Genomic DNA, 60,948 nt, shown 5'->3' with positions numbered 1-60,948 from the left:
CATTTCTTTGCTAAGTCCTGATTTGAGTTACCACAAACTAGAGAATCGATTCAAAGCTCTTTCCCTTATCAAGGAGGATGAAGCAGAGCAGCATGGACAGACTTCAGGGACGGAGCAGGGGAGCCTGAGAGTCCCACCCGAGGGAACAGTCGCTGCTAAGCCTCGGAGGAGGCGTGTGGTCGTAGTGGGGGACTCCTTGCTGAGGGGTACAGAAGCAGTGATTTGTAGGCCTGACAAGATGTCTCGAGAGGTGTGTTGTCTTCCAGGTGCAAAGATCCGTGATGTGACAGAGAGGCTGACAAGACTGGTCAAGCCTACTGACCAATGCCCCTTCCTTTTGGTCCACGTGGGAACTAATGATACTGCAAGACACACCATTCAGAACATCAAAAGGGATTACGAGGCGCTAGGTAGGAAGCTGAAAGGAATGGATGTACAGGTTGTCATCTCGTCTCTTCTGCCAGTTGAAGGGCATGGTCCAGGAAGGGAGAGGAAAATAGCAGATGTGAACAACTGGCTTCGCAGATGGTGCCGCCGAGAAGGATTTGGATTCTTCGATCATGGGCTGCGGTTCCATGAGGAGGGACTTCTTGCAACAGACGGGTTGCATCTCACGCCAGTTGGAAGAAATGTTTTTGCCAACAGTCTCAAGAACTTGATCAGGAGAGCTTTAAACTGAGTTCCGAGGGGAAGGGAGACAATATTAAGGAAGGCGAAAGGGATGGCGAAAATAGTCAAACTGACATAGAGGAAACAAGGCAAACAGTGCAAGGACCCAACAGTGGGAGGCAAAAAAACTTGCACAGGCAGCAAGTAAAAGGGAACCATGGTCTGCGATGTCTCTACACTAATGCTCAGAGCATGGGAAATAAGCAAGATGAACTCGAACTCCTAGTACAACAAAGCAAATATGATATAATAGGCATCACTGAAACCTGGTGGGATGAGTCTCATGATTGGAATGTGGAAATAGAGGGGTCTAACCTTTTTAAGAGAAATAGGCCAAACAAGAAAGGAGGAGGAATAGCACTATATGTCAGAGATATTTACACCAGTGAAGAGATCCTGGACATCAATCATGGAAGCCAGGTGGAGAGCATCTGGATAAGAATCAAAGGGGAGGGAAACAACAAGGATGTTACAGTGGGAGTCTACTACAGACCCCCAAGTCAGACTGAGGAATTGGATGATGCCTTTCTAGAACAGATGACCACACACTCAGAAAGGAGGGATGTAGTAGTGATGGGCGACTTCAACTACCCTGATATTTGCTGGAAGTCAAACTCAGCAAAATCCTCAAGGTCTAGCAAATTCCTCACTTGCCTGGAAGACAATTTCATGGTCCAAAAGGTGGAAGAGGCAACAAGGGGGTCAGCTATTTTGGATCTGATCCTAACCAACAAGGATGACTTGGTTAATGGGGTGCAAGTGGTGGGATCCTTAGGTGGAAGCGACCATGTTCTCCTGGAGTTTGTTATACAATGGAAAGGGGAAGCCAGGCAGAGTCAGACACGCATCCTAGACTTTAGGAGAGCGAATTTCAGTAAACTTAGAGAAGTATTGAGGGCGATTCCATGGTCAGAAATACTAAAAGATAAAGGAGTTCAGGACGGATGGGACTTTCTCAAAAGGGAGATACTGAAGGCACAATTTCAAACAGTTCCAGTGAGAAAGAAAAACGGGAGGTGTCTCAAGAAACCAGGATGGATGACTAAGGAACTTTCAACTGAGCTAAGTTTGAAACGGAACATGTATAAGAAATGGAAAAAGGGGGAAATCACGAAAAAGGAATTCAAAGAAATAGCAGGCATGTGTAGGGGTAAAGTCAGAAAAGCTAAAGCGCAGAATGAACTCAGGCTTGCTAGAGAGGTTAAGAACAATAAAAAGGGCTTTTTTGGATATGTCCGCAGCAAAAGGAAGAAGAAGGAAACAGTAGGGCCACTGCGTGGAGAAGATGGCAAAATGCTAACAGAAGACAGAGAAAAGGCAGAATTACTCAACACCTTCTTTGCCTCAGTCTTCTCAGAAAAGGCAAAGGGTGCTCAACCTGAGGATAATGGAGCAGAGGACAGAATAGGGGAATTTCAGCACAGAATAAGTAAAGAGATAGTAGAGGAACACCTTGTTAATCTAAATGCATTTAAGTCTCCGGGACCAGATGAACTCCATCCAAGGGTATTAAAAGAACTGGCAAATGTAATATCGGAGCCATTGGCAATAATCTTTGAAAACTCCTGGAGAACAGGAGAGATCCCAGCAGACTGGAGGAGGGCAAACGTTGTCCCCATCTTCAAAAAGGGGAAAAAAGAGGATCCCAACAATTATCGTCCAGTTAGTCTGACATCAATACCAGGAAAGATTCTGGAGCAGATCATTAAACAGAGAGTCTGTGAACATCTAGAAGGCAATGCCATAATCACAAAAAGTCAACATGGGTTTCAGAGAAACAAGTCATGCCAGACAAACCTAATCTCTTTCTTTGATAAAATTACCAGCTTGGTAGATGAAGGGAATGCTGTGGATATAGTATATCTTGATTTCAGTAAGGCCTTTGACAAGGTTTCCCATGACATTCTTGCAAACAAGCTTGTAAAATGTGGGCTAGACAAAGGAACTGTTAAATGGATCTGTAATTGGTTGACCGGCCGAACCCAAAGGGTGCTCAACAATGGCTCCTTTTCATCCTGGAGAGAAGTGACCAGTGGGGTCCCACAGGGCTGTCCTGGGCCCAGTGCTATTCAACATCTTTATCAATGACCTGGATGACAGAATTGGGAGCATACTTATCAAATTTGCAGATGACACCAAATTAGGAGGAATAGCTAATACCCCAGAGGACAGGATCAAGATTCAAAATGACCTGAATAGACTAGAAAGCTGGGCCAAAGCTAACAAAATGAAATTCAACACAGAGAAATGTAAGGTATTGCACTTAGGGCGGAAAAATAAAATGCACAGATATAGGATGGGTGACACCTGGCTGAATGAAACTACGTGTGAAAGGGATCTAGGAGTCCAAGTAGACCACAAGTTGAACATGAGTGAACAGTGTGATGCGGCAGCTAAAAAGGCCAATGCTATTTTAGGCTGCATCAATAGAAGTATAGTGTCTAGATCAAGAGAAGTAATAGTGCCACTGTATTCTGCTCTGGTCAGGCCCCACCTAGAATATTGTGTCCAGTTCTGGGCACCACAATTCAGAAAGGACATTGAGAAACTGGAGCGTGTCCAAAGGAGGGCGACAAAAATGGTGAAGGGTCTGGAAACCATGCCCTATGAGGAACGACTTAGGGAGCTGGGGATGTTTAGCCTGGAGAAAAGAAGGTTAAGAGGTGATATGATAGCCCTGTTTAAATATTTGAAAGGATGTCATATTGAAGAGGGAGCAAGCTTGTTCTCTGCTGCTCCAGAGAACAGGACCCGGAACAATGGATGCAAGCTACAGGAAAAGAGATTCCACCTGAACATTAGGAGGAACTTCCTGACAGTAAGGGCTGTTCGACAGTGGAATGCACTCCCTCGGAGGGTGATAGAGTCTCCTTCCTTGGAGGTCTTTAAACAGAGGCTGGATGGCCATCTGTCAGGGATGCTTTGAATTGGATTTCCTGCATGGCAGGGGGTTGGACTGGATGGCCCTAGTGGTCTCTTCCAACTCTATGATTCTATGATTCTATGATTCTATAAACTCCAGGCTTACTCGTTTATTGATTTATATACCAACAAGTAAAGTCTTATTCCTGGGCTTATTTTAATCTTTTGACTCTTGCTTATTCTTTTGGCTAACATATTGGGCAAGAGGAAATATCTGCATTTTTGCTGACTATAACAGTCTTCCTTTGTGATGAGAACATCTGCCTCCCTGCTCTTAAAAAGAAATTAAATCAACGCCTGGAGCCTCTCCCCCACTCCACCCAAAAACATGGCGGCAGAGGTGCTTGCATCAGGTGGAAAGCTGCTTCATATCTCGCGATGACAGCCGGTACCAACCGCGCTGCAGAAATAACCTGGCTTGACACCACTGTTAACTGCTAGGGCTCAAGACTGTGGAATTTTGGGAAGTACAGTTTCTTGTGGCTCAATAGGCAAATTCTCAGAATAAGCGGTGGCTATTTCTGCAGTTTTTGGCTGCAAGGTTAGAGCTTCTCCATCTTCTACTTCCAATTATGTAGCCTATCTGTTTTTTGTCTTTCCCATCTGGTGATGTTCAGGTGTATACAGTGGATCCTTGCCTTACACGGGGATCCGTTCCGGACCACCCCCCCCCCCCCGCGTAAGTCGAATTCCGCCTATGCTCGAGTCCCATTTATCTGAATGGGACATGCCACTCCTTGCACCCCGCGTATTCCCTGCAGCTTGAGCGCATGTGCTCAAAGCCACGTATAGCGTGCCCATGTATAATGCAGGCGCGCTGTAGTCTCCTGTCTGGTTGTATGAAGCAAGTATTTGTAATGAATAGATTGTTGACCTCACAGAATTCTATCAAACTCTCTTCTGCTTTGTTTCTTGTTCCTAATCTAAATCTTCCTACTGTTCTTGATTCTTCATTGCCAACTTTAGCATTCAAGTCTCCAACGATTAGTTTGAAATCTTGTGATGGTATGTTGTAAATTCCTTCCTGAACTGCATCATAGAATCTCTCAATTTCCTCTTCATCTGCATCTGTGGTTGGTGCATATACCTGGATTACTGTGACTGCTGCATCCTATCACCTTACTTGTTTAATTTATATGCTGAAAACATCATAAGAAAAGCAGAATTAGAATCAGAAAAAGAAGGAGTGAATTTAGTCTGTAACCCTGCTTCGATCCACTGGGAGAGGCGGGGAAACATAAATAATAATAATAATAATAATAATTATTATTATTATTATTATAGGAGGAAGCAACATTAACAACCTAAGATATGCAGAAGACTCCATCATATTAGCAGAAGACATTCAGGAATTGGAACAGTTAATAAGAAAGGTCAAAGATGAAAGTGCAAAGGCAGGTCTGATGCTGAACATAAAGAAAACAAAAATAATGACCACAGAAGAAATACACAAATTCAATCTAGACAACAAGGAAATGGAAATAGAATTCCCACATCTAGGATCAAACATTGACCGAAATGGAGACCACAATCAGGAAATAAGAGGAAAACTAGGAATGGGAAGGGCAGCTATGAAAGAACTGGAAAAGATACTGAAGAGCAAAGACATACTGTACAACTGAGTACTAAAGTCAGAATCATTCATGCCATGGTATTCACAATTTCCATGTACAGATGTGACAGCTGGATAGTGAAGGAAGCAGATGGAAAGAAAATCAACTCATTGAAATGCAGTCCTGGAGAAGAGTACTTAAGATACCATGGACAGCCAAGAAGACAAATGGGTTCTTGAACAGATCAGACCAGGGCTCTCCATGGAAGGAAAGATGATCAAGTTGAGAATATCATACTTTAGCCACATAATGAGAAGACATGGATCACAAGAAAAAAACAATAATGATAGGAAAAGTAGGAGAAAGAGAGGAAGACCACAAACAAGATGGATAGACTCAATCAGGGGGACTGTAGGCAAGGGCTTGCAGGATCTGGGCAAGGCAGTGGAGGATAGGGAGTCTTGGGGATGTCTAATCCACGGGGTTGCCATGAGTTGGAACCGACATGAGGGCAGCTAACAACAACAAACCATATAGAAGATCATAGAATCATAGAGTTGGAAGAGACCACAAGGGCCATCCAGTCCAAACCCCTGCCATGCAGGAATCAAAGCATCCCTGACAGATGGCCATCCAGCCTCTGCTTGAAGACCTCCAAAGAAGGAGACTCCACGACACTCCGAGGAAGTGTGTTCCACTGTTGAAGAGCCCTTACTGTCAAGAGGTTCCTCCTAATGTTGAGGTGGAATCTCTTTTCCTGTAGTTTGCATCCATTGTTCCATATTCTAGTCTCTGGAGCTGCAGAAAACAAGCTTGCTCCCTCCTTAACATGACATCTCTTCAAATATTTAAACAGGGCTATCACATCACCTCTTAACCTTCTTTTCTCCAGGCTTAACATCCCCAGCTCCCTGAGTCTTTCCTCATAGGGAAGTAATAGTGCCACTCTATTCTACTTTGGTCAGGCCTCACCTGGAATATTGTGTCCAGTTCTGGACACCACAATTCAAAAAAGGACGTTGAGAAACTGTGTCCAAAGGAGGGCAGCTAAAATGGTGAAGGGTCGGGAAGCCATGCCTTACAAGAAACGCCTTAGGGAGCTGGGGATGTTTAGTCTGGAGAAGAGAAGGTTAAGAGGTGATATGACAGCCCTGTTTAAATATTTGAAGGGATGTCATGTTGAGGAGGGAGCAAGCTTGTTTTCTGTTGCTCCAGAGAACAGGACCCAGAACAATGGATGCAAACTTCAGGAAAAGAGATTCCACCTCAACATTAGGAAGAACTTCCTGACAGTAAGGGCTGTTCGACAGTGGAACACACTCCCTTGGTGTGTAGTGGAGTCTCCTTCCTTGGAGGTCTTTAAGCAGAGGCTAGATGGCCATCTGCTGGGGATGCTTTGATTTGGATTTCCTGCATGGCAGGGGGTTGGACTGGATGGCCCTTGTGGTCTCTTCCAACTCTATGATTCTATAGCGCTTGGTTTCCAGACCCGTCACCATTTTAGTCGCCTCCTTTGGACACGCTTGTTTCTCAATGTCCTTTTTGAATTGTGGCGCTCAGAACTGGACACAATATTCCAGGTGGGTCCTGACCAGAGCAGAATAGAGTGGCACTATTACTTCCCTATGAGGAAGGCCTTAGGGAGCTGGGGATGTTTAGTCTGGAGAAGAGAAGGTTAAGAGGTGATATGATAGCCCTGTTTAAATATTTGAAGAGATGTCATGTTGAGGAGGGAGCAAGTTTGTTTTCTGCTGCCCCAGAGACTAGAATATGGAACAATGGATGCAAGCTACAGGAAAAGAGATTCCGACTCATCATTAGGAGGAACTTCCTGACAGTAAGGGCTGTTTGACAGTGGAACACACTTTCTTGGAGAATATATTGGCACTATGACTTCCCTTGATCTAGACACTATACTTCTATTGATGCAGCCTAAAATCGCATTGGCCTTGTTAGCTGCCGCATCGCACTGTTGACTCATGTTCAACTTGTGGTCTACTTGGACTCCTAGATCCCTTTCAGACGTAGTCTGGCTCAGCCAAGTGTCCCCCATCCTTTATCTGTGCATTTCATTTTCCCGCCCTAAGTGCAGTACTTTACTTTTCTCTGTGTTGACTTTCCTTTTGTCTTGCCAAGGAAACCCCACGACAGCTTCCCTTTAGGGTCACCATAAATAGGGACCAACTACAGGGCAGGTAATAACAACAACAACAATGTCTGTAGTGCAGGTGGGGCCTTGTCCGTTTTTATGCGAGGTTCCCTAGCAGCCGAAGGAAGGAAGGAAGGAAGGAAGGAAGGAAGGAAGGAAGGGCGGGTCCAGAGAGAAGCCCGCCCCGCTTCCCCTTGGCCTTTTAGGGCCTTTTCCTGGCTCCCCTTCCCACCCAGTGGCTGTGTCTGGGCGAGGGAGGGGAGGCCTGGGGGGCGATGTCGGTGGAGGGGGCCGGGGCTGAGGGCCCTGAGGAGGAGGAGGAGGGGGCGGTGATGGTGGAGGTGCTGCTGGGGGAGCGCCGCTTCCCGGTGAGCAAGAGGAAGCTGCTGGAGCAGAGCGACTTCTTCGGGGCCCTCTACCGCTCGGGGATGCGGGAGGCCGAGGCCGAGGGGGGCGCCGTGGAGGTGCAGCGTCTGCGAGGGGGGCTGAGCCCCGAGGGCCTGGAGATGGTGCTGGAGTTCATCCGCACTTCCCGCCTCGAGGAGGAGGAGGAGGAGGAAGGCGAGGAGGCAGCGGGCCCAGGGCCGCTGGAGGCGCTGGTGGAGGCGGCCTCCTTCCTGCAGGTGACCCCTCTGCTCCGCCGCCTCCGCTCCCGGCTCCGTCTGCCCAACTGCCTCCGCCTCCTCCGCCTGGCCCAGATCTACGGCCTCGGAGACCTCCAGGAGGCGGCCCTGGACTTCATGGCGGCCCGCTTCCACCAAGTGCTGCGCCGCCCCGAGGCCCGGCCTCCTCCGCTCCTGAGGCAGCAGCTGCGGGAGCGGCGCATGAGGGGGGCCCCCGCGCTCTTGGCCCTGGGCTCCTTCCCCGGGGAGCCAGAGGCGGAGGAGGGCCCCTCCATGCTGAGCTACGAGGAGGGGCCCCGGCGGTGGGTGGCGCTGCCGGGCTCCCTGCCCCCGGCCCTGGGCAGCGTCAGGGGCTCCGGGGCGGCGGTGCTGGACAACTACCTCTTCCTGGCCGGGGGCCTCCGCCTCACCAGCCACGAGGTGGCCGCCGCCCACTGCTACAACCCCTGCCTCCGACAGTGGACCCCCGTGGCCCCCATGAACCAGAAGAGGTAACCGCCACACACCTCCAGCAGCCACACGGCAGGCTTGGTCCCGCTTTCACTCCGACTTTGGCCCAAGGCAGTGGAATTCTGGGAGATGGAGTTTGCTGTGGGGTCTGGGCCCTTAAGAAACTCCGACTCCCAGGATTCCATTGCTTTCAACCAGACAAACAATTAAAGCGCTGCCAAACCGGGTTATTTCACCAGGTCCCCCAACAGACCACATTACAGTCCGAAACACACTGCAGAAATGACCCACTTTAACTTCCCTGGTTCAGTGCTAGGGAATTCTGGGAACTGTAGTTTATTGTGGCACCACCAGAGCTCTTTCTGCACAGAGAAGGCTCAGTGTCTCACACAACTACAGTTAATGTTGATGTAATACTATAATATTAATAATATGTTTATTTTAATAATGGTATAATTTATGGTAATATTTGTTTATTTATACCCCACTCTGTTCTGCTCTGGTCAGGCCCCACCTGGAATATTGTATCCAGTTCTGGGCACCACAATTCAAAAAAGGACATTGAGAAACTGGACAGTGTCCAAAGCAGGGCGACTAAAATGGTGAAGGGTCTGGAAACCATGCTCTGTGAGGAGCGACTTAGGGAGCTGGGGATGTTCAGCCTGGAGAAGAGAAGGTGAAGAGGTGATATGATAGCCCTGTTTAAATATTTGAAGGGATGTCATATTGAGGAGGGAGCAAGCTTGTTTTCTGCTGCTCCAGAGAACAGGAACAGGAACAATGGATACAAGCTACAGGAAAAGAGATTCCACCTGAACATTAGGAGGAACTTCCTGATTGTAAGGGCTGTTCAACAGTGGAACACACTCCCTCAAAGGCCTTTAAGCAGAGGCTGGATGGCCATCTGTCAGGGATGCTTTGATTGAGATTTCCTGCATGGCAGGGGTTGGACTGTATGGCCCTTGTGGTCTCTTCCAACTATGATTCTATGATTCAGCCAAAAGGCTATCAGAGCGGCTTACAAATTGTTAATTAGACACACACACCCCTCAGGTTTACAATCTAAGGCCTCATTCCCTCTGGCGGCATTGCTCCGGAAGGAACTGGGCAAATTCGGGGGGCCCCTGCCCGAATCTCTCTGGAAGCAAGTGCTGACTACCAATCAGGGGCATTTTAACACAAATGCCCTCTTGGAGAATTTGGGTTTAAGGTGAAGGTGCCTGGCTGTCAATCAAAGTTAGTTACGTGATGGTGACGTTTCCAGCACTCATAGGGGCATCAGAAGGGTGCTTTCCACCCCTCCTTTTTTTTAAAGGACCAGGCACCACTTGTCAAATTTAAAAACCTCTGGTGTGTGTGTGTGTGTTGTAGGCATTTGGTCAGTGTTGTAAGTTATGATCTGCCCTTGGCCCCATTTTCAACCCCAAAATGCAAGCTAATACATCCTGTATCCCCCACTTCTTGCCACCAGAATTCCTCATACACAGGTAATAATAATAATAATAATAATAATAATAATTCCTCCCTTGGAATGCCAGAAAAGGATGCATTTTTTTTTTGCTCTCCCTAGGCTACCCCTGAATTCCTTAGAGACAGTGGCAAAAGCTGTATCAATTTGCCAAGTTGCAACATTACATTCGAATTGTAACATTCATTCGCATTGCAGCAGTCATTCCAAAGGAAAAAATATGCGCATAGACAGCCAAAAATAATAATAAAAAAATAAAATCCAAAGGAAAAAGGTCTCTGCTGGATCGCAGAGGCTTCCCTTGCTGTGGCCCCCTGACCTGCCCTGAATTGACCCTTGTTCCTGCTCACGATCTATCTATCTATCTATGGCCTGTTACAGACGGACAAAATAATGCTGCTTTGGGTCTCTTTGGAGGTATGCTATTTAAATGATGCATGGGTCCTAAGAGTCCGGAGGTTGTGCCAAAGCCACTCTCCCTTCCTAAGCACCGGAGTGCAGCTTTGGTGAAGCTTCTGGATTCTTAGAATGCATGCATCATTTAAATAAATAATAAATAAAATTTTTATTTTTATACCGCCCTTCCATAGATCAGGGCGGTTGACAGCAAAATATCAAACAACATATACGTCAGGGTTAAAAACAATTACAGACAAACAGAATAAAACCCCCGTTAGCCAGTCCTCTTTGCCACAGAAGAGGAAGGGAGGCCCACTGGACTTTAATCGGGGAATGCAAGCTGAAATAGAAAGGTTTTTAGGTCCTTTCTAAATTGGGCCAGGGAGGTGGCCGAGCGGAGCTCTGTAGGCAGCGTGTTCCAAAGGGCCGGGGCGGCGATGGAAAATGTCTTCCTCGCGGTGGAGGTCAACCTAGCCCCTGGCACCTTAAGTAGTTGCTGCCCAGATATTCTGAGGGTGCGGGACGGAATGTACGGGGAGAGGCGGTCCTTCAGGTATCCTGGGCCCAAGCCATTTAGGGCTTTATAGGTCATCACCAACACAAAAAAATAAGATAAATAAATAAAACTTAAAGACAGAAAAGTGCTGTCTTTAAACAGCATACCTCCAAAGAGTCCCGAAGCAGCTTTATTTTGGCAGTCTGGAACAGGCCTATCTATCTATCTATCTATCTATCTATCTATCTATCTATAGCAAAAAACATGCACATTTTTTGCCAAAAATAATTAAAAATAAAATCCAAAGGAAAAAGGTCTCTGCCGGATAGCAAAGGCTTCCCTTGCTGTAGCGCCCTGACCTGCTCTGAATTGACCCCATCAGTCACCCCCTTTTTGCCTCCTGTCACTTTGCCTCCAGATCCCCCTTTTTCCTTCAGCTCTTTCCTCCTCCCCCTCCCCTCGGATGAGGGGAGGGAATGCTCTGACCTCTGCCCGCCCTCTGACCTTAATCCCTCCCTGAATTTGCCCCGATCATGATTGAGGGCAAGTTCATATTTCGCGGAACCTGGGTCTTTTCAGAAAAGACGGATTTTAGCCTGGATCCCGATAACCCGCGGTAAAGGGGCATTTCCTTGTGCAAGCCTCGACATGGATTGTGACAGAATCGGGCCCAACATGAACTTCATGTGGAAGAATTGATTTCAAAACTGGGGTAAAAGGTAATGTGAATGGCCCCTAAAGAGAAAAGACCACTGTTGCCTATAAGCCTCGAAGACATTAATCCCAGGAAAAAATCGATTAAATTTTTGATTAAATAATAATAATAATTATTATTTATTTATAGCCTGCCCAATCACAAGGAATCTGGGTGGTTTACAACAATAAAAATAAAGAGAATAAAATAAAATACAAAAAATAAATAAAATACAGTAAAATAAAACAGAGCAACGCGAGTTACAGTAAATTCACAGTTAGGCCTGATGGAAATTGGGCCTGTCTTTTCACTCCCTCCCAGGTCTGATGATGACAGTTGGGGCGGAGGGAGGGCTCTTCTTTTTGAGGCCAGAATATAATTTCAATTTAATTTAATTTAATTCTTCTCATTAATTTAAGAGAAGAATTGGTGGACAGAGTGATGTGAGTCACAGTAAATGGGGAGTAGAACTAGGTAGGGAAGGCCTGCTGGAAGAGATCCGTCTTAAGAGCCTTCTTAAAGGCTGTAAGAGTAGAAATGTCACGGACCTCCAGGTCATTCCATAGCTTTGGCGCTGCGATGGAAAAGGCCCTCTGGGTGACTGAAGTTAGCCTAGATTTTATTGGCTGAAGTAGATTCTTCCTCGAGAACCTTAGAGTGCGGGACGGACAGTACGGAAGAAGGCGTTCCCTTAAGTATTCTGGACCCAAGCCATGTAGGGCTTTAAGGGTAATCACCAACACCTTATACCTTGCCCAGAAACTAATTGGCAGCCAGTGAAGGGGTTTCAAAACTGGTGATTCCCTGGAAATTGGCAACGAAGGGAATGGCAGTGGGGAAGGGGAAATGTCCAGCAGATCTTCTCTCCCTCAGAGGCCTGGGCCACAGCAGATGGACTGGAGGGAAGGCCCTTCTACTGCTTAGGCTTGATGGAGCTGGCTTGCCTTTCTCTCCCTCTGGATGGTGGATGGATTCTCAGGATTTCCAAGCATTGAGCCAAGGCTCCAAATGGAGGACATTTCAGAATTCCTCCTGGATAGAAGGTTGAAATGTAGGACATGTCCTGGAAAAGGAGGATGCTTCCTTTGTTTTGGAGGATTTGGGCTGTTACTGTTCTTTGTAACTGGCTGCATGTGCACTACAGAAATAATCGAGTTTGACACCCACCCACCCCCCCCAAACTTTGATTTATTGTGGCACCAGAGCTCTTTCTGACAGAGAAGTCCCAGTATCTCACAAAACTACAGTTCCCAGCATTCCCTAGCAGTGAGCCAAGGCAGTTAAAGCAGTCTTAAAGTGGATTATTCCCTCAGGGTGGATAGGGCCTATCTCACCACACTCTTATAGTGGTGCTATTCCACTTCAACTACTCTGGCTGCCTCCTGTTGCACTTTGGGATTTGCAGTGTAGGGAGCTGCATTTAGAATTTTTAGCCAGAGAGCTCTTAGGCCTCACTGGACTACAAGCCCCAGAATGCAACAGGAAGCAGCCAGAGCAGGAACAGTGGAATAACATCACTGTAGTGCAGAAATGTGGCCACAGAGGTATTTTCTTTGGTTTAAAAAGTGTTTTGGGTTTTTTAATTTGCAGGTTTTTCCCCACTTTCATGGCAAATGTAGATGGCCCACTGTGATTAGAAAAAAATGATAATCCTTGTAGGGTGGAAGGCAGTATGAAAAGGAAGGTGCCATTACATAGGGCAGGTTCAATCCAGGAAGCCCAGGCTCTGAGTTCGCAAGGCCTCAGCCCATGTCATTTGGGGGTCATTGTGAATTTGTAACCAACTTGAAGGCAAAGGATGAATTATCATGTCCTTTAATGAAGACAGGCGCAAAATGTTGTCTGTTACGTTTCTAAATCTTACACCAGTACATCTGGTGGTTAGTTTGCACATGAAGAACATGGCTCTGCAAAGTTCAGAACGTGGGGCTATTCTACTTTTCCTGCTCTGGCTGCCTCCTGTTGCATTCTGGGGTTTGCAGTTCAGTGAGGCCTAAGAGCTCTGGCTGAGAATTCTAAATGCCACTCATTAAACTGCAAATCCCAGAATGCAACAGGAGGCAGCCAAAGCAGTAAAAGTGAAATAGCAGCGCTATAAGATCATAGTGCAATAATCTAGTGAGTTCAGCCATCTGACATTTGGTCTTCCTCTCTTTCTTCTGCCCTCCACCTTCCTAGCATTACTGTCTTTCCTAAAGAGTCATGCCTTCTCATGATGTCATCACACTGTCACAGCCTCAGTTTTGTCATTTGGCTTCCAGCAAAATTTCGGGCCTGATCTACTCTAGCTAGGCATTTATCACACGGGGGGGGGGGGGGGGGGGTTGGAAGTTTAAATGGGGATTATTTGGTGAAAATGATGCAGTTGCTATTAAGGCGTGATTAAGATTTTTACACAAAGAAGTCATTATCCTGGAAATAACCAGGCAATAAACAGCAGCAAATCATTCATGGGATTTTCCCATGAATGATTTGCTGCTGTTTATTGCCTGGTTACTCCTGGGATAACGACACTTTGGCGGGATACGGACCGCCCAAAAAAGGGCGGTCTGCCCGTGCCTTGTTTTGCTGCGCAAGGAGACAGCAGTAGACAAACCGCGCGGCTTCCTTGTGCCGCAAAAAGAACCCACAAAAAGTGGGTTCTTTTTGAGGCGCCATAATGATGCCGCAGCACTCGCGACATCATTATGGCGCCGTGACGTATGGACACTAAGCGTTCCTCACCTCAAAATGGCAGCACCCGTCTGTACAGGGCGCCGCCAATTTGATGCCCTCATCATGTGCGAGGGGTGAGGGGCATCTGGAAGTATCACCCCTCACACATGATGAGGGTGCCCTATAGCACCCGTCTCTCCAACACCAAAAACCTCTTACATTGTGACATCATATGCAAACCTTTATTGCTATTGCATGATTTGCTTGGGATATTCCCAGGATAATGGCAGTTTAATGGTGATATCGTATGAAAATCTTAAGTGTGAATGCACGTTTTTACACAATAATCCCCATTTAAACTTCAAATCTTTCCCATGTAATAAACTCCTAGTGTTATAGATTATTTTAAAGCCAGAATTTTAACCAGAAATCAGCAGGGAGACTAGGAGCTTGATTGGAAAGGAAACATTTTTATTTTTAGTTGCAGCATTGTTTCCAGAGGAAATTCATCTTCCAAATTCTGGGACCAAAATGGAATTCAACAATAATGCTGTCCTACTTCTATAAGACAGTAGCATATCTGAGAATACTATTGAAATTATAATTGATCACAATTTGAATGTGGGTCAGCAGTGTGATTTGGATGGAAAAGGAAAGAGGAAAAGAATAGTGTGATTTTAGATTGCTATAACAGAATGATAGTTTCTGTCCCTTCAAAGTAATTATGCCACTTTAGTCTTCATGAGTCTAACCTAATGAAGTAAGTACTCTGTCAGGTTCTGGATACCACAATTCAGAAAGAGTGTTGACATACAATTTGGAATGATTTCAGAAGAGAACAACTAAAGATGATAAGTGAGAAAAGGACAAGGTAATGGGGTATGTTTACCCTGGAGGAGACAATCCTCAGGGTAGGCACTTCAAATACTTGAAGGACTGCAGCACAGAAAAAGTTGTTAATTTAGTTTTGTTGTTGCTGTGTGCCTTCAAGTTGTTTCCAACTTAATGGCAACCCTAAGGTGATCCTATCACAGAGTTTTCTTGGCTGGATTTGTTAAGAGTTTTCTGCTGCTCCAAAGAACAGGACCTGGAACAATGGATGCAAGCTACAGGAAAAGAAATTCCACCTCAACTTTAGGAGGAACTTCCTGACAATAAGGGCTGTTCGACGGTGGAACACACTCCCTCGCAGTGTGGTTGAGTCTCCCTCCTTGGAAGTCTTTAAACAGAGGCTGGATAGCCATCTGTCGGGGATGCTTTGACTGAGAGTTCCTGCATGGCAGGGGGTTGGACTGGATGGCCCTTGTGGTCTCTTCCAGCTCTATGATTCTATGATTCTATTCTATGATGAATTTGTAATTTGTAATTGGTTGACTGGCCAAAGCCAAAGTGTGCTCAGCAATGGCTCCTCTTCATTCTGGAGAGAAGTGGCCAGTGGGGTGCCACAAGGTTCTGTCCTATGCTCAGTGTTATTCAACATCCTTATCAACGACTTAGATGAAAGAATAGGGGGCATGCTTATCAAATTTGCAGAAGACACCAAATTTGGTGGACTAGCTAATATCCCAGAGGAGAGGATCAAAATTCAAAATGATCTGAATAGATTACAAAGCTGAGCCAAAACTAACAGAATGAACAACAGGGAGGAATGTAACATACTGCACTAAGGGTGAAAAAGTGAAATGCATAGATATAGGGTGAGAGACACCTGGCTTAACAAGACTACATGTGAAAGGGATGTAGGAGTCCTAGTAGACCACAAGTTGAACATGAGTCAACAGTGTGATGTGGCAGCTAAAAAGGCAATGCAATGCTAGGCTGCATCAATAGAAATATAGTGCCTAGATCAAGAGAAGTAATAGCACCACTCTATTCTGCTTTGGTCAAGCCTCACCTGGAATACTGTATTCAGTTCTGGGCACCACTCTTCAGAAAGGATGTTGAGAAGCTGGAGCATGTCTACAGGAGGGCAACCAAAATGGTGAAGGGTCTGGAAGCCATAAATGAGGGGAGACCTAGGGAGCTGGGTATGTTTAGCCTGGAAAAGAGAAGGTTAAGAGGTGATACGATAGCCCTGTTTAAATATGTGAAAGGGTGTCATACTGAGGATGGAGCAAGCTCATTTTCTACTCCAGAGAACAGGATCCAGAACAGTGGATGCAAGCTACAGGAAAAGAGATTCCACCTCAACATTAGGAGGAACTTCGTGGCAGTAAGAGCTGTTTGACAGTGGAATACACTTCTTCGGAGAGTGGTGAAGTCTCCTTCTTTGGAGGTTTTTAAACTGAGGCTGGATGGCAATCTGTCAGGGTGCTTTAATTGTATGCTCCTGCATTGCAGGAGTTGAACTGGGGTTTCATTTATCATGGACTTGTGAAAAAGCTAAAAAGTCCTGGAAACAAATTCAATCAAACATTAATGCTAGAAATTAAGTTGGAATTCAAATCGGAAGTAATGCTATTGAGCATGTTAGATAATGCCACTGAAAAGATATATGGTAATATCTCTTATGTGTGATGATTTTAACAGTGGCAAGATTGATTTATGCCTGATACTGGAAATTGAATAGGGAAGTGCAAACAGATGAGTGGATAGTTAAACTATATGATATGATGGAACAACAACAACAACAAAAAATAGAACTAAAAGATGTTTCGACATAGGAATGGGACAAAGTTTTGGTATATATATCAAAGTATAATAAACATAGAAATCTCAGACATATGATAAAGTTAGCAAGACCAGAAATTGTTGGAATAAGACTTTATAATATATGTTTTTGTCTGAAATGAGAAATTCTTAAAATAACGGGGAATAAAGGAGATCTTAAGCAACCTGCCTTACAGAAATTCAAGAAGAAAGAGAGAATTAAGAATAGATAATTAATGGAAAAATGTACAGAAAACTGAAGGGTAAAACATATGGGAATATGGGAAATGTTAAAAGGATACTCAGATAAAATATTAAGTTTTATGAATAGGTGTACAGGTGTCTCAGGAAATAATAAGTAGGAGTTGAAGAGTGTTTAGTTAGAAGGAAATGTTTAGAAACATGTGAATGGAAAGTACATCTCTCCTTTCTGAATGTGTGCTCATCTATTCTAGAAAAGCATCATTCAATTCCTCAGTCTGTCTTGAGGATCTGTAGTAGACCCCCACAACACCATCCCTGTTGTTTCCCTCCCCTTTATTTTTTATCCAGATGCTCTCCAGCTGGCATCCAGGATTTAAGTCCTGGATCTCTTCACATGTGTAAACATCCCTGACATACAATGCTACTTCTCCTCCTTTCTTGTTTGGCCTATTTCTCTTTAAAAGGTTATTCCCCTCTGTTACTACATCCCAAACATGAGACTCATCCTAACAGGTTTCCACCTAGGTTTTAAAACAACCTCCTTCAATGCATTGTATTTGAGCTGTGGAAGGCCAAGGCAATGCCCAGGCAGTGGCATTTGGGAACTCCTGGGAAACCTTCCTCCTTTTGTTACTTCAGTCTTTCCCCTCCCCTACCACCACTCAGTCAATTTATTTATTTAATATCTCATGTTTCCTCTACAATGGGAGTCAAAACAGAGGAGGGATTGTTTCTGTGAGAGAAGCTGAGCAAATGTGTGATAGATAGGCAGTGCTACTCAGAGTGGTGGTTCCTTCACTAGCGGCAAGTCCAGAAGCCATTGGCTGATAGTCCTCAGTGAATTTCCAGGATGGAAAGAAAGCATTGTACCCACTGGGCATAAGCATGGTATCACTCTCTGGCATGTTAGAATAATATACTGTAACTTAAAAAGCTGGTCCCCCATATTAGATAGCCCAAGAAGCACTGTTTTAGCTCCCAATTGCATGTGCAGGTAGGAAGTGTTGTATATTAGAAAATACTTTGGTTTGTTTTTCCTTTCTGATTTTGCCATGCCTCAAATTTCTGAAAGGTATATGTGAGCAGGCATGCATTTTTCAGGTGTATATTTCTGCCTATGAGAAATAGATTTTAGACAGAGTTTTCATGACTATAATAAATCTTTTAGTCTTAAAAGTGTTACAAAATCTGTAAAAGATTCTCTCAATAAAATTTCCCTAATCATGAATATAACTTCTAATAACTTATTTGGATCTACAAATTCATCATTTGGTTGTTGTTAAAGTAAAAGATCATTTGCACGTGCAAATGTGCCTCACATATAAGAATTTATTTTGTTTACAATTTCATCCTACTTGCGTACCACGAAGGAGAACTCAAGGAACGTGAGATTTCAAGTTTCCACCCATTTAAATTGTGACTCGATGCCAGCCTGCTTAGCTTCAGACCTGCCTTCAGTCTCTGCATCCATTCAGCTGTCATTCTTCATGTACATCCATCAAGCTGTTTAAAAGCATGCATGAACTTGGCCTCTGTTTAACAATAAAACACATCTCTCTATTATTAATAACCCTGGAATGTTTATAAAAGAAAGATGTCTAGGTAAACAGTGTTAGAACATCTTTGCAAACAAGGCCACAAAATCCCCTCACCTGCAAAACTGTTTACAAGCCTGGTTGGGAGTGGCAGAGGAATGGAGAGCTTCCTGATTTCAGCAGCTTATAGCTCTTCCATGTTGTCTGGGAAGGTGAACACTTCCCTCTGCTGGCAGCCCACTTGATTTCTCTGTTGGTTCCTCCATTCCTCCTCAAACAGCCCATTTATTTGCCCATGTAGAATTACATGGAATTCTTTGCTGTCTATCAGGCTACTTCTTCAATTCAAACACAGATCAATCAGTGATAATTCAGGGTGAAGAGTGAAGATATTGCATAATTAATTTCCTCATATGGAAAAAAAAATACTGTCATCTTACATAATGATACATCACTGCAGATTGTCTACTACAAGCAAGTCCAGTTCTAAATGTGCTGTATTTTCCCCATCTGTTTCATATTGCAGTTGTCTACATTTATGCATTCTTTAAAAATTAATTTTTAAAACAAGTGTGCCTCTTTGAAAACCAGTGACCCAAGCTTGTTACATGGATAACCCAGATACTTGCAGCTGAAAAATATTATAGGAGGGTGGAGTTGCACACAGTGACCTAATTGTAAATGTCAGCAAAGACAGGCCGTGGAACTATTGGATTGTTGTTTTTGTCTTTTTTCCAGTGAAACATTCTGCTATTCATAGTAGCATTGCTACTCACAGAAGACAAAGATCTAGCTAGAAATAAACTACCCCTTCCTAAACTCTTGGTTACTAATAAATATTCTGGTAGGACAAATATCGAAGTGTCACAAATTCATACCTCTTATTTTCTCACTAAGTAGGTGGCAGAAGGCATTCAGCAAATGCATACAGTGACATTGTGACTACAGGTACATTTTCCCTTTAATAAACAGCAGTTATGGAAAACAAACCTGGGAAACTTGGACTGTGGAGCTGTGGAGACGGAACTTGACTTACCGTATTTTACACTTGCCACAGTCTTCATCAGAGGAGTCTTCCATTAAAATGTAACAGCAACTTCCAACTAGCAATTGCTGGTGAGATCATGGCATGGAAAGATCAAATTGCTCACCATCAGAACTCACCATCCAGATGTTCAACTGGAATTTAGTTTCCTGTAACTTAATCCCCTTAGATAGAGTATTGTTCTCTAGGCCAACAGAGAGTTCTTTGCCCTGTTCCTTGTGATAGCTCTACAATATTTTAACAATATTATTGTGGCACCCTTCAGTTTCTTTCCTCCAAGACAAACATATACCCAGTTCCTTTACCTTTTCCACACAGGACTGTTGATCATTTATGTCATTCTCTTCTGAGTCCAGTCTAATTTGTATTATGTTCATCTTTTTGTCACTCTGCAATTACAAATCCTTATATCACATGTACTGCTCTTTGTACATTAAACTGTGCATATGTCACACCCGAATTTCAGTTCATTCAGCAGGTTTTCCATTGTTTTCTCAATCCTTTTATCTAAGTCACTGATAAAATGTTGAAAAATGCTGAGCCCAGACAGACAGAAAGACCTCACTGGTGCTTTATTCAGAACCTGCCTCACTTGATGAGGAACCACTGATGAGTAGTCTTTGAGAATGGTTTGCTCCTCAGCTGATGAGCCCACAACTAAAGAGTTTGTTGTAAAGAGTATCAAAAACTTCATCATAGATTTTGCTGATAAATTTTATCCCCAGTTTCCCCATTCCCCAAAAATGGAGAAAAATCATACTGGCTTCTACTAATCACTGCAGTGTTATGAAGTAAATGCGTTTAGATAATCTGTTCCACGGTATCAGAGGCAGACTGATGGGTCAGTACTGTCCCAGATTTCCCCTCTTTTGAAGCATAGGGAAATCTTTGCCTATCTCTGTTTCTGTGGCACCTCCAGTGATAGGAACAAATTAATTTCCTTTACCAATAACATTAGAAAATTTCTAATGAAAAGAAGCAATCAAAATTTGATTGAGTGAATTAAATTAGAATTTTAACATTGATTTAATTCCACAATTTAGTTGTTTGTTATTAATGTTTCAAATGAGATATTGTGCTAAATCTAAAACATCAAATTTCTCAGCTGGTTCTTGGATATCAGAAAGCCTAGTTTTGTAAACCAGCAAGTAGTAAGAGCATTTTAGAAAGACAGTGGTCTTCTGTGCATCCAGGTCGTCCTCCTCTGTTCTACAGCAAACACTTCATATAGGTTTCACCATAATACTCACTATGTTTTGTTAATATATAGGCGTAAAAAAAACATGGGCTCTGTTTCACTTTCTCTTCTGCTATTTTATCATGACATTCCACAATTTTCTGAACTTTTTCTGTAGCACTTGAATACTTATCTTTAGCAGTTACCCACATGAGTCTTCACTTTCCACTGGATTACATTTACAGGCTACATGATCAGGTTCATCATGCTTTTGCCCAGGGGTAGGCAACCTGCGGCCCGTGGGCCGGATGCGGCCCGGCAAGGCCTTGGGACCGGCCCCAGCCTGGTCCTGCCGCCGATTGCTGCCGGGGCCTTTGGGGGGCAATTGTCTATAGAAACCTCAGAAACATGCATTTATATTAACATTTTTTAAAAAATCAGCAAATTTTTTCGCGTGTCCTCCATTTTTTTTAAAAAAAGTGTCTTCCATTTGAAAATTTTGTCCTACATTTGTCCTGGTTTATTTATATATTTAATTTTTAAAAAAATATTTAATTATTTATTTTTTGGCTTCGGCCCCCCAGTTGTCTGAGGGACAGCAACCCGGCCCCCAGCTCAAAAAGGTTGCCTACCCCTGCTTTTGCCAAACAGTGAAAAAGACAGGCAAAAGAAATGCATATAGATTTAAATTCTGTAACCAATGTTTATCTAGAAATAAGATCCATATGATTTGAAGTCAGTGTGCATAAAATGTCATTCTTGCACGAGGAGTAGTATTTTTCCTACAGAACAGCAAAACTCAAGATGTACAGATGATGTTTTTGTTGGTTGATAATGATGTTTTTAATTTAGATAAAATTTCTTGGTAGTGATATGTACTTGCTCTTGACTGCAACTCTCCAAATCTCTCATCTGTAGATCTAATTTCAAGCTCTTGGCTGTTGGTGGAAAACTGTATGCCATTGGTGGACAGTCCGTCTCCAACGTTGAATGTTACAACCCTGAACATGACTGGTGGAGTTTTGTGGCATCACTACCATCCCCCCTTGCAGAATTCTCAGCCTGTGAGTGCAAGGGCAAGATTTATGTCATGGGAGGCTACACTACCAGAGGTAAAGAAGGAATTACTTTTTTATCAGTTGCAAGCTTCAGCATTCAGGGTTGAAAGAAAGCAGTTTACACTGGGATTTTTGTAAAATTATTGTTCAATAATTTCTAAATTAAATATCTTCTCTATCTTGCAGATCGAAATTTGAATATCTTGCAGTACTGTCCCATCTCTGACAGCTGGACTAACTTTGAACAATGTGACATTCACATCCGCAAGCAGCAGATGCTGTCTGTTGAGGAAACTATATACATAGTTGGAGGATGCATCCATGAACTGGGATCAGACAAAAAAACTACCCAGAATGAGGACATGTTAACAGTGCAGTCTTTTAATATTGCCACCCGAGAATGGCTCTACCTCAAAGAAAACACATCAAAATCTGGTCTTAATTTGACTTGCACGCTACACAATGATGGGATTTATATACTGACTAGAGATGTCACTTTGTCCACGAGCTTGGAGCACCGGGTTTTTCTGAAGTACAATATATTTACAGACAGTTGGGAATCAATTAGGCGCTTTCCAACCTTTGGACAAAACATCTTGGTCTGCTCTGTCTATTTGCCAAATTTGATCTGAGTTATAGAGAAATCCCTCCCTCCAGTCATCATTTGTGAAGAGATTTCTCCCAAGAGTCCACATTCTAAGAGTTGCCATCCTTTCCATATTGACCATGTTGGTACATTTATGTTGTTTTTGCTGTTACTACTACTGCTGCTGTTGTTATTACTTTGATCTTGTGCCAGGAATGTACATAAGTGCTTTGCATTGTAAAAATTTCTTGTTTACAAGAAAAAGACTGCCTCCCCTCAGGTCTTTCTAATTGATAACAGAGGGTAAAATAATAAATGGAGAGGGAGTGTGCACAAAGGCAGCTGCAGGTATTTCAGCTTTGCTTTCGTTTAGTTGCTGGTAAAGACCAAAGACCTGAAATGATAGCTTTGTGAAGCATATGCAGGAATCAGAATACATCACTCCTGCCAACCAGCAGCATAGCAGGCAGGACTTATTCACACCCAGTAATGAAAGTAATGCTGTCAGTGATGGGATCTGTCTGGCAGGTGCAGCAAAGACTTTGGAAAGATCTGGGCCCATGCAGACAGGCCAAAATAAAGTTGCTTCGAGCCACTTTGGAGGTATGCTATTTAAATGACACACACATCTTAAGAGGCCAGAAGCTGTGCTCCAGTCCTTAGGATTGGAGTGTGGCTTTGGCATGGCTTCTGGCCTCTTAGGACGCATGCATCATTTAAATAGCATACCTCCAAAGTGACCCGAAGCAGCTTTATTTTGGCCTGTGTACGGGCTCACCTATTTATGGGCTGATTCATTTTAAATATGAAACTCTGCAATATATTACTGCATGAGTAATCTTGGTGTAATTAAAGAGGTTTACCTGCAACATTTGGGGTGTATGAGAGACTGCAAATCATCTGGGAGGCAAACTTCACTATGCATGTAAATTCCATGTATAATCTGCATTTGGCAGTCAGAAGTAAAATATTGTTGCACTATGCATCCACACTAAAAGTGGTATCTTCAAAGCTGAGTTCTGTAGGAAATGAGAGAGATGGGAGTATACAGAGAGAAAGGAGAATGGGCAGAGTCACATAAGATGCTAAGAGAGTTCAGGATACTTGAGGCTGTGGTGATAGAGGAGCAAGGGTCATGGGCAGAGCAATGAGGAAATCCTCTGGGAGTATGAGTTTGAGAGGGAGGCTGCAAGAAGAGGTATACAGAGATACAAGGGAGGAGGGCTCTTTTTTGTGTTCTTAGGGTTGGACTGCCACATGATACATGATCATTGTGACAGACCCAGTTTTAGCTATGTTTCTGTCATGCCTGGTGTGGCCTTTAATAGAATATATTTCTGAATTACTACAGCTTTACTCTTTTGTTTCACTGTCTTTTCAGTGTTGTTTGTGGGTTTTACTTCATTCTTTCCTAAAAACAACTGGCCATTCCATTATTCCAGTGCTTCTCAATTATTTTCTGTCATGCCCCCTCTAGGAAGAAGAAAACATTTCACACACCCCCGCGCGACTGTAAATAGTATCATTTGTCTATAAAATTGTTATAAGTACACCTCTGCATAACAGAGCCTCGCGCCCCCCTTTACGGAGCCTCGTGCCCCCCCTGGGGTGCCCGCCCCACTATTTGAGAAAGGCTGCATTATTCTTAGATTGGATGTGAGAAATCAAAGAAAAGGAAGCAAACTGAGCAAATACCCTATAGAACATAGATGTAAGGACAAAAGAACGGAGCAGCTGAATCTAGTTGAGCATCTCTTCCTCACAGCGGCCAAGCAAATGCTGCTGGGAAGTCCACAAATAGAACATGGAGGCAATAGCAGTCTCTTGCATTTGTTCCCCAACATGCTGCCTTTGATCCTAGAGGTAGCACAGAACCATGACAATGAGCCACTGAGATGCTTTCAGAAAAATTATTTTCTCCCTGCTCCCCAAGCTGAATAAAGCTGAATCTTGGGTCACACTATCTCACAGGGATCATTACAGATTAGTATGCATATAATATTTCTGTCACAAGTAGTGGCTCTTTGCCAAGTGTGAATTGTCCCTATCATGCCTATGAGCTTAATAAAAACAAGCTCCAATTCACCGAGTCTCAAAAGTTTTATTAAGGTTTTATAAATGTCTACAAAATATTTCAATGTCATCTGCAAACAGCGTAGAAGGTTTCTAGAAGCTGGACTGTCAGATTAGCCATCCCTTGCTCCAATGTAGAAGTCTCAAGGGAATTGGAAGGAAGGTTTGAGATACCTCTCAGTTCTCAACTAGCTCACAAAGCTTCACTATTTCCTTTCTGTCCTACACACACACTCTCACACACACATACCACCAATAAATCAGCTTAGGAAAGTGAACTCAAATTGAGTCTTGTTCATGTGACAGAAAAGACTAATGTTCCTAGAGGTATGTGTGTGATACATGGTTCCTTCATAAGCTTTTCATAGATGCTCACCTGAGGCTCTAGGTATGGTGTTGCATATCTGAATGCCACTCCATGTGGTTACAGGAATCTCTTTGTATGTATTGTAATAGCATGCGAGAGGGAAGGTGAAGCATAACCTTTCTCTGATATCCCAGACAGAGATAGATAGGTGTATATGTGTTTTACATGCAATAAGTGAGTGGAAAGGAAGCATTCAGTCATAGAGTTCTTTCTTTCCAACCAGACAGTGAAAGCTATGACTTCATTCTGACACATGTAGCCTGAGGTCTAAGGCAATGATGCAGCCACATTCCTGAAACCAAGCAGGTCAGTGCCTGGAGGGGAAGCTACCAGGGAACCTTGCATGCCACCTCAAGTTCTGTGAAGCAAAGATGGCAAATAAATAAAATACTAAATAAAATACATAACATTTAATGTGGTCTGAGTGTGTGAGTCCTGAAGGAAGAAATTTGGTGTTAAATCACACTCTGGAACATAAAAGTTGGAATTGATTTGGTTCCTCTCATCTTATGCCTTGTGTGATAAAACAACTTCATGATGTTTTCTTAGGGGTCCTGTTTTTGAGTGTTTTGCTTGCAGTGCTTTGAAACGTAGCTGCTTATGTCATGAACTGTGCAACTTTAAAAAGACATCAAATGAGTAGTGGGTAAAATTATTTCATGCCACATGTGCTTGATTCATTTTTATTTTAGTATAAAGAACAGTAAAAGAGAATTATATATGGCAAATGAGCCCATAGTGGGAGCTACTTTGAAAGGTGTTGCTTATCAAACATCTCCAGGCTTAAATTCTGACAGAAACAAAGATAAAGTTGTGTGCGGAATTGGGCCAAGTAAATACTGAAACAGACATTATAGTTCTATAATAGCATTTCTTAAAAAAATATGTTCTGTCCACTGAAGGCATTTCCAGAGTGAATCCAGGCCTAGAATGTATGCACGTGACCTAAATTACACATGACAATCATATTTCTCTATATTTGATAAAGGGTGGCAGAATGTGTGAACTGACTACTGAAAAGCACTGTGATTCAAATTCTATCTGCAGTATTTCACTGGTGCCCTGTACATAAAGTTGTTTTATGATACAGCCATTAAAATACTATGGCGGGTTACAGACCGCCATTTGGGACGTCCTTAGGACGTCCCAGTTTAAAAAAGGGGCGTCTCTTCTAGATGCCCCTACTCCTGTTACGGACTCTGTCCTTAACAAATGGCGGCGGCCGTTCCACACGGCCGCCACCATTTTGACGTCTTGGACGCCTAGCGTCCAGACGTGTCATGGCGGAAGTGATGCCGCGAAAGCGCACCTTGCGCTTTGCGGCACCACTTCCGGGACCCAGGAAGGAGCACAATTTCCGCGCTCCTTCCTTGCAGCGTCCGGGAGTCCAGCGGTTTAGAAGCTGCGGCTCCCGGACGCTGCAAGCGGCGGCAGAGCCAGATCGCTGCTTTTCGGCGGTCTATAACCCGCCTATGTTTCCTCCTTTACTATCTCATCCTAAACTCATTGGCTGTGAAAGGTTATCACAGAATCATAGAGTTGGAAGAGACCACAAGGGCCATCCAGTCCAACCCCCTGCCATGTTATAGTGGGGCAAAGAGACAACCATTAGCCACATAACTCCATCTGTCTTTTCATGAGATTACTATGTTATACTGCATCCCAGGTGAAGTCTATGAAAAATCACCTGAACTTGTGAGTTTAACCCACAGTTAGCATTTTGTTAAAAAACTGGACCATGGTGATTTGTCTCATGGGGGTGGGAAGGAATCATTAAAGAATTAAAATGAGATGAAAGATGGCAGGATACTCTAGTGTGAATTCTGAATATTGTTACAGAAATAACCAGCTGTTCAGTGTATCCTTTTTTGTGTTGCCTGTCACAGTCCACATGTCATTGTCCACAACCAGAAATAGGAGACTCAGAAACAGGTGACTCAGTGGTTGCTTCTTTGCCTTGTTGGCACTACTGCTGCCTCCCTATGGAAGCATAAAGAATGTCAACCAAGTTTAATTTAGAAACAAACTGACAGTAACTTGTATTTCTTCAGCCAGCATGAAATAATGGTTTCAGCATTAGACCATTTGAATACCCAGTTAGACACAGAAACCCAAGTCACACTCTCTCAGCCTCAGAGGAAGGCAAAGGCAAACTCCCCCTGAACAAATTTTGCCAATAAACCCCTATGATAAGGTTGTCATTAATTGGATATGACCTAAAGGCAAACAATACCTGCAGGAAGAAATATGCAAGCATCTATTGCACTGCTATTCTGGCTAAACTTTGATGCTCAAAGTTGGCCCTTTGGTCTCTTCCAACTCTATGATTCTGTGGTTCCCCAAACAAGGCCGTTCTTGCAAGGGAAGGGTTAACAAGGTTTTTTGGGTTGGCTTTATAATGCAGTAACTATCAGCAAGGCAACATACTTGGAAGGCTGGTTTGATTTTTTGCCTTTGTGTTGGTGCTTCTCAAAGTGGTGGTCTGTGAACCAGTTCCAGGAAAGAAACAAACAGTTGTAGCTAGTGAGCACAAATAGCGTACCAGTCCCTGGTACACAGAGTGGGGGAGGGACATATTGCCAGTCCCTTGCATCAGATTGTTTAAAAACATTGTGTTAGCATATGTTTCATTTCTTGATAAGCAGCAAGAATAGAGAGCATCCAGGACCTGCAAGCAACTCATTCTGCGGAAGATCTATAGAAGCTATTTACATGTTACAGACACATGTTGGAGCAGCTTTAAAATAACATTAATTATGTTTTTAAAAGAAGAAAGCATTTTTTTGGGGGGGGGAAAGTATTTTTTGTTGTAAACAGAGATGTAATGATAACAGAAACTTTTCCATTTCTGTTTTTTTCCTTTGTTTCTTTCAAAATAACCCTTTTTAGGGTATTGGTAGTTTTATCCACCTTTACAGCTTTCTCCCATTCCACCTTGCATGTCCTGGCTCTTGTATATTTGTGTTCTCTATATAAGAGGTATAGAAAGGTGTCACTTCACAAAGCTGGTTTTACCAAGGGAAAGTTAGGCCCAAAACAGACTACAGAAATAATCCAGTTTGAGACTGCTTTTAAGTGCCCTGGTTCAGTGCTAGGGAGTCCTGGGAATTGTAGTTTATTGTGGCACCAGAGCTCTTTGACAGAGAAGACTAAACTTCTCACAAAGCTACAGTTCCAAGAATTCCCTAGCAGTTAAAGTAGTCTGAAACTGGATTATTTGTGTGTTTTGGACCCTAGCTACACCTAACCCTGTTACTACTGCCCTCTTTGCTGTCACTTCTGCAACAATCTCCCTTTGTAGTAGAAATGATTAGTGCTGCCTATTTTTCCAACCTGAAAACCCTGAAGGCACCAATTCCCATCTGATCTTGAAGCTAAGCATGGCCAAAGCATTCATAGCCTTACTTTACCTGCAAGGTATATCAGTATTGTGATTTTCCACTTGCACAGTTAGGGTTGAGAGAGTATGACCATACAAGGAAGTATGGCATTTGTAGTGGGAGCTTCACAACTTAGTACCTTAGGCTTGAAACAGACGGGCAGATGCGGGCAGCTTCTGGCCACTGGGGCCATGGTGTTTACATGATGCACACCCCCAGAGTGCTGGGAAACCACTCCAGGGCCACATAAGGCAGCCCAAAAGTAGCCCCAGAAGGAGCGGATCTTTTCCATTCCTTTTGGGACTGCAGCAGGAGGCCCTGGGGAACTTTTTAAGACCATGCCTTCACCTCCAAATGATTGTATGCACTTTCTTTATAAATTTAAATGGCACTACTGCACCATGAAGGATTGAATTTAGTACAGAGCAGTGGTGAGGGAGGTTTTCATACATACAATAGATGTTGTATATTTGGGCCTCCAAAAAGCTTTCACTGAAATTTAGTAGTGATGGGTTATTAGAAGAAGTCATCTTATGAACTGAAAGTTGGTTAAAGAATAGGAAGCAAAGATTAAGAATAGGCATTCTCTTTTTACAATGAAGAGGTATTAGCAAGGGAGACCCTTAGGGATAAGTCTGGTGCTTTTTCATAAACAACCTGAGGTAGTGAGTAGTGAGATGCTGATGACAATATATTATTCATGATAGTGAGAATAAAAACAGATGAACTCCTAAAAAGATATTTCAAAACTGGAAGCATAGGCAGTAAAATGGTACCTAACTGAGATTCAAAGAAAGCAAAGAGGCGATAAATAAATAAATCTCAATTTCAAATGTACATTGGTGGAATCTGAGCTGGTAAGCAGTGAAATTCAAGGTAAATGTTGACAAGTATGCTTCTATTTGTTTTTCTTTTGAAAGGATGTTGTATGTTAGAATCATAGAATGTTGGGCATGATTAGAAAAGAAATTGAAAATAAAACTACCAATATCATAATATTCTTATACAGATTGATAGTGCAACCCCATTTGGAATATTATATGAATTCTGGTCACTGCACTAAAAAAATGATGTTACATGACTGGAAAAACTGCTGAAAAGGTCTACAAAAAAGATCAACGAGAAAAATTCTCTTATATTATTTCTTCCAGGGGGAAAAGTTATAACATTTGGGGCTGTTTAGCATAAAAAAACAGGTAAGTAAAGGGAGATATGACAGAGGCATGTGAAATTTATTTATTTATTACAGTTATATCACTCCTTTCTCCCCAGATGGGATCCAAGGTGACTTTGATACCTGGTGTGGAAATGGTAGATGCAGACTCATAGGAGGATATCACACGATGGGTTTTGCAGCTCCAATCCGAAGTCACTCCTGGTCCAACCATGTGAATTCACATTAAAATGTGATGTATTATCACATGTGGTTGCTTTCTAGGGGGGTCGTTCTGAGGCAGATCCAAAGTCAATCCAAAGGGATTCCTGATTTTGGTGAATTCGGAAACAAGCGAATTCACAAAAATTGTTTCCAAGCTCACTTCGCTTTCAATCTGAATTGTTCTGGTGTGGAATGCAACTTTGCTTTGGCCCTGGTACACCACCCAAACCTCCAAGGTGGCAAATTTCCCATGATGTGGCGCTGCAATTTTGCTCAATTTGCTTCTGGTGCTTCTTCAAGAACAGAGAGCACAGAGATGGGAGCAAGAGAGGGGCCAATCGTAGGCTGGGGGGAGAGATGGGAGCAATGGAGGGGGCGATCAGAGGCTGGGGGGATACGTGACAGGGAGAGGAATAACCCGGTTTGGCACCACTTTAACTTTTTCTTTGGCTCAAGGCTATGGAATTCTGGGAGTTGGAATTTGTTGCTCCGCTCTGGGCCCAACAACATACTCCAGCTCCCAGAAATCCATAACATTGAGCCAAGAATTCCAGAACAAACTCAAACTCCCAGAATTCCATAGCCTCAAACCAAGAACCCCACAACATACTCCAACTCCGAGAATTCCATAGTGCTTGAGCCAACAAGCTAACAAAATGAAATTCAACACAGAGAAATGTAAGGTACTGCATTTAGGGCGGAAAAATGAAATGCAGAGATATAGGATGGGGGACACCTGGCTGAATGAAACTACATGTGAAAGGGATCGAGGAGTCCAAGTAGACCATAAGTTGAACATAAGTCAACAGTGAGATGCGGCAGCTAACAAGGCCAATGCGATTTTAGGCTGCATCAATAGAAGTATAGTGTCTAGATCAAGGGAAGTAATAATGCCACTCTACTCTGTCTTGGTCAGGCCCCACCTGGAATACTGTATCCAGTTCTGGGCACCACAATTCAAAAAGGACATTGAGAAACTGTCCAGAGGAGGGCAACTAAAATGGTGAAAGGTCTGGAAACCATGCCCTATGAGGAACGACTCAGGGAGCTGGGGATGTTTAGCCTGGAGAAGAGAAGGTTAAGAGGTGATATGATAGCCCTGTTTAAATATTTGAAGGGGTGTCATATTGATGAGGGAGCAAGCTTGTTTTCTGCTGCTCCAGAGACTAGGAACTTCCTGACAGTAAGGGCTGTTCGACCCTTGGAGTGTAGTGGAGTCTCCTTCCTTAGAGGTCTATAAACAGAGGCTAGATGGCCATCTGTTGTGGATGCTTTGATTTAGATTTCCTGCATGGCAGGCAGTTGGACTGGATGGCCCTTGCGATCTCTTCCAACACTACGATTCTATGATTCTATGATTCAATGAACATACTCCAACTCCCAGAATTCCATAGCCTTGAGCAAAGGACCCCACAACAAACTCCAACTCCCAGAATTCCATAGCCTCAAGATGGGAGCAACAGAGGGGGTGATCGGAGGCTGGTGGAAGAGGTGACAGGAACAATTCATGTGAGGATTGCATTCATGTGAAACAGGAACCAGGAAGTGGCCCCCTTCTTCACCCCAGAAGTGCAAAGGTTCACAATGCGTTCAGAGCCCCACTGAGCATGCACAAGGGTCCCAATTCAGATCGTTGAATACACATGGTATGTACTGCTGTAATAATTTAATGTGGACTCGCTCCGCTTTGACTCAGGAATGACCACAATTTCGCTCTTCACGTGAGAAAATTAATCATGTGAATTGCCTTGGATTCGAATTGACTCTGTTTCCCCTTCCCTTCCGATTTGCTTTAGATTTTAGTTCAAATTTCACGTGTGATAAACTCCATAGAATCATAGAATCGGAAGAGACTATAAGGCCACCCCGTCCAACCCCCTGCCATGCAGGAAATCACAAGTAAAAGAAACTTTCCACCCTACTTTGTAATACTAGGGCCTTGGTTAATCCATGGTGCTTTACTTCAGCCATTACTGTACTAGGTAGCCTTAGCCAAGACACTCTTTTAGACTCACCCCACTTTCACCGGTAGATAAGACAGAGCAATCCTGTGGTAAAAATCAGAGAGAAAAGTCATGTGAAATATTTGAACATCTATAGAGGGGTTGAGGTGCAGAAGGTTCTGCATTAATAAATAAGCTGAAAATTTTCTATCTTTGTTCACACAAGATTTACAGCTTCCTGTTCAAACTGGTGTTAGCTGCCATGCATGACTTTAAGCTATAGGAATAAATTACATCATATTAAATGCTGAAAATGTACAGAAAGGAGTGTGTATGTGTTTCTATTTATTTTAGGGTAGCTTTGAGTGGCTGTTAACTTCATAGAAGAAACCTTTGTACTTACTCCCCCCCACTTGTCCAGTTACTTTTTTATTACTTCATGTTCTTTTGTAAGATACCCATTAACTGAACCATCTGATGGGTAGATCCATTTCAATAGATTCCATATGTTAATCCCTAAACAATATCTTTATGTCAAGTAGTTAAAATATGGAGAAGCCCACTGAAAGCTCTATCAAATTATGAAATAGGCTTCACAGAGCCTGCAAACCACCGGGTGATCACATCTTCTTTATATAAAGCTTGAGTGGGTAAATATTCCCTTTTCTAACTGTATTGTAGGACAAATGACCAATTTTTAGACAGAGTAATTTAAAAAAAACAACTCCACGCCTGCGGGATTTCAGAAAGGGAAACGAGAGAACACGAGTGAATGCTTGTTTAGTTTAAATCCAGACCTGAATTCTGTATGACAAGCGAGTGTGTGGCACAGCCTGCAATTAATGACCGACTGTATTTTACATGCTGAAAATGTGTGTAAACAATAATTAATCATTCCCAACACCCCTTGTGAGGTACTTAAATGATATATGCAATACTATTCCCTAGGGTAGTGGTTTAAAAGTCCTGTGAGTGCCAAATTAATAAGCAGCACATTTGTAGAAGCAAGCTCACAAGGTGTCACCCTGTATTGAAAGCAAGTTTTTTCTTAATTAAAGTTTTATTATTTTAAAAACACATCAAACAAGGGGAGGGGAGAAGTAGTTTAACAATCACATCAAATAAACAACCAACACCACCTAATCTATTTTAAAAAACCATAACATGACTTCCTATGTCTTATTTTGAATATTTTCCATTACACTTGTATTTAATGCGAACCTTCCATATTATAAATCCTCTAAGTTCATTATAACTATTTCATTCCTTTTATAAACATTGTATATCATCATCATGACATCATTTTTATTTTTCCATCATATCTATTATCCATATTGTGACCCATACTGTTCCCTATATTCATTTTCCTGAGCATTCTCTCTAGATATACGTATTACTATTTTACTTTGTTGCCCTTATATATTTTCCCGACACTTATTTACAAGGTTTTGTCTGCTATTATCATTCCGTCATATCTGAAGATACTTCTCTAGTGGATTCCAATCCTCTACAATTCTTTTATTGCTTTGGTCTCTGAGCAAATATATGAGCTTGTCTGCAATCATCATATCATAGATTTTTTCTTTCCATTCATTTAAGGTTGGGGTTTCTTTACTTTTTCACTGTTTTGCAAAGGTCATCGTGGCTGCCACTATCGTGTAGAACAAAAGTTTCCCATACTTTTTTTCCCAATTCATTGTTTTCTATTATATTCAGCAAATAAAAAGTTGGTTCAATTTTTATTTTCAGCTCTAATATCTTTTCCAATTCTGTATCGATCATCTTCCAAAACTTCCTGGCTCTATTGCACTCTCGCCACATATGAAAAAAGTTCCAAATTTTGATGAACAGTGCCAACATTCTTTATTTGAGTTTTTGTAAATTTTTGATAGTTTCTCTGGTGAAAGATACCATCTGTATTGTAATTTGTAATAGTTTTCTTTTATATCATAACTCAATGTGTGCTTCAATCTTATTTTCCCGTTTTTTTCCCATTGATGAAACATTATTGGTTTTTTCTCATCTCGAGCCCAGTTAATCATATTATTGTTTTATGGTTTCTTCTTCCATCACATATTTTAGTATCAAATTATAAAGTTTGGATATTAAATGATCTGTATTTTGTCTGATCAATTTGCTGAATTCTGTTTCTTCTTTCTCGATCTCTTGCAATTTTGTGTCTATTTTATATCTTTCAAATATTTGACGATATAAGTACCAATTACAGGTGTAGCCTATTAGTTCTTCCATTCACTTGAATCTAATTAGTCCTTTTCCACAAAGTATTAAGTCTTCATATGTAATACAATCATTAATTTTCATTCTCTCTTTTCTAAAGAAGGCCTCATTAGTTGATGTCCACTTTGGTATCTCTCCTACTAAAAATCTTCTGTATTTTTGTCAAATTTGTAACAAGGATTTTCTTACATAATGATTTTGAAACTCTTTATTTATTTTAACTTTGTCATAGATTAAATAGACATGCCAGCCATATACATTGTCGAATCCTTCTAACTGCAATAGTTTGTCATCCTTTAATTGTATCCACTCCTTAATTGCCACCAGGCCACATGTGTGATAATATAATTTGAAATTAGGTATCACCAATCCTCCATTTTCCTTTCTACCTTGTAAGATTTTTAGTTGAACTCTTGCTTTTTTCTTCTTCCAAATGAAGGCATTTATATCTTTTCCCCAAATCTTGAAGGGTTTATCGTTTGTAAGTATTGGTAATGTTTGAAACAGGAATAACATTTTAGGGGTAACATTCATTTTAATTGTTGATAGTCTCCCGAGTCAAGATAAAATACAGTAAAATAAAAGAGAGCGACATGAGTTACGGTAAATTCACAGTTAGGCCTGATGGAAATCGGGCCTGTCTTTTTCACTCTCTCCTAGGTCTGATGATGACAACTGGGGCGGAGGGAGGGCTCTTCTTTTTGAGGCCAGAATATAATTTCAATTTAATTTAATTCTTCTCATTAATTTAAGAGAAGAATTGGTAGACAGAGTGACGTAAGTCACAGTAAATGGGGAGAGGAACTAGGTAGGGAAGGCCTATTGGAAGAGATCCATCTTAAGAGCCTTCTTAAAGGCTGTAAGAGTAAAAATGTCGCGGATTTCCTTCGGCAGCTGCGATGGAAAAGGCCCTTTGGGTGACTGAAGTTAGCCTAGATTTTATTGGCTGAAGTAGATTCTTCCTTGAGAACCTTAGAGTGCGGGACAGACAGTATGGAAGAAGGCGATCCCTTAAGTATTCTGGACCCAAGCCATGTAGGGCTTTAAAGGTAATCACCAACACCTTGTACCTTGCCTGGAAACTAATTGGCAGCCAGTGAAGGGATTTCAAAACAGGTGTTATGTGATTGTTAAGACGAGTACCTGTAATTAACCTGGCTGCCATATTTTGTACAAGTTGAAGTTTCTGAACTTTGCACAAGGGTAGCCCCATGTAGAGCGCATTACAGAAGTTCAATTGAGACTTGACCAGCGCATGTACAACTGTTTCAAGGTCTTCCTGCTCCAGGAAGGGGCACAGCTGGCGTATCAGCCGAAGCTGATAACAAGTGCTCCTGACTGTCGCATCCACCTGAGCTGTCAGGTGAAGCGACGAGTCAAGGAGCACCCCCAAGCTGCGGACAGAGTCTTTCAGAGGAAGTGCGACCCAATCCAGAACTGGCTGACATAATTCCATACCTGGGCTTGGGTTTCCTATAATGAGTACTTCTGTCTTACCTGGATTCAGCTTGAGTCGGTTTTTCCTCATCCAGTCCATTACCGCCCCAAGACAGGCATTCAGAGGAAAGATGCCATCCTTAGTCAGTGCATCATTCTGAGGCATAGAGAAATATATTTGGGTGTCATCAATGTACTGATAACATCCTGCCCCATGTCTCTGGATGATTTCTCCCAGCGGCTTCATGTAAATGTTAAACAGCATAGGAGAAATTATGGCGCCCTGGGGGACACCAAATTTTAGCTCTCTTTTAGAAGAGCAACTGTCTCCTAGCGCCACCATCTGGAATCTGCCTGAGAGGTAGGACCGGAACCACTGTAGAACAGTGCCTTCGATACCTAATTCTCTCAGGTGTTCCAAAAGGATACCATGGTTGATGGTATTGAAGGCCGCTGAGAGGTCTAAGAGCACCAGCAGGGTCACACTTCCCCTGTCGATGCCCAGACGGAGATCATTGACTAAAGTGACCAAGGCCGTCTCAACTCCGTATCCCGCCCTGAATCTGGTTTGAAATGGGTCCAGATAATCAGTTTCATCCAAGACTGCCTGTAGTTGATTGGCGACCACCCTCTCGATCACCTCGCTCAAGAATGGCAACAACGAGACTGGCCTATAATTATTTCTATCCAGAGGGTCCAGGGAGGGCTTTTTAAAGAGTGGTCTGACCACTGCCTCCTTAAGACAAGAAGGCAGGGTACCCTCCCTGAAGGATGCATTGATTATATTTTTCAGCATCAGTTTGACTGTATCACCTCCCCCCCCCCTGGACAGTCAGCCAGGATGGGCAAGGATCGAGAGGGCAAGTCGTTTTTCCAGACTACTAAGGAGCTTGTCCATGTCCTCAGTACTTACTGACTCAAATTGATCCAGTCTAACAGTAATGGTGGAGGAGTTGGATGCCTCTCTCATTGCTTCTGACTTAAAGTTGGCATCCAAATCAGCTCTTATCCGAGAGATTTTATCTGTGAAATAATCATTAAAAGCATCACAGTAAGCTACGGTTGACTCTAATAGAGGGTGGGACACAGTTTTGTTAAACTCCTTACCACCCTGAACAGCTCAGGTGGACGACATTTCACAGACACGATAGATGCAGAGTAGAAAGATTTCTTGGCTGCATCTATCGCCACTGGAGAGGACCTAAGAAATGATATGAATTGAGATTTCAGCCAACGCTTCTCTAGTTGTTGTCCAACCCGCTTCATTTGTTTAAGCTCTTCAGTGTACCAAGGTTTATGGTTTTTAGTGGGTTGGAAAGGACACTTGGGAGTGATCATGTCTATAGCTCTGGTGATGTGTTATTCCACAAATTAACCAGAACTTCGACAGAGTCGCCAGCACTGCCAACCATAGAACCCCCTAGGGCTTCTTGGAACCTAATGTGTTCCATCAGCCTTCAAGGGCGGACCATTCTAATTGGTCCTCCACCCCCAGAGGGAGGAATAGTAGCCTTCAGCCCAACCTTAACCTGGAAACGATCCATCCATGATAATGCGGAGATACTAGTTATTTCTGCCCACGGATATGCCTGTTCCGTGCAGAAGACCACATCAAGAGTATGACCTGTGGAATGCGTGGGCTCAGAGACTACCTGGGAGAGGCCCATGAACTCCTGAGCTGCACCAGTAAGATTAGTCAAATCAGCCTTGAGGGGGATGTTGAGGTCGCCCAGGACTAACAGCCTAGGCGATTCCAACATCAGCTCTGAGACTAGTTGTGTCAGCTCAGCTAGGGAGTCTGTTAAGTTATGGGGTGGACGATAGATCAACAGAATCCCCAAACTCTCCCTGGTCTTCAAGCAAAGGTAAATGCATTCAGTGTGGTTTAATGCACGGATAGGTATCCTGGTTAAAGTGAGATTGTTTTTATGGATTATGGCTACACCTCTCCCCTTTGATGACTTTAAAAAGGCTGTCAAGACTTATCTCTTCCAACAGTCTTTCCCTGAATGAATGACTCAGCCACCCCCACTGATATGGACTATCCTAATGACTACCCCATGATCTCCTCTTCTTGTTGTGATTGTTTTAATGATTTTAACTGTATTTTACCATAATCATTGTTATGTTGTAATTATTATGTCAATTTGTTTTAAAGAAGGAAGGAAGGGATCGTGGGATTAATTTTATTGTATTATATGGCTTTTACTGAGGTAAGCCGCCTCGATTTTGATTGAAGAGGCAGGATAGAAATAAATTTTTGATGATGATGATGATGATGATGATGATGATGATGATGAAAGTTGAACTTTTTTAAAAAACCTGACACCTTTTTACTTTCGGGAAGTAAAGTAAAAAGGTGTCGTTTTTGTCCACTTTCCATTTGCTTTATTTTTGCGTTATGGCTGTTTGGAATAAACGTTGTCTGAAACACCTCCTGCCTTTGTGGGTTTTTCTACTTTTAAATCCCATTTCTGAGCAGGATTCATCTAGTGTGATAAAGTTCTGTGTGAGGGAGTGTTTTGGCTAGGCAGTGGTATGAGCTGAAGAGAGTAGTTGAGGAAAAGCAGGGGGACACACGCAGACATGACAGTCATTCCTGGACTGGAGGTGGGCAGCCCCCTTTCAACTGGGATGGCTGGGAAACAAGGAGAACCAAGTGCCTCACCACCATTGCTGCTGAGTGGCAGGAAGCAGAGCCCTTTCAGAGATGCTGGTTGTGTGACATGATCACCTGGGCTGGATGTGGGCTCTCTGAGGAAGAAACAAAGGGGGTGAAGGTGGTTTTGGCCAGGCTTACTTCATTTAGTGCAGGGGTTCCCAACCTGGGGGTTGCAACACCTTCGGGGGGGGGGGTCGATCAACCCTTCCTCGGGGGTTGCCAGGTTGGGCCTCCCCCTCCCTTGTAGGTCCCGCCTCTTCCTGGCCTCCCAGCCAATCAGGGAGCCACCAGGCGGGACTTACAGCCACAAGGGGGCACTGCCCAACAAAGGTTGGGAACCACTGATTTAGTGCTTTCCACAGCCAGTGTACAACCACTGTAATTGTGCAGGCTCCTGCACTAATCATTTCCCTCCTGCCCTGCTTTTCCAACAGCTGGAAGTAAAGAAAGATGGCGAAGGAGGAACAGGAGTGGATTCACATACTCATTGACATTGGAGCCACTGGAATTCATGCCAGGTTTTACTTTGAATTGTTCTTCCTTTTCCGCCTTTCTTGTGTAACACAGTAAAGAATTCTGAAGGGTTCCATTGCACCTCATCCCAAATAAAATTGTATAATACTGGTGTATAATACAATAAAATACAATACAAACTAGTCCAGAATATAATCAGTAGAGGAGAAATAATTGAAGAGAGTCACAATGAACTCCTCCCATACACACACAAAGCTTCCAGACATCTTCCTTCCTTCCATTCAGGCCCAAGCAGGTTGGAGAGAAACCAGGTCTAACAGACCTGGCATTTTGAAACAACTGTGGCTGCTTCAAGGACTCCTGCAAAGGAAACAAGTTCATATTTTACACTCATTCTCATTTCATTCCTGGGTCACTTTTTCGTGTTTTCCATTTCTAATTCATGTTTCTTCCCTTTGATAAACCCAGCTCTTCTGCTCCAGACAGATTTCTCTCTTCCTCATCCTCCTTCCAGTTGTCTTTCCAAAGAAATCACAAGATAACACTGCCTAACACCAGAACCATGTGATGCATGTTCTTAAAATCTAATGGGTAGCAGGCCTTTCTCTTTTACCAAGTATGACAGAGAGAGTCCCTCATTCTAACTAATTCTAACAAATTCCAATGACCTAATTCACTACAACATATTTTAACTTCAGTCTTAATTGTGAGATCTATAATGTTAGGTGAGATTAGTAGAAAAATCTACAAAATCAGTAACTTGGATCAAAAACACACTGCAGAGATAGTCCAATCTGAGACTGCTTTAAGTGCCCTGGCTCAGTGCTAGGTGATTCTGAGAATTATAGTTTTCTGAGATATTTAGCCTTCTCTGTTAGAGACCTCTGGTGCCACAGCAAACTACAGTTCCCAGGATTCTCTAGCACTGAGCCACGGCTGTTAAAATGGTCTCAAACTGGATTATTTCTGCAGTGTGTTTTGAACCTTAGTGAAGTAACCAACAGATTAAGTGCCCGTGGAGGCTGCACACAATCCACTCATTCTTTAAAATTTAGTTTCTAGATATATTGTATACAAAAATTATTTCACAGCTCATTTCCATTGCACCTAAAATTGTATCAGTGTTTCCCCCAAAGGATTTAATACCATCAAAGGATGCTGCACAGAACAGAATTACAGCAGTGCTAGGGAAGTTACTTGATCAAATAGGCCATTTTCTAGCATAAATCTGATGTTTATCATCTTGACTGTCCTTTGTTGTAAGTTTTTAAAACAGAAGATTATGTAAAACTATCACTGAAAAAGTGAGATTGTCATGTTATAGTGCTGAGAAAAGGCATGCATTCACACATGCAATCACAGGTTTAAAAGTTTTAAAAGTTAAGTAATCTTATCAACATACATTTGTGTGTGGTTCCATTCATCCATTTATCTTTCTGTTCATTTCCAGGACTGTAAAACCTAGATACCAGAAATATGATATGAACACTAATAATATCAACACTAGGAGCTTCCTGAGTTATTTTGTTTTTAATTTTAAATAATTGAACTGTTATTGTAGCCTGCAGTAATCCTTTGAGCCACTGGATGGCAATCCTTCCCAAAGTAGCAACATCCCTGGGAGATTGTATCCTCCACAGAGCCTCTAGGCTGGGCATGCTGCTTTCTCAGAGCTCCCAAAATCTTCAACAAAGAGATGAAATTTCCTGGTGCCTGGTAAGAGGTGAGTGGATCTAGCAAAGCAGAGGCTAAACAAGCAGTGGAGTAGAGGGAGAGAAAGATTAATGAGAAAAAGAAAGAGTGGAGGTGGATAAGTATGGGGGTGGGACAAACAGATTTCTATCCCACACCAGGAGGGAATGCTTTGGGTTTTACAATGGGAGAAAGGCGAAATATCAACTAAACAAACAAATAAGGGAAGGGGAGAAGGGAAGTAGCCTTGGGGTGGGGACTAAGGGGTTTCTAACAGGTTTTTAATCCAGTCAAACATGATACTTCTGATAGCATCTAATATGTAGCCACATTCATTAATGGAAATGACTTCTTCATAGTAGTTATTCTTTTCACAGTAACAGCAGATAACTAGCTAGATTTATTTCAAAGCGTAATTATATTAACCTGGCTTCTTATCAGTTTAGTTAGATGGTTATAAAGATAATGACCAAACCATAAACTAAACTGAGTTTGCTCGCCTTACCTCCACCAACCCCCCATATTCACATCTTCCTACAAAATTAACAGTAAACTCAGGCACCTTCATTTTATAATTCTGAAATACATTTCCTTGAGTGAACTGGATGCAGCTGAGATCAGCCTAAATGGAACCTGAACCCCTTAAGTCAAACAAGTTAAATTTTGGTACATTATAGAATCATAGAACTACAAGGATCATCCAGACCAATTGCCTGCCATGCAGGAATATACAACATTGCAGGGTTACACAAGATTGCAGCATTTTCCTGTAATGATTACATAAACACATTCTGACAACTGTTTGTTGTTTTTTAAACTTTCTGCACAGTTTCTTCTCCTTCTGCATCCCAAATCCTTTTGCATCTTGCTTTAAGGAGTAATGGAATTTTGTCTGTTCAGCTCTATTACAGAATACGGCAAACTCAGCTGCATAATTTGTGGTAGAACATAGGACTTTATCACACTACCAAAAAAGACAGGAGCATAGTGATATGCTCCTGTCAATATTGCACAATAATGATAAGATTTTAACACAACATCTCGTGACGTTGTGGTTATCGCACAATTATCCTGTGAATAAAAAGCAGCACTAGAATGCCTCTTTATTCATGGGATAATCACGAGACATTGTGTGAAACTCTTAGTGTTACTGCGTGATATTGACGGGAGCATGTCATTATGCTCCTGTCTTTTTGAGTAGTATGATAAAGTCCATAGTCTTTGAAGATAGTCTAGCTATTATTACTGGCATTAAATGGAGTGATTAAGACTTGGAATTTTCAGCTAAAGTAACATTGTGTGTTTCCCTTACGTACTCTTACAATAGCCCAATTATCAGAATCTTATATTTATCAATAATATAAATATGTGTATTCATTTGTGATGCCCGAGTCTTGTTTTGTACTAGGTCTCCTAGGCTGAATCCTAAGAAAATAAGAAATATTACTGTTGCAGTTGCCCTACATAGAATATACTTCTTTAGTGATCTGCCTGGAAAAGGTCATGAATATCAATGATTTCTTTATTTTCTTTTTCAGCATGAGGCACCTAGATGTCCTTGTAGATGGAATGCTTTCTAAGCATCATCCTGTCCCACCCTAAAGAGCTTGTTCCCCCAATGTTCCAGGCTTCCCTAGAGTCTTGGAAGCCCACCTAATACCAATATAAAGTCAATGAATAAATGTTGAAAAGATAGGAACAGTGCAACTCATTGGAACCTTCCACAGCTGTTGCAGTTTGGTTTTCTCATCCATATGTAGGTAAGGCCAGGTTACATTTTGATCCAACTGAGTATCGCCATCCTAATAAAAATATTCAAACACAGAACAGAATTAGTTCTGTATGCTAGATATCAAGCTGGTTGCCCAAAAATACACTTCTAAAATTTGTGAGCTGTGTTGCAAGTTTGTTTATATCTAGACCAAACTGACTAGCTTTTGAAAGGCAAGATTTTGGCTGGAATGAGGGCAGAGGATGGTAAGAGAGTAATTTCAAAGGTTTAATGTAGCTTTAATGCCAGAGGTGAAAATGTCTACATTAAAAGTATTAAATCTCTGGAATCGAGCCTGTTGCATTACATGATCTTCAGGGTGGTGAAACTTGAAGGAAGGTCAGTCCATGTCAACAACTCCATGATCAATGCTTCACTCTTCCCCCAGTCAAAATATCCCAGTGAAACCAGAGAACACTGACAAGAATGTGCTGAACCTGATGGGAGTTTGTCGTCACATGACGAGTTTGTTATGTCTCGTTGCATTACTTTCTACCACAATGCAGTTACAGAAAGCTGCTTGCTCAGAATTTGCCTTCACCTCTGCCTTCACCTTCAGATTCCTTGCATCTCCTGCCACAGCATTTGAAAGCAATCTCCCAGAGGTGGCTGAGTATAACCATAGACTCTGAAATGTCTGGCATGCCACAGTGATGGAACCTCTCCTTTAAAATGCAAGTTAATCAAATCCACACAGACTGTTTATGCCAAAAAAAAGTAAATGTGGAATAGCAAATACAAGCAAACCTCTCCTCTCACCCCAGTATTCTCCCAGAACTGAAACATGATTGCAAGAGATCCTTTGAGAAAGACACTGTATAGCTCCAGAGTGACTTAAAAGTTTGAGCATTGCACAACCAACAGAAAGCTATTTATTGACAGAAGCTGTACTACTGTTTGGATTTACATTCCCCCTCCCCGCAACTTTAAAAGAGAGGATGGTATAGTATGAGGTGGGAATCAGAGAGTCTCCAGTTCAAATCTTGCACTGGGCCCATTTTCTCTGTGTTCATCATCCATCTACATTACAAGAAAAACGTTACTGGCCTATTTTACAAGGCCTGCTGTAAGAATTATGGAGATGTTGTGTATGAAGCACTTTGAGTAAACTAAAGTACTACTTCAATGCTTTTTATCATTGTTATTAATCATTTTAGAAAATTCATAATTTTCATACCAGAGGATAAATGAGCAATTTAAATGAGCTTATCAGGTGAACTTTAAAACTGTCTCAAGCCTCCCAGGCTGCAGCTGGGACACAGGATGGAGGTGGGGATTACCACATGCTAAATCGCTGTCTAATCACCACCTGCTATCAGCCTGGGTTCCAGCTGCACTCCACCAGCACTTTTTAGAAGTCAGAAAGCTTTCAACTTCGAAAAAGTGCTGGTGGAACGTGGCTGGGACCCAGTTTGGACCCGGGCTGATGGTGGGTGGCGATTAGGTGGCGATTTAGCATGTGATAATCTCGGCCTCCATCCAGTGTCATGGCTACAGCCCAAGAGGCTTGAGACAGTTTTAAAGGTGATCTGATAAGCACCTATCTATCTACACACATGAACATGTACACACACACACAAGACACACACACACACACACACACACGTAATTCTGTACATGGGATAATATCAAAATATTTAACAACCTTCCTTCTGTTGACCAGAAAAAGTTTTATTTGCAAGTTACCAGACAGCATAGGATACAGGAATAGTTTGATTAAATCAAATTTTGAAAATTTGAACTAGAACACTTTTTCAGAGTCTCTAATGTGTAGCCAACAAGACTTCTGTGGTTTAGCATTCTTCAAGAGATGTATTTTGACGTAATCTGGAGTATTGGTTTGATGCAGATAGAAGATCTGTGGATGGATGAAGTTACTTGCATTCATGGCACTTGTTCATCTAGATGGGCATTTGGTTGCAGGATCAGTTTTCTGCATTGTACTGTATAACTTTAAATGGATGCAGCTCTGAATGTGTATCCTCATTCACACGGAGGTGATAAAATGGTGGTAGTGAAGAAGTTATAGTTATTTGACTTTCTTTACATTCGTTTATAGTCTATATTAAATAAATAAAACTAATATTCATTATTCAGTGTTAAATAAGAGATCACTCATTGACCATGTCAGTGTTTTAAGGTGTCAGTTATAAGTTGGGTGTGTGATCTTTCCCCTTTCAATACATCTCATCTTACTGAAATTATTCTCTTTCCATTTTATTGCTGCACAAGTTCCACTGTCACATTCAAATTTACCACAGATTCCTTTGTACCAAAAATGAGATGGCAACTTTACGTAATGTATGCTCCCTCTTTATATTCAGTTATGCTGTGAATCTGTGGATTCACTCTGGTTTTTTTGCAACATAATTTTTTTGTTTTTCGCGTTCTGTATCGCTTGGCCAGTAAAATATACAGCACAGGATTAACACAGGGTTGAAGGTATTGAAGGATATTGCACACAAAATAAAAAGTGTCCCAAATGTAACTGTGGACATAAATTCTTAAATAGATACATAATTCTAAGATATATACTGGAAGCCAGCAGGCTGAGAAGGTGGCTGTGGCAGTCAAAATCATTACAGAAGCTCTTCGTGTGTTTTTAGAACTTACCACAGACATCATTGGACTTTTTTGGAGGAAAAGGACGAGTCGGATATAGTTCAATGCAATCACCAAAACTGGAATGAGATAGTACAGGATGAACTGACTGAGGAGGACTTGGTAGTGTTTCTGGAACAGAGCTGGTAAGCAGAAGGATATGTTAGTAGAAAGTCTCGTTTCCATTGTGGCATGGAGTCTCAACAGCATGCTGACAACAAAGCTCAGGATCCAAACCGAGACAAGCATAAAGATCATGGTTCTGGTCTTTGGAATTCTGTAAGGTTTCAAGATAATTCTAGCTCTAGCAATGGAGACAACACAAAGGGAATAGATGCTAGCAGCTGAAGAGAAAGCTGAAGAAAACTGGAAAAACTTGCAGAATACATCTCCCCAGAGCCAAGTATAGTAGATGACAGAAGCCAGCACAAAGGGCATCAGGACAAGTGTAAGCAAGTCTGCCACAACCATGCTTAGGAGAAGAACATCCAGTTGATTTTTCTTCAAGGAACTGTTTTTGATGGAAAGAGCAAGAGCCAAAATGTTTGCACCAAGTCCAACAGCTAAGATAAGTCCAAACACACCAGAAAATACTACAACATAGTTCATGTACATTGTTCCAGAGATGTGTGCAAACTATCTTTTGAGAAAGAAAAAAGTTCAGGCTCAAAATAATTTTTAAAAGATAAAGCTTGTTCCTGGGCAAATCTTTGCTTCTATCTTTCCCACTAATTCTGTACAATAACTACAGTAAAAATTTCAATACTTCAAAACTGAACATAATTTACTTCAGTTTTAGTCCATTTGTATTGTGTGATGGATATTAAACTTACTTCCTCCTTCCTTAGTACAGTATTTAATAGTGTTCAGTTTTGCACAGAATGGAGGAACAGTTGTCTGTCTCATAAAATTTCTGCCTGAATGAATGGGTAAAGTCCAGTTTCCAGTTTAAAAAGGAATCTCTGATTATAACAATAATGTACGTCATTGACTGTGAATGTCACACATGGATAATAGCTTTTTAAAACAGTTGTTTCCTGGAAACTGTCCACAGTTCAGATTTTTATATTGATCTCATCACTAGGTTTTATCATCTCATGGTAGGACTAGTGACACACTTATTTAGTACACCAGAGGCAAGAAGGCATAAAGAAACACTTCCTATGGACATTCCCTAGAAGAGTGGGTTTTGCGTTTCTTTTCTTCAAGGAAACTGTTTCACACAGATTTCTGATTTGACTTTGCTCAAAATCTCCTGAAGCATCTCTTATGGGACATTTAGAACTGGCACTGCCAGTGGCTGGGCAAAGTTCCTCCCAGCCTTCCAACTACCCTGTATCTTGAGAAGAAATTTTAGATCCAAACAGCCAGGAGGGCTGGGGATATTTCCCATAGGTCCTTAATCTATGCACTCAGCAGAGTGGGATGCCACGCTCTCAGTAACTATTTGCATAAGAAGATTAGGGTTCTGGTCAATACAGTTTGTTTCAGCACATCATTCATGATTATCTCTTTTTTGTCATCATCCTTATAAAGTTATATGGTCTTTAATAACAGATTGTTATGTTCCAGAATCATAAGGGAATAGAATCTTAGAGCTAGAAGAGGCCACAAGGGTCATTTAGTCCAACCTCCTGCCATGCAGGAATATACCACTAAAGCACTCGTGAAAGATGCCCATCCAACTTGTATTTAAAATCTCAGAACTAGGAGAGTCCACTGCTTTTTGAGACAGTCAAACATACTGTTGAACAATTCTTACAGTGATGTTTTCCCTAACATTTATGTAGACTCCCTTTTCTTTTGAATTCAGTAGTACATGTTCCAGTCTCTGGAGCAGAAGAAAACAAATTTGTTCCATCTTCTACAAGAGATTGCTTAAGGTATTTAAAGATAGCTTTCATGTCACCTCTCAGTTTTTACTTCTCTGAGCTAAGCACACCTAGCTCCCTCATAAGGTTTGACTTCCACACTGTTAACCATCATGGTCATCCTTGTGTGGACACATTACAAGTTGTCAATATTCTTCTTGAACTGTTGACTTATGGTGATCCCATGAATTCTATAGGGTTTTCTTAATGTCTCATTATTTTGGGATGAAGTCACCTCACTGCAGTATTTGTTCTATTTTTACAAGGTAGACTATTATTTTGTTTTGAGAGAACATGGAGGCAAAGAAGTTATCATCATTTCCCCACCTCAGTAGGTCCACAAACTTCTGTTCATCTGAAGAAGGAATTGCCTTTGACTACCATTCATCTCTTAAGTTTTGTTTATTTGGAACTTTTCCGGCAGGCCTTCCGGAATAAAAAACTCGGCCACACAAGACTCCACCATACATGTGATGACTTGGCCCATGGTTATCGGTAATTGGTATTGGTTATTGTTTTGGTTTTTAATTGTTGAGTTTTACCGTATACTGTTTAATCCTTTTTTAAGGGGGGGGGGGAGATATTATGTATATATTGAAGTATTTTAATCTTTGTACGTCACTTTGATTGTCTCGACAAAAAGCAGGATAGAAATAAAAGGTGGTTTTTTAAATTTTTTTAAAATTTATTTTTCCTCTGGAAATAAGAACAAGCCATTCCATTCAGAGAACCTTCCAAAGTAATCTCTCTAAGGGGAGATCTCAGAATCAGTTGTTTAACTCCAAAGTTGCTACTGGTTCCTAGTACTGTAGTTCTGTTTTTGTGTGTCACATTTTTTCTAAATGCCTGCCTTCTGTGTTTGGGGATTGTTCTATCCTAATCACCCATATCTTGCTCTTTCTAGGTCAGAGAAAAAGGTATCTTCTTTAAGAAAAATATTAAAGAAGTAATCCAACATTGAACTCTGTACAACTGTCTTTCTAAAGAAAGATGGAGAACATGCCTATCACCTGCTCATTCTCCCTACCTCATTTTCTCACGAATGACGTAAGCAATATGCAGTGATGTGTTGATGTCACGCGTCACTTACATCACAATGGTAGCACCCATATGGATGGGACGCAGCCATTATAGCGGTTGCCACGTGGTCCCTAACCCTAAAATCGGCGCCAGCATGGCACAAAAGGGCAGTCTGCACCATGCCATTATTTTGTGTATTCACATCTATAACTGTGACGGCTTCCCCTATGAGGAGGAGTATGTCATAGCCCATAGTTAGGAAATCTTACCTACTTACCTGAATCTTACCTACTATAACCACTGTTCTCAATGAGGAGCCTCTCATATGCTTCCAACGAAACCCAAGCTGTCTTTCTAAAGCTTAAAGTTTGAAAGCTAATATTGTTTGTAATGTATAAAGTTCAGGAGCACACAATAAAAAGTTAGAAATGGAAAGACAGGTATTTCACAATTTCTACTTTGTTGAGAAAAGTGGGCGTTAAAAGTTAGGATATTGCAGAATCCTGACATGTATTCTCATGTTATCTTAGACTGATAGGTATGTTGTACATCTCATTACAGGGATGAGAGGAAACAAAATAGCTGCCAAATATTCATAGAGAATAATCATATATGCCAAAAGCATATCCCTTGTCAATAATTGCTTCCAGAGAGTGATACAGTAAGGCTTAGAAAAAAGGATGGGTTTTTCTGTTCTGGCAAGCCTTTGGATATATACATATTTAATGGGGATGGGGATTTCATTTATTTATTTATTCCATTTTCTCTCATATGGGACCACAACATCTCAAACCCTAAGTTAAACAATATTGCTACAAAAGTCTGAAATTAAAAAAGCATTAAACAAAATTAACTTCAAAATTAATTTAAAACAGTTATAAAGCACATTAAAACCAACCCCAACCAATTAAAAGATGAAGGTCTGATTTGTCTGGAGGCAAAAAGAGAACAGGGCCTAACTGAATCTTCCTCAATTGAGAGTTCAGTAGCCTTGAAGTAGCCACCAAGAAGGCTTCCTCTTTTGTCCTGACCTGTGATGACCTAACCATACTTCTGATGGTGGTGGGAATGCCCTGTCCTGAAGATCTTACAGCTGAAGTGGGCTTATATAAGGAGATACAGGCGGGTTATAGACCGCCCATTTGGGGCGGTCTGCACCCGCCCCTTTCCCCGGTGTATCGGGGCCTCAGTGTGCAGAGCGGCAGCCGCTGAGGCACCGATCTGCCGCTTTTCAGGCTGCGGGGAAGCAGCAAAACGCCCCTTCCCCACAGCCTGAAAAGGGGTGTCCCTGGGGCTTCAAGCCCCAAGGACACCCCGCGGTGGCGGGGAGAAGGAGAAAGGGGCTGCTTGGACCCTTTCTCCATTGCTTCGCTGGGCGCAGCCGTCTGAAGGCTGCGCCCAGCGAAGCAAAGCGCCGCCGCAAACCAGGAAGGAGCTCTGAAACGGAGCTCCTTCCTGGTCCGTGGAAAGGGCGCCCTAGGCGCCCTGGTGCGGACCGACAACGTCATGTCCGTGCCGCCCCGTGTAGAGGCGGCGCGGTCGTGACGTCATGGCGGCCCCCATGTGGAAGGGGGGCCGCCATTTTGTACAGATTCAGTCTGTACTAGGGTTAGGGGGGTGCGGAAGCACCGCACCTTCCTAACCCTAGTACGGACTGAGTCCGTACTTTAATGGCGGTTTGTAACCTGCCAGTCTTTTAGATTGAAGTTTCTTTCTTTTTTTCTTTTGATGCTTCAACTTTTTTATTTATCCTATTAAGCAAACAATAAAATTTAGATCAAACGTACAACACACTAATACCCTTTCTTTTCTTCTCTTTTCCCCATCTTCATCCTCTTCTTCCATCTTCCATCTTCTTCTTTCTTCTCCTACCTCCTTTAGATATTAAACCTTCTTTCCTCTTACCTTCTGCTACTTCTTTTCTTTTCCATCTCACTATTCCTTTCCTCTTCTTCCCAACCCTTCCCTCTCTTTCACACCTTTCCACTCTACACCTCGCTCCCTCTACTTTCAACACATACACACACCTTCAACTACATACCTAACTCTCTTATTTTCACTCCTCTCTTCCTTCTCCTTTCTTCACTTTTCTTTTGCATTTTTAGAAGAATAGAGGTATATCTTATATCAGCTTCTTCACAACCAATTTAATCTATACTTTGTCGCATATCATGACTTTCCAGACTGAAGTTTCAAGAGGGGGAACTTCTGGCAAAGAATGGATTGCACCTCACACCAGTCAGCAGAAATGTTTTTGCCAACAGTATCAAGAATTTGATCAGGAGGGCTTTAAACTCAATTTAAACTTTAAACTTGAGGTCTCTTCCAACTCTATGATTCTAGATATCCTGGACCTAAAGGCTTTACAGATCATTACTAGCACTAAATTGAATTCTTCCCAAATGTAGACCAATAGCCATTGAAGCTGTTTCAGTAACCCCAGGAAACTGGGAGACCAGAACATGGAAAGTGGTATATTGGAGACTGGTTGGCAGTTGTCAAGCACAATGAGGCTCAGGGAGAATCCCTCCATTAATATCCTCACTGTGGCCTCTGTTAGGTAGAATGGATTCCTGCCTTGCTGCAGCGAGGCATTCCTTATTTCCTGTACCCACTCATCTAGTGAAATCATGATAGGTGAGGAAGAAATCAGAGATGGCTGGATTTATTCAACAGAAAGATGCACGGGGAGAAGGATACAAAACAGACACTCAACAAGAAAGTAAAGGTTTTTCTGAGATAAAGGTTAAAGAAACCGAAGGAATGGGGAGGGGGCTCCATGACTATGTCACGGGATGTACCAATGTGCAGCATGGATGGTAGATTGCTTGTGTGATCAAGTGGCTAGTCACACAGCTGGTTGTGTGGGGCACTGAATAGGTTGGCAGCTGGATGAGATGAGGGAGGAAATTGGTGGCCACTGATGGTGTGTCCGTGTGCATGAGTGTGCACATTTGGGGTGGAACAGAAAAATGGCACAGTACAACATGTACCCATGAATGCATTTTCACTGGGCCATTCTTGCAAGAAAAAGGGGGGTGGTATGGATTGCCCATCATTGTTCAGCCTGTTGTGAGAACTGATAGTGTGACCAGTGGGTTCTCCAGATGTAATCTGGCTTTTTCCCTCTGTCTGGTCAGTGGGCTTGCTGCCTAATGGTGGACAAGATTAGCTTGAGAACTATGTTACATTTTGGAACTAATAAATCTCTGTGAAGCAGAACTCTTGGTTGTATCTCTGTGGTAGATGATAGAGGCAGAGGGCTATGACATACTCCTCCTCATAGGGGAAGCCGTCACAGTTATAAATGTGAATACACAAAATAATGGCGCAGTGCAGATTGCCCTTCTGAGCCATGCTGGCGCCGATTTTAGGGTTAGGGACCACATGGCAACCGCTATAATGGCAGCGTCCCATCCATATGGGCGCTGCCATTGTGATGTAAGTGACATGCAGCGTCTGCAAGTCACTGCATATTGCTTATGTAACGAGTGTGTTACGTCCGCCCAGCAGCACAAAAAGAACCTGTTTTTTTCTGGGTTCTTTTTCCTCTGGATGGACGTCACGTGGTCTGGCGGCTGTGGCGTCCCTCCAGAGGGAAAAAAAAGCTGCCAGCAGGCCCCTTTTTTCAGGCGGTCTGTCCCGCACCAATATTTTAAAAAAACAAAGCCCAAATCTGGTCCTATCCAGACTGATCAAGTGTATTGGGATGTGGCAGTTTCTGCTTTTATTGCTGAGATCCAGACAAAGTTTCTTTTGTTCCAATGTATCGCTCGGTAATTCAGATCAGTTACTTACTTCTTACCTGAATGTAATATTTCTTCTTCCCTGTCTATTTCTGTTTGTTTTGCACTATAATGCCAGAATGCCAGAAAACCTTTAAGAAGTTATATCTCTTGCACTAGAATATTTGAGTTTTATATTTTAAATAATAAGTAAATGAATAAAATTAAGAACTCAAATTTTCCTGCCTGATCAATACCTCTTTCCCATTGCTTTTTTCTTTATTTCTTCTCTCCTGGCCGTGGTAGTGCAAGCTTGTCTATTGGGTTTTTTTAAAAAAAATCTTTTGTGTTAGAGCACCTGGAACACGTTCAGTTTTCAAGCAGAGAGTTTGTGGGGTGGGAAATCTGTAGGAGGCAGTCAGGAAGGATGAACTCCACTCCATCACCACCTCCAATTGCTATATACAGCAAAGGCCAGAGAAGTGTGTTTGAAAACAGGTGTGCAAAACAGTGCCAAAACCCATCAAAGCAACTACAAAACAATCTACAATCTCATGGGTGAGTTTATTGTTCATTGTTAATGTTTTTATAATATATTTAGATTTTTAAGGAAGTAGGTGCAAACTTGGTTATATTTTTTTATTCTTCTTTGTTTTTATTATGAGCAATGTGATGTGTCTAGAAAGATAGTATAAAACAAATGAACACACTTGCAGTATTTGTTAAACTTGTAATATTATAATCTGTGTTCTAAATAGATCCTGTAGAAATGTCAAATACTATGAAGCTTGCCTTCAGAGTGCTAACCTGTTCGAAAAGAAAGAAGCAGCAGCATATTCTCAGACCCTATCAGATGAAAACTAGGACATCTTTGGAGAAGTAATATCAGAGTGTGGTCAAGATGGTAAAAGTTATTAATGAAAAAGAATGCACAAGCTAGGAGAGGCTGAATAAGTTTGCTTTTGCCTTGGCCTACTGGAATGGTAATATTCAACCCTTTCCTCTCCTCCTCCTGCTGGACTGAGTGCAAACTATTTTTGCACTTTGCACTTAGTTTACATGAAGTGAAATAAAAAAAGAGGAAAGTGGAAGGAGGAGAGAGAAACTGGGACATTTTAAAAGCAGCTGAAAAAGTGCCAAATTGGGACAGTTTGAGGATATGCAGCAGCAAATACGACTGTTTCCCTTGGATGGATGGAAAGATGATGGACGGTTGGCACAGAGGTGACTTTTTTAAAAAATATATTAATATTTAGAACTTCTGACCTGATTATTCTTCTGTCTTTTAAAGCTGGCTTTTTAAGGGTGTGTTATCCTCCTCCTCACATTTCTAGGTTTATTCCTGGTTGCAGCCTGTCTCACTGTGTAGGAAAGTATGAACCCAAAGCACTTGTGGTTACATTTATTTAATAAATGGTGGAAGTTTTAGTCTGGCTTTCTATGTTTTCTCACTGGCGTCTATAATTTAATTTTTAAAACTTGATTCTGACCAAAGGTTATTATAAATCATGGCCAAACCTAACTATAAAAAGAGTTGAAAGTCATTTATTAAACTTTGGTGGTCGTCCTCATTTTGGCTGAAGTCTGACATCTTTCCAGCATAGTGAAGATAATTTTTTTAATGGAAACAAGACAGTCAACAGGTTGCAAAAATTGAATGCTGTAAAGCAGATCTGTAGAATTTTCATGTACAAAGGAAGAGAATACAATCCAGAATTGAAGATTTCAGGAGAAAAAAATTCACAGGTTTAAGAGAGCTTGAAACTCTACCACTGAGAATTTGTATGTGCATTATATAGGAACATATTAAAAATCAATTTCAGTACAGATTACTAATGGAAATTATGCATCATGGTTCTTAATGCAAAATATACTTTCCTGTTTAGATTGAACTAATACCCTTATTTCATTAATGGTGTTTAAAGCTTTGGGGAACAAGTTAGCTAACACATATGGAGCAGTTAAGGATAGCCAAGGAGCTAAAGGTTGCAAAAACTGAATGCTGTAAGGCAGACTTGTAGGATTTTAATCTGTACAGGAGGAAAATACTGCCCAGAAGAAAAAAAAGAATACAGCAAAAAAAAATTATCACAGGTTTAAGAGTGCTTTGAACTCTGGCACTGAGAAATTTCGTGTGCATTATATAGGAAGCTGTTTTACACTGAGCCAGACCATTGGTTTATCTAGGACAGTATTTGTCAACTCCGACTGACAGTTGTTCTCTGGAGTATGTTTTTGAGCCCTACGTGGGGGACGTCTGCTGTCTAACTACTAAGATCTGGCCCTTAGCTTAAAAAGTCATCTGGGATCAGGTGTGCTTATGGCAGTGTGACCTGAAGGCTGAAGGAAATGAGAAACTTATACCATTAATATTTTAGGGTGCTCTGTTTGCAGCTATCAGTATTAAATAAATGAGGGCATCAACACAGTAATGTATGCTAGATTCTTTTCTCTTGATTCTGTTCCTGGGGGGTGGGAATAGACTGCAATACAGATTGCTAATGTAAATGATGCCTCATGGTTCATACGTTTCTGTTTACATTGAACTAACACTCGTATTACATTAATTGTGTTTAACATCTTGGAGAGCAAGACAGCTAACATAAGTGGAGTAGGAAAGGAGAAAATATGGATAATAAACCTCAGTGAAAACAGAAATCTTTCAGGGACATCTCTGTTATTTGAATACAGTGTTCAGATGCAGAGAAGGAGAGAGCAGAATTGCCAGGCATACAAGAATTTGTATACATTCATTGAGGGGCCATTCAGACTACCTTTTACCCCAGATCAGGAACCGAATTATGCATGTGAAGTTCATATTTGCCCTGAATCTCCCACAAGTGAATCCGAGGCTTCCACACCCGTTTTGGGGCAAATGCCCCTTAGCACGGCTCATTTGGAAGCAGGGTAAAAGCTGTTTCTTTTTTTAAAAAATGGGTTCGGTGAATATGAACTTGCCCCCGATCATGATCGGATCAAGTTCATAGGAGGGGTTTAGGTCAGAGGGAGGGCGGAACTGGAGAAAGGGTACCAAGAGTGATGGAGGAGGAGGATGAAGGAGCTGGGGGGGGGGAGAAGGGGGCCATGGAGGGCAATCAGGGTAATGGAACAGGAGCAGGAGGAGAAGGAAGGACCCAAAGGGTGCCAAGAGAATCTGTGAAGGAGGAGGAGGATGATGATGAAGGAACCGGGGGGAAGAAGGGGGCCATGGAGGGCAATCTGGGTAATGGAGCAGGAGGAGTAGAAGGAAGGAGCCAAAGGGTGCCAAGAAAATCGGTGATGGAGGAGGAGGAGGAGGATGAAGGAGCCGGGGGGAAGAAGGGGGCCATGGAGAGCAATCTGGGTAACGGAGCAGGAGGAGGAGAAGGAAGGAGGAGGGGAAATCACCCATCCGATTGCCCAATCGTTGTAAGAAACATCACCCTTGATGACAGCAGAAGAGAATTTGATTGACAGTAAAGGAGCCTTTTTTAACACTGATTCAGCAAATGAGAACTCTCCCCAGAGCTGCATGGCATTCAGGGTTAAATTACCCTGAGGTAAATAGTGGGCACTTGCTTCCGGAGAGATTTGGGGGGAGGGTATCCGGATCTACCCAGTCCCATCCAGCGCAAATAGCTCAGTATGAATGGGGCCTGAGTTGTAAGACCTTTGGTATACTTGTAGGCAAGTCTGCAAGAGTTCAGAGTTACATACTGAAGCACTAATTTAGGCAAAAACCCATAATGATGCTAAGCAGCTTAGAAGACAGCTAGTATTCCTCCCACCCTGCCCAATATGGGAATTCTGAGTGAAAAAATAAAGGGGAAAAAAGATAGAAGGAAAGAGTACAGCTCTGGAAAAATATTCCAAACTAACAACTTGATATGCTGGGAATACTGATGAATAGAAAATTGTTGGATCACTGTGTATATTATCTTTCAGTTTTTTCAGCCAACAGCCTCCTTCTAGGAGAGTACACAGGATAAAACATGACAGACAAAAGATACCACTGTTTGTTGCAGAAAGCTTAGGAAACATGTAGTATATTGGGGCTGATTCTGATGCTCAGTTTCTGTTTTATTAGATTATAGTTTAGTAGTTGAGAATAAATAACAAGACCTTGTGGTTCCTCCTCCTTTTCCTTGTCTTCATACTTTCCCAGTAATTACAACCTAGTTTAATTAAATCACAATGAAGTGTTACAACCACAATGGTGAAGATCACTTTGGGTACAGAGATCTGCAAACTCTCTTCACTTTCCCTTGCATTATAAGTTTATATGAAAGATTGCTTTTTCACCTCATAAAAATTAATCCTGACAGCTTTGTACAAAACTATGAAATAGATCCCAGAAGGAATTTCAGAAAAAAGAGTATGGCAGGGAGGCACTGATAGTCCTTGTTCAGCACCACTCCTTCCAGACCAGCTGGTCCCTTGGGAAAAATATTGTCATCTTTGAACTAGGAACTGGATTTGATTCAAAATAGGTATTTCTCTTTTTATTTGCTAACGCTTTCTTCTCACTGCTGAGACAGAGGAAGTCCACACAGGTATCATCTTCCTCCTTTCATTTCACTCATTTTTTCTTCATAAAGGTCTATGATATTTCAAGTGTCCAAATGGAATACTTGTAGGATCCAAACAGAATAATGTTTGATATCACTGTAGTCATGGAAGTATATATCCACAGTTGCCAAGGGATAGTGTTTCCCCCCAATAAACTCCCATTCTCAGTTATTTTAGGGATACCATCAAGAAATTGTGGTAAAATGGTGAATAAAGGGGTGAAACATGGGGCCTCATTGCACGGGCCCTGGGGCATGGGCCCGGAGTGGAACGGGGCAGGAAGGAAACGGAATGGGGATATCACCTATTTTACTGCACATCAGAATACAACCAATGTCCCCATTCCATGCCCCATCCATCCCACAGAGGCCAATTTTCAAGAACAGTTCAGAACATTTCTTGAAATTCGCCTTCCAGTGGCATCGGCGGTGTTATGGCATACAGTAAAATAGGTGATATCCTTCCTTTACCAGGCCTGTTCTCCGGGGCCCGTGTGATGATGTCCATAGTATCAGGGGAGTAAAATAATAGTAGAGGCAAGAGGGGAGTAAAATAGCAACCCCATTAATTTTAGAAGATTTTATTGGGTAAGCAATACTCAGCGGTGGTTTTGTCAGTTCCTTCTTTTCAGTGTTTGTCTGCAGCACCTGCTTTTCACTGGTGATCTCCCATCCAAGTGCTAATCAGGGCTGACTCTGTTTGGCTTCCAAAATCAGATGAGCTCTCGTCCATTTAGGGCATTTAGGCCACAGATATCCTACATAAAATAGGAATAGTTTTGCTAGTTCCTTTCTTTGAAAGATTGTCTGCAGCACCTGGTTTTCCTTGGTGGTCTTCCATTTAAGTACTAACCAAGGCTGACCCTGCTTAGCTTCTAAGATCAGATGAGCTCCCACCCGTTTAGGGTTTTTAGACCACAAATACCCTACATAAAATAGAAATTCTACTCAGCAACCCACAGCTAACAGGCTATCCCAGGACAGCCCCTGAAAGCAAAAACAACTGGGCAACATGACATCCTGATAAACAATTAGGGCTAAAAATGGGACGAGTGCAGGGGATATGAGGTTAAATAACAAGGAAGGAGAAAGATGGCTCTCCTCACCAGGCATATTTTGATTGATTAACCTCCCTTAGCTCCACACTTCCACACACCCCCCCCCCCCCCAACCAAAGCCTATGTAGTTTATTAGTTAGTGGTATGTTTGTGGGTTTTTTTGAGATGTCAGCAATCTCCAGATTAATGTAGCAAACTAGAATATGGTGTGTGCCTTTTAGATACCACTGCCCCCATCACATATATCTTCAATACTGTTGCTCAGTAGAAACGTTTCCTTGACATTGCTAGGGAAGTTGCAGGGAAACTAGCAGATACAAATGCAATAGCTTTAATGGCAAAAGTGGAATATGTTGGACTGGGTTTTTAAAATCCTTTTCAACCCTGGTGTTGATAACATGGTTTTTAAGTCATTCTTATAATAACTAGTACTGCATGGAACAGAGCAAATACTCATTAATCCCTTTAAAAGTACAATTTAATGCAAAGCTTCATGACAGGAAGTGTGCAGGATAATAAAACATTTTACTGCTCAGAACCACACTTAATACTTTTATGGTGCAGTTGGCTCAACAAAATCGTCTTTATGAGTCATCACTTCAAAGTAAGGTCCTGGGGACCCATTAAAAAGACTGCAAATTCACTTTATGATTGGTACATGGACCTGAAATTTTAAAATGCCCACCCCACCCCCCCACCAAGAATACCTGCAAGCTAGATCAAGAGGGGCATTCATTCAGAAGTTTTAAGTCTAATATGAGCATGTTAAGGACTTGTCTTGGAAAATTAAGAACTGCTTTTAGTAGCATTATTATTAATTACTTTATTTTCCAGCTATTTTAAATAATAGTCCTTGTAACTACACTTGTATTCTGCTGCATATATTATTATCATCTTCAGAGGTTAGGATCAACCTCTGTCTTATGTACAGGCAAAATAAAAATGACAAGTTGTGTAGAATTGAGATCCAGCATGGTGTAGTGGTTTGAACACTGGACTATAACTCTGGAGACAACGGGTTGAATCCCCATTCCGCCATGGAAACTCATTGGCAAGTTACATTATCTCAACCACAAAGGCAAAAATTCGCTCTGAACAAACCTTACCAGGCAACCCTATTATAGCTTCACCTCAAGGTCATCATAACTTGGAAAAGACTTGACAGCAGACAACAAGAACAATTGTGTAAAATGCCTTTTATGTCTATGTCTAGTCACTCTTTTATTTATTGCATTTATATCACATCTTCTTTCAGGACACTGAAGGTACTTAATTGTCACTTTTCTCTTTGCAACAACTTTGAAATAAGCTAGGCTGAAATGGGGAGACGAGGGGCTCAAGTTCACTAAGTTAGTGGAAATTTGGATCTGACTCCTAGTGTGACATCCATATTGGCAAACAGTGTCAGATAAAATACTGAACAGAGTCAAATGAAAATTATATTATAAAATAATCCCAGGCATTGGATGCAATTTTTATTGATTCTATAGATTTCTAAGTAAGACTTAAGAAATGTGAGAACGCATGATGAACTATATGTGTTTTGCCTAGCACCACTTGGTCCTAGGAGTTCTGTAGATGGGATTGTATGTGTATATGTGCCTTCAAGTTGCCTGTTGACTTATGGCAACCCCATGAATTTCATAGGGTTTTCTCAGGCAACAAATACTCAGAGGTCATTGTGTTTTTTCCTTCCTCTAAAATACACCCTCCTCCTCCATGTTGATCATGTTTCCCCTGGCCACAGCATGCCATATCCTTGACCCTCAAATCAACACTAAAGTGAAATTTAACTTTTGCACTGCAAATCAAACAGGATAGTTGTGGAAAAGGCAATGGGGGGGGGGGTGTTAAAACTTTCCTGACGGTCTTTGATGGGAGAATACCAATATAACAATAACTTCATTCAGTGAGGCAGAGTTGCTAGTGGCTATAGCTTTATGGTGCAATAAGGCCCTGAAATAATTTTTAGAAATGATCCTCCCTCAAGTTTCAAGCCACTGCTTGGTAAGATTATGAGGATGGGTGTGCACTAGATGGCATATTGCCTAGGACCCCTTCAAACCTACCCTGCCTTGCTTTTGTTTCATCCATTGCTGCTTTTTGGCCAGTGGCAAAGGGCTTCCCCTTGTGAAATCAAAGGCTTTCATGGCCGGCATCCATATTTTTTGTGGGTTTTTTGGGCTATGTGGCCATGTTCTAGAAGAGTTTGTTCCTGACGTTTCACCAGCATCTGTGGTTGGCATCTTCAAAGAATGCTTGTCTGGAAAGGACTTGGGTATATATATTGTGTGACCTGGAAAGGCAGGAGTGATTTGCATGTGTATTGTTCTGTTGCTAATGGCAGGCCTCAGGGTGGGAGGGTCTGCAAAAGAGGATTAGTGTCTGCTTGATAGTGCTCATTGTCTGCTGGGAGATTTCTCATTTGCCTTTATTGAGTCTTTATCTTGCTATTTTTCAGGACTCGTAGCCAAACCTTGTTTACTTTAAGGGTATCCTCTTTCCTGTTGAAATTGTCCAGGTGTTTGTGGATTTCAATGGCTTCCCTGTACATCCTGACATGGTAGTGGTTGGCATGGTCCAGAATTTCAATGTTTTCAAGCAGTATTTTATGCCCAGGATGGTTTGTGGCATGTTCTGCTACTGCTGATTTTTCTGGCTAGCCCAGTCTGCAATGTCTCTTGTGTTCCTTGATTCTTGTTTGCACACTGTGTTTGGTGTTCCCTACTGTCCACAGCTGCATGGTATGTGGTAAACTCCTTCGGCTGTGAGAGGGTCTCTCTGGTTCTTGGCTGAGTGAAGAATTTGCTAGATTTTCTTCGTCGGTTTTGAAGGTTGTGCTTCCTCACCACTTTGCTATTCTGTCTGTGACTCCTTTGATGTATGGTAAAAAATACCATCCCTTTGGGTGGCTGCTTGTCTTCACTCCTCTGGGTTTTCCTGGGCCTGGAAGCCCTTCTGATGTCTGAGCTGGTTATTTGGTTGTCAATTGGAGTGGAATGCCCTTCCTAGCACAGAGTGAAGGAACACAAGGTCCCTGTAGCCACATCTTTAGTGGTTGATGTGCAAGACTGGACTGTTCCTTTCCTTAATTTTCTTCACCGAATGCCAGCTTGCAGCCTCTCAGTGGGCCTAGATCCTGTGGCCAAATGCAGAAGGCACAATTTGCTTCTCCTCTGCTCTCCAGTCCCAGGATAAGCTAGTTAGAGCTGAGCATTTCAGGCAAAGTTCTCTGTCGGCAGTATTAAAGGTATGAGAGCTGAATTACAAAAAACATCAATGGTTCCTATTTGCAGCAATCAGTGAGACAGAACACCAGAAATCTCTCCCTGTTCATATTCATAAATATATTTTATTCACATCTAAGACAACTGAAATTCTATAGTAATTACAATAATTTGGCAAGCATGATGTGGATTCTTAGTACTGGATATGCTATCCTGGTGGATATGCCTTTATGGCTTCCCACAATGCATATCTTACATTGTTGATAAATAGCATTACTTTTAGGAAGTTTAAGAATATGGAACTACAATATAAACAGAATTTCAGAGAAGTGCCATCTTTATTTTGCTTCCTTTTTGTCTTTAGCAAATACTTTAATGTTCAGACCAAAATTAAGTATCATAGGCCTGTTACAGACTGCCAAAATAAAGCTGCTTCGGGTCTCTTTGGAGGCATGCTATTTAAATGATGTATGCATCCTAAAAATCTGGAAGCTGCACCAAAGCTGCACTCCAGTGCTTAGGAATGGAGTGTGGCTTTGGCGCGACCTCCGGACTCTTAGGACCCATGCATCATTTAAATAGCATACCTCCAAAGAGACCCGAAGCAGCTTTATTTTGGCAGTCTGTAACAGGCCATAGAATCATAGAGCTGGAAGAGACACAGGGACCATCCAGTCCAATCCTCTGTCATGCAAGAAGACACAATCAAAACACTCCCAACAGATGGCCATCCAGCCTTTGTCTAAAAACCTCCAAAGATGGAGATTTCACCACACTCCGAGACAGAATAGTTCATTAAGCATCAATGAGGTATTATTTGCTAAATTTTTTCGATCAGCTTGGCAAATAATGATTTTCCTGAAATATTTCTGAACCTCTTTCACTACTGAGATTAGTAAGGAAGAAGTAACAGAAATGTTGGCAGGAGTTCTTTTGCTAAGAATTTGAAAGATCTGATCAGGAGGGCTTTAAACTGGTTATGTGGAAGAGGGAAGGATAGTTCATCAAGTGTTGGAGTTAACAGAAAACAAGCTTGTTTTCTGCTGCTCCAGAGAACAGGACCCGGAACAATGGATGCAAGCTACAGGGAAAGAGATTCCACCTCAACATTAGAAAGAACTTCCTGACAGTAAGGGCTGTTTGACAGTGGAA

General features: G+C 42.0%; 1 protein-coding gene across 1 annotated transcript; it reads left to right on the top strand.

Annotated features, from left to right (window-relative positions):
* The first annotated feature begins 7,607 nt into the window (after window positions 1-7,607).
* Window positions 7,608-24,417, top strand: KLHL42 (kelch like family member 42). Its single transcript, XM_089524856.1, has 3 exons — window positions 7,608-8,407; window positions 21,607-21,800; window positions 21,933-24,417. The coding sequence occupies exons 1-3, from the start codon at window positions 7,626-7,628 to the stop codon at window positions 22,376-22,378; spliced, it is 1,422 nt and encodes a 473-aa protein (XP_089380982.1). The 5' UTR covers window positions 7,608-7,625; the 3' UTR covers window positions 22,379-24,417.
* The last annotated feature ends 36,531 nt before the right edge of the window (window positions 24,418-60,948 follow it).

This window comes from Sceloporus occidentalis, unplaced genomic scaffold (genome assembly GCF_023333645.1).
Source record: "Sceloporus occidentalis isolate IW3139 unplaced genomic scaffold, rSceOcc1.0.p SCAF_5, whole genome shotgun sequence".
Classification (NCBI taxonomy): Eukaryota; Metazoa; Chordata; class Lepidosauria; order Squamata; family Phrynosomatidae; genus Sceloporus; species Sceloporus occidentalis.
This window is presented reverse-complemented; position numbering and strand designations above follow the sequence as displayed.

Coding starts and splice junctions, on each gene's coding strand:
- KLHL42 (XM_089524856.1), top strand. CDS start 7,626: ATGGTGGAGGTGCTGCTGGGGGAGCGCCGCTTCCCGGTGAGCAAGAGG. Junction 8,408..21,606: donor GCCCCCATGAACCAGAAGAG/GTAACCGCCACA, acceptor TCTCATCTGTAG/ATCTAATTTCAAGCTCTTGG. Junction 21,801..21,932: donor GGGAGGCTACACTACCAGAG/GTAAAGAAGGAA, acceptor TCTATCTTGCAG/ATCGAAATTTGAATATCTTG.